General features: G+C 43.2%; 2 protein-coding genes across 3 annotated transcripts; both read right to left on the bottom strand.

Annotated features, from left to right (window-relative positions):
* Nucleotides 1-34547: 34547 nt before the first annotated feature.
* Nucleotides 34548-41416, bottom strand: LOC114590682 (urotensin-2 receptor-like). Of its 2 annotated transcripts, none has more exons than XM_028717060.2 (2): nucleotides 41001-41416; nucleotides 34548-36605 (listed from the first exon to the last, which is right to left on the bottom strand). In XM_028717060.2, exon 2 carries the CDS (start codon nucleotides 36435-36437, stop codon nucleotides 35328-35330), a length of 1110 nt encoding a protein of 369 aa, XP_028572893.2. In that variant the 5' UTR covers nucleotides 36438-36605; nucleotides 41001-41416; the 3' UTR covers nucleotides 34548-35327. The 2 variants fall into 2 exon arrangements, with proteins under 2 accessions (XP_028572893.2, XP_028572895.2); XM_028717062.2 differs by lacking the exon at nucleotides 41001-41416 and adding an exon at nucleotides 40815-40960.
* Nucleotides 41417-48998: 7582 nt separating this feature from the next.
* Nucleotides 48999-64159, bottom strand: LOC114590681 (sulfhydryl oxidase 1-like). The gene is made up of 12 exons (XM_028717059.2): nucleotides 63831-64159; nucleotides 62149-62249; nucleotides 60811-60859; nucleotides 59703-59808; nucleotides 59130-59211; nucleotides 58059-58204; nucleotides 57017-57151; nucleotides 56107-56236; nucleotides 53445-53567; nucleotides 51994-52138; nucleotides 51000-51155; nucleotides 48999-49628 (listed from the first exon to the last, which is right to left on the bottom strand). Exons 1-12 carry the CDS (start codon nucleotides 64093-64095, stop codon nucleotides 49471-49473), a joined length of 1596 nt encoding a protein of 531 aa, XP_028572892.2. The 5' UTR covers nucleotides 64096-64159; the 3' UTR covers nucleotides 48999-49470.
* Between the last annotated feature and the right edge of the window lie 7930 nt (nucleotides 64160-72089).

Below are 72089 nucleotides of genomic sequence, written 5' to 3'. Positions count from 1 at the left end.
TACTTCTCAAAATACCACCATCCAGCAATCTTCAGTGAAGATTGGTGCAAAGGATTCATTTAGCTTTCCTGTGATTCCCTTGTACTCTTTCAGTGCTTCTTTTGCAATATTATCCTCTTAAGAATCCTGATGGCTGGCTGCTTTTCTTGCTTTTCCTGGATTTAAATAAATCATTATTAGCTTTCATATCTAGGAACCTGCACCTTGTGACTTCACATCTGCTTTGGAGAGCCTGTAATTTTAATTATTTTTCCTCATTTGGGGGCATGACTTCCACTTTTATAGAACTGTTATCATTTTTTTTACTTTACTAATTAAACACATTGTTATCTTTTTAGACTCATTTCTCTTAAAGAACGGAACATCCTATTTCTACCCTTTTAAAGAAATCCACAGCAGCCTTTATAACCTGGAGCTCCAGTAAACTTTGGAGCCAAAGTAAGTGACCATCTCTGTTAGCAGCAGAACTTAAATTCCAGGCATTTTAGTGTGTAAATGGGGGACAGGAATGCAATTGCCCTGAATGTTAACATTTTATTCAGTGGGCATTTAAAGAGGAACATATCAAAACCACTAACAGAAGCTTATTTATTAGCTATTAAAATGTTAACTAGTAATGCATTACAGCCCCTAGTTACATTTTCAATTTCAAGTGCCTTCGCATTCTGTGGATTTGTCAACGCTTGGTGAATTAGGATGTGATATATCTACAGCCACCATCATGAGCTGGAAAATGGACTGAGTGCATCAGAGCTCTCAGGTGGGGTGGCAGCACTGTAAAAATTAGAAGTCATCTAACCCTTTAAATGCTATTTTTTGGGGGTGAATCTTACAGCTGTCTGTGACACATTGCCCATTCGTTTTGGTAGAGTTGGGATTCTGTCCTGACTTTGCACAGTGTGGGAACACTAATTGCAGCCATTCAAATATTTCAACCAAATGCCTTTAATTTAGGGTTAGGGTTTATTTTTAACTGGAAATGAAATTTTCAGACCACCACAAAACAACTTGATTCCCCGCCCCCCATTTCCAGCCCCAGAATTCATTTTATGTATGATAAATAAATGAATTTTGTAACAAGCAGCATCAGAAAAGACATTCAATATGAATGTAATCTCCTTTGAAGTAAATAGGTTTTTCAATAACAAACAAAATACAGAATGCTGATGACAGACCAACATCTCATTTACTAGTGTAAATTCATGCAAAAGTTTGTTCAAATCAATAGTCCAACAAATGATAGGGGAAGGAATATTTTATACAGTGGTACCTCGGGTTACAGACGCTTCAAGTTACAGACTCCGCTAACCCAGAAATAGTACCTCAGGTTAAGAACATTGCTTCAGGATGAGAACAGAAATTGCACGGTGGCAGCGCGGCGGCGGTGGGAGGCCCCATTAGCTAAAGTGGTACTTCAGGTTAAGAACAGTTTCAGGTTAAGAACGGACCTCCAGAACGAATTAAATACTTAACCCGAGGAACCACTGTATTGCTTATACAAAAAGGGCTACCTATAGCAAGCAAAGTGTCATGGAATTATGTGACTCCCACCCTCAACCAGTCTGCACTTTTCTGGTAGCAATTCAATACAATCAGGAACGGCTAAATTTATGGTAAATAAAGCACCTCCTAGTGCAGAAGAGTCTCCCATCTAATAGGAAAGTTGGATGTTCTGTGGCAGTGGGCAAGATACACCACATCTCTTTACCCAAACAGAACATGTCTCATCCATAGAGTTTCATACTGCGACAATTGAGATCAGAACTACACACCATTGTGTATATCCAGGAGGCATTTAACCCTCCTCTCCGATAGCAGTTGCAGAGTCCTAATGAACACTCCCTGCTCCCCACAGGTGGTGAATGGTGCTGTGAGGCTTAAACTCGAAAGCATTGCAGGTAAGCACTGACTCTTCTCTGGGGCTGCTGGTTGGAAGGAGAAAATGCAGGCAAATTCCAGGTGGGCACTCTCGCTGCAGCCCCAAATATTCCTATTCCATGCAGTCTGGTGAAACTAGGAGGTCAATCCAGTTCTTGCGACTTAGTAGCTCCTAGATCAGCTGGTGGGCAACTTGTCACTGAGGGAGGCTGCTAGGTTCTTCCACTGTGTTGCCAGACTACTTTGGCTTGTTCACTGCCCAAGGTACCGTATTTTTTGCTCTATAAGATGCACCAGACCACAAGACACACCTAGTTTTTGGAGGAGGAAAACAAGAAAAAAAAATATTCTGAATCTCAGAAGCCAGAACAGCAAGAGGGATCGCTGCGCGGTGAAAGCAGCAATCCCTCTTGCTGTTCTGGCTTCTGGGATAGCTGCGCAGCCTGCATTCGCTCCATAAGACGCACACACATTTCCCCTTACTTCTTAGGAGGGAAAAAGTGAGTCTTATAGAGCAAAAAATACGGTATTTACATACCCTTCAGGCAAGCACTTGACACAGCAGAAGATTAAGCTAGCTGGGTTTTTTTTCATTTCTCTGTCTCTTCCAACTTGGAGTTACCCAAGATGCATAGCGCATGCTCTGTGTTTTTGTGTGTGTGTGTGTGTTTTTTTTTACAGAGTGCAAATAAAAATGAAAAGGTATAGAAAGATTTTACAGCATTTCCTGCCCTGGTGTCATGTCCTTCCCTGGAGTTGTGTGAGTTGCTTTCATTCGTTCATTGAACCTGCACTCTGTGATGCACAAGCAAGCACCTTTCCCCCCAGACCTTGTGTGGCGATCCATTCATATAAAATATCTCAATGGTCTCCATGGGAACTGTGAGCTGTGCAATGAGAGATGCTCACTGAACAAATACAGAGCACATCTGCCTGGGATCAAGAATGAGAGCTGCCTCCACAATGAACTGTGAAGCACAGCAGGTCAGCAATGAGTATGAATCTTCTTTAGGAGTCAGAGCTGTACAACAGACTTCATACAAAAGTTTCACTCTTTTCTCTCCAGTGGTATTTGTACCAGGTTAGAATGTGACCCTCATTAGCCCTCCTTTCTGAAAAGAGACAAATTAGTAAAACTCATTTTATCAAAGTGTCCATAAATTTTCATAATTTCAGGCTGCTTCTTCTGCCACATCTGACTGCTTGGGTCTACTAGAAGAGGGCAGAATGTTCCAGATTTTTCTGGCTTTAACACAAAGAATCATATACTTCAGTCAAAGGATTCTGAGGATTCTCCACTCCCCTGCATTTTATTTTTTAGTTAGAAGTAACGAAGGGAACACAAGTGAACAACACAAGCACGCTGACACCAAACTCTACATACATTAAACATAATAGAAACACCGCCACCCAATCCCACCCTTATCCATCTTCCCTCTCTCCACCCCCCTTTCTCTTTTCTCTCCTTTTTTTTATTTTTATTTTTATTTTCTTCTCCCCCTAATGCCTCAACAAATGAAATGGATTTGTAAAAATGTTACAGGGGGAAAAATATATATGAGGCACTACACTTCTGTAAAACAAGAAAATCCTTAATAAAATATAAAAAAAAAAAAAAAAAAGAAGTAACGAAGAATAGGAAAGTGGCTAACACATACTGATTTATAACCTTTGTTGGCCAGTCTTTTCTCCAGCTGACCTCTGTTGACCTGAGCTGGACTCTTCAGAAGTTCTCACTTCACTCCACAATCCTTAATCCAAACCAGTTTTACTGTCCTCTTTTCAATACAAGGAAATCGAAGTATGAGGGCTTTCCAGAAGTGTAGATCATCTACATGCCGGGGCAGACTTTGGTCTTTCAAATTTCAGCATTGCCCTGTGCAAGGCTAAAATTTGGCTTCTCTCCCGTCTCTCGCCTTCCGTTCTGCTCAATTCACTACATAGCTGTGACACCCTGCAGCGCCCCCTAGGCTCAGCGCCAGTGTGGCAGAACACTGCCCTAAACCTGCCACTGTACATACTTATATAAAATAAATGCAATTTAAAGCTCAGTCCTTTTGAGTGCTGGGCCAGAACTCCCATAGCAAAACTCCTTTTCCCCTAGGCATCCTCTTGATAATAATAATAATAATAATAATAATAATAATAATAATAATAATAAATTTTATTTATATCCCGCCCTCCCCAGCCGAAGCCGGGCTCAGGGCGGCTAACAACAATAAAACAGTACAAAAGTACAGCATAAACAACATTCTAAAATCATTCATTATAAAAATTAATTAATTCAAGTCACTGGCAACCAGTGGGCCAGAGCTCCGCGAAGATTGCCGAGGGAGGGAGTCAGGCTGTGCCCTGGCCAAAGGCCTGGTGGAACAGCTCTGTCTTGCAGGCCCTGCGGAAAGATGTCAAGTCCCGCAGGGCCCTGGTCTCTTGTGACAGAGTGTTCCACCAGATCGGAGCCACAGCTGAAAAAGCCCTGGCTCCGATAAGGGTCATCATTTAAGAGAAAGCAATCAGATTTATATATTCCAGGGACATTTCTTTGGATCTAAAGCAGAGGTGGGTAACGCCCAGCCTGATCTAGCTGTCTTGGCAATTTTTTCCTGGTCTCCCAAGACCAGGAACTCACCAGAGCTCAGTTCCAGCACCTCTCATTATAAGAGAACAAGGGAGGTGTTCATGGTGAGTTCCAGCACCTCTTTTTCTAGAAAAATAACACGGAGTTTCTATGATTATCTCCTGAGCCTACCTCTCATGCTATCACTGGCATGAATAATTCAGGGTTCAATTAACCCTGACAAAAATCGTTCAGCAGTTGAACAAAGTTATTTTCGTGTTTGGCTGCTTACAGGCCTGATTTTAATTTGACAAATAAGCTAGGCTGATTTGCAGAAAGAAAAGCACATCGTGAACTTTACTATTTGGCAAGGGAAGGATTCACCAACTATGGAGCTTTTACCTATTGATGCAAAACTGCTACCCCCTGATGGTTCTTCAACCGAGGTGAAAGAGAGACCATCAAAGAAACATCCGCTCTAGAACTAGAATGAATATTTAGGCAAGCAATGCACTGATGATGAATATAGCTCACAGAGTTTAATCCCTCACCATCCCTGTAGCAGTTCATTGTCAAATAGATATGCACAGAGAGTGGTGTTATACTTTATATAAATGCTCTTATTTGAAAAGTGACTTGCTCAATTCAACAAAAGGCAGCTTTTCTAGCCAATAGAGCACCAACACAGAATCGGCAGAAGACATTTCTCAAATAGTAGAAGAGGTGTGCTTCTCAGGGGCTTGCAGCTATGGTTTTCTAATCCTGCTAATTTGTTTGTACTTCCAGTGAGTAGTGGGGAGAGGATGTAACTCAATATCTTAGTTACATAAAAATCTGACGGTGATAACAGATGTGACAATTCACTGAGATCATGTGTTAGCCATAACTTGGAGCACCACATTTCACTTGTCCATAAATCAGACATGATCTTCTTGAAGTTAAATAGGCATACAAGGGCAGTCATGCTGAAATACATTATTTTTTCTCCCTAGTCCAATACTTGACATTTGCCAAGTGTACAGAAAGCATGGGAATTATATGCCTCATTCCAGGCAACTTACTAATATTTTCATTTTCCCACAGTTACAGAAACAATAACTGCTTGGCTGTTTTCATACTGCATGCAAGCCATTATAACCTGGATGGATGGAGACCCAAAAAACAGCTTAGCCCAGAGACCAGTATGCTCTCCATGTGGTGGTGCTCTCAAAAACATGCTGCAGCAGAGCTTCAATTTTCTGGAATTCTGATCTGTAATGCCCTTAGGCGGTGCACACACTACAACTGCAAAGTACATTCTAAACTCATTCTGTCTTTCAAATAATTCTGGGCACTGTAGCTTACCCCTCATGGATTTACCCCTCCCGGCAACATTTAACAAACTACTGTGCCCAGAATCCTTCAAGTAAAAGAATGTGCTTCAAATGTGCGTTAATGTTATAGTACATGCATAGCCCAAATTTAAGATCTGATTGAATGAAAGTGATGATGATGGCTGTTTGCACCAGAGGGTTGGCCGTGGAATGGCACCAAGGATTTCTAATAGAATGATGAGGGGAGGAAGAAAGAAAGATGGAGTACATTCACGTAAACTGCATCTCCATTGGGGAGAAACCAGGGGTATCAAATATTTGCAGTACAGCATTACTTTTTGTTATCTGCTGCCTAAATGTAATCCCCTCCGCAACTGCTTTAAAGGGATGCAGCCACAGGTTGGAATTCAACATCTGTGCTATTATAACGGCTCGATCGGCACAAGTATTAATCCCTGCCAGGTGGAATAATCACCCCTCTTCTCTCCCTGAGTGCAGGTACATTTCACAGCCAGATGTGCCCTAAAAGCTCATCCATCAACACCTAAAGCCCTCACATGGATGAGCTTTAAGAAACTGTTCATGCCGACCTTTACGCTTGTTTGTTTTTTAAGTGAGGAGCAAACAAAATCCCACTGCACCCATCAACCTTATGCAAGAGCCTCAAACAACAGAGTGATCTAGCTCTCTTTCACCCATCTAGACTTGATGGGTGGTCACGAAGCTTCTGTGTGGCACTGTCAATCAGAGGTGGCTTCTTCATCTACAAAGCTGTCATCTTCCAGTGTCTCTGCAATACTTCCGTGCCAATTACAAACCTCCATGGTAGAAATATTCTGCCCTGTTTTATCCATTAGAACTGTTCTCCAGTGAATTACAAAGTGCAGCTCAGCTGAAAGCAATTATTATCCTATATGTAACCTGAGTGGACCATAATTACACTTGTCACTTAAGAGGCGGTATATAAATTGCTCCTTAACTGCTACTCTTCAGGTTAATAACTACCTAGTTACTCCCCCCCCCCCACTTTGCTCATGCAGGTGCACATATGCACACACCTTAAGTTAGTGGCCTTTCTCCTTCTGACAGAAAAGTTTCAATTTGCCCTCTTTTAGTCCTGAAATTGATGAAATTTAGTCCTGAAATTGATGCTTTTGAATTATGGTGCTGGAGGAGACTCTTGAGAGTCCCATGGACTGCAAGAAGATCAAACATATCCATTCTTAAGGAAATCAGCCCTGAGTGCTCACTGGAAGGACAGATCGTGAAGTTGAGGGTCCAATACTTTGGCCACCTCATAAGAAGAGAAGACTCCCTGGAAAAGACCCTGATGTTGGGAAAGATGGAGGGCACAAGGAGAAGGGGACGACAGAGGATGAGATGGTTGGACAGTGTTCTCGAAGCTACTAGCATGAGTTTGACCAAACTGTGGGAGGCAGTAGAAGACAGGAGTGCCTGCCGTGCTCTGGTCCATGGGGTCACGAAGAGTTGGACACGACTAAACGACTAAACAACAACAAAGTCCTGAAACATAACTATCCGTGATTACGCTTCCTTTAAAATGGTCCACATGGTGCTTTACCAAACTGGATCAGTAGCATCAAAGAAGTTGGCACCAAGGGTGCCACTATAAATTTCAGTGACGGTGAGCAAACAGATTTCAGGGGAGATAACAAGATCGAGGGCTGCTACCAGGCTGCAGAAGTTGCTTTAAAGCCCAGGAGCCCAGACCAGTAAAATGATGGCAATTCTAGCAAGGTGTTGTTGTTAGATGCACTCATGATGCAATGCATGTCTCTGTGGTACATGAAGGAGTCCCTAAGCCTCCAAATATCCTTACATGGACATTGGCAGATGAAGAAATTCTCTCCAGCTAACATTTCTCTTTATCCGATTCATTCTTTCCGCCTAAGAACTAACCTTTGTCAGTTTGGGGCAGTCAACATGAAAAAAGAAGAAACTGAAACTCTCCAGTACCTGTCCTGTCTAGGCAAACCATTTTAGCAGAGATTCTTATGATCAACTTGAGATGGAAGGGGTATGTGGAGAACTGGGGTGCCTGAATTGTTCTAAGACAAAATGGCAGGAAATTGGTGGTCTCTTTGTCTAGAGGTTGAGGGGGAGGCAAGTGCCGCACACTGCTAAGAAGATTAGAGTGCCTGTAAGGAATTCTATAGCAAGTGCCTGGGTCCACTTTTATTTCCTTTGTGTCCCTTTACCTTTCAATTAAACACTATATGTGATTTTGGCTTGAAGAGGTGATTGCACTACTTGGAAAGTACATTTTAAAAAGGAGCTGGTTAAAATTTATCCCTTCCAAAAATGAATTAGTTCCAGTTAAAAGTCTGTACTTTAAGAAAGTTAACTAGTTCTGCTCAAGGTCATCAAAATGACATATTTTTTTTTAGTTCATAGAAAGGTTTATTCTCAGTAATTTCTCCCCAGCATTCAGAATGTTATTAGCTGCTGTATGGGATCCAAAAGTAAATCAGGACCACACACAAGTAATTAAGAATGTCAACAAGTGAGGCTTACCCTGTTTAAATTGCCTCACAGCTGTTAGAGGCATCATTCCCTTTGTTCCAGTACTTGTATTTCTCACTGCAAGCTGCTCCTGTTGGAAAAAAAATGTATCTTTTCAGCAGGGAAGAGACAGGAAATGCCTCACATTTCTTTCTTCTGATTGCTTGGCAACAGTGATTAAGTGACTAAGCGACCTTAGCATCAGCAGCACCTGCATATCTGCCTAATAAGCCTTAGAATGTTGCCTCTACTGTTTGCTTTATAACTTTCTTTTTATATGTCCAACTGACTTACTTTTTAAAGAAAAGAAAGTTAAGCATTCAGGCTCCCTGCTGGGGTGACAGGTGTCTAAATATGAAGACGAACTACAAATTGTTCAAAGGTCTATCCCAAAATGAGCTTAATTCACACTTAGTTCACCTGGCAGTTATGGGAACTACTTTCAGGTGCTATTTGGAAATTTTGTGAACTAATTCAATGAACTTTGTTCAAGCACACTAGTTCATTTCGGCTACTGCATGATTGGTTAGGGATGAGGAACCAAGATAAGCTATTAACTTTTTAGGGTGTTGCATTCTTTACAGGGGCAATGCTCCTTTTCTGATTCTCCTCAAGCACACTGAGAGACTTGGGAGACAGGCACCACAGAGTTTGCTTGCACTTTGAGCACCTGAGGGACAAACAAAATCCATGATCAGATCTGCAGATGAGGAGTTGGAGAGCTGAGTAAATGTTGCTGTTTTCCTGATCTAAATGTCCCCCATAGCTTAGATTTGCTCCACGGTGGGGTATCCGATAGCTATATGGGATGGGATTCAACTAATGAGTCCCAATAGCAGAGATCAGTGCAAGATCTTCTGCTAGCACAGTGGGGCTTCACCCCTCTCCCTTGCCTCCCTGAATTTGGCTTGGGGTCAGGGTAGGGGTTGGAAGAACTTCTAGAACAGTGCATGGGGAGGGAGAGAGGATTGTTCTGACTGGTAAGCTTAAAAACATGCACTGACAGAACCATTTCCATGGTCTTATGTTGAATCCCTCCCATGGTGTCTTTATGCTTGCTCTTGAAATTATATGGCTTATAGTGTATTTACAGCTGTAGTTGTATTTACAGTTGTAAATGTGTTTATATACATACAGTCCATATGATGAGTTAATAAACAGCAGCTGATCAAGTTCAGTAGCTCCTGGAATGAGTGCCTCTGGCCCAGAGATTTCTTTTACGCTTTTGTATTGACAAGCCAACCAGCTGGTATGATTATCAGTCTGTGCCTCAGAATTCAGATGAGAACCAGATGTGGTAAAAGACAGCATGTTCTTATGTGAGAAATAAATGCAAGGCTTTGTGGATAGTATATAATATGGAGGGATGTGCTACTGTTCGCTTCTTACGACAGGCCAGAGGGCCACGTGTGCTCAGTAAAGTGAAAAATGGGAACAGGGGTAGTTGTTTTGTTTTGCATCTCAGTCTCGGTTTATTTTCAAAAATAGGCCCACCCCTTGGCAATGAGACTATGCAGTAATCCTGTTTTTAAATTCTAAGCAAGCCATTTTCATGCTGGCTTATGTCATCACAGGTGGACAAAGTGTTCTCAGCAACAAGGCAAGGTTTTGTGTTGTAGCCAACCTCTGACAGTTTGCCTTTACCTTTGCACAATCATGTTCAAGATACGGATGCCAGCATTCTGTGTTTTCCACAGAGTTGGGCTTTTCTTTGTCCTGAAAAGCTGGCTTAGGAAGTTGAATCCCAGGTGTATAATCACATACACATGCACGGCACTCGTGGTGGGTAGCAGCACCCTCAAGACAGGGCTGACATTTTGTACACACAATCTGGCATTAGGGAAGTCTGAAAACGAAGGCCTCCCTGCTTCAAATGAGGCCTGCCTCACAACAGCAGCCAACACTTCAGAGCAAGCCAAAAGACAGATGGCAGAACATTGCACTGCTGTGGGAATTCTGTTCCACCCTTTCCTACACTTGAATTGGCTTGAAATTGGGGACACAGGGATGTTTCAAGTGGCAGCCAGGAATGTAACCATTTGTAGGGAATGCAAACTGAGTGTGCTACTCTGCAACTGTTGGCCTGTACACATATGTTTTACATACTGTTACCTAACCATCCTAACCTAACCATCCATGCCTAACCATCAAATCCCTGTGACGGGGTGAGCTCCCGTTGCTCGGTCCCTGCTCCTGCCAACCTAGCAGTTCAAAAGCACGTCAAAGTGCAAGTAGATAAATAGGTACCGCTCTGGCGGGAAGGTAAACGGCGTTTCCGTGCGCTGCTCTGGTTCGCCAGAAGTGGCTTAGTCATGCTGGCCACATGACCCAGAAGCTGTACATGGGCTCTCTCGGCCAATAAAGCAAGATGCACGCCACAACCCCAGAGTCGGTCACGACTGGTCCTAATGGTCAGGGGTCCCTTTACCTTTACCTAACCATGCATGGGATGTGACAGTGTTTAAAGCATGTCGAATGTGGGTGATTCTTGAAATGGAAAAGTGCTAGAGTCCACGCCTGCATGAAAATCTTCTCAAATGCATAGAAGTTATCCTTTGTTTACTTCCCAGAGAGAGATTCTGAATAGGCTCATAAGCACAAACTTCGCATAGTCTTAACACTAAAATATGTCACCAAAGGCCAATATTATGACAAGAGAGAGAAATCTACATTTTTATGATTAACATGATGTTGCCAATTTCATGAACCAAAGAAGCATAATCTATAATTTTAAAAAATAGTCTTAGGAGTTTGGGGGTGCCAGACTCCTCTAAATTACCAGATCCAGTAAGTGCTAGAATTTAACCAAGCCTCTTGAACCTCTGGATCCAGCAAGAGTTCAAATATAAACCAGGACAGTTTCCTGATAAGGTAATCATCTGGGAGATAAGCCATTTAGAAAACAAAGAAAATGTAATTGGCCATTTAAGAAAGCCAAGGAGAGTGGACTCTGTGTCATAGGGCAGCTGGGTGGGGCCCCTTCTCCAGCTTAGAGATAGAAGACAAAGTTTGAATTAGAATATTTGGAGTTGGCTGTGAAATGACCTAGATTAAAAAGGTTGCAGGCTGGTGTTGGCAAACTGGATAGAGAGTCAGAGCGCGATGGTGGATTTCTGTTTGCATTCAAAGTTGCAGCTATGGGAGAAGCAAGACCCTCATGGGGTGCCAATGCTATGAAACCCTCCATCATAGGCTCAGGTTGTATATATGAGTAAATAAATCAAATATCATAAAGACACCACAGTCTCTGCTATGCCTCTTTTCCAACAGGAAACATGAACCCTGAGCGAGTACCTGGAATCTTGCACCACTTGGAGATTGAGGTGGCGCACAAGAATAGTATGCTCTAATTCAAACAAAAATGCAGTGTTCAGGAAGTTTAATGCACACTTCCACAGCTTAATGAGGAGCGACTCACACAGATGTTGTCATGGACTCAGGTGGAAGATACTACCAAAGGGACAATCAGCTAACACTGAAGCTCATCTATTGCAATGGCTCAAGTCTCTGAGGTGAGGATACACAAGCAATTTGCCCCTTTCCCCCTGGGTACCACAGACAAAAATTGAGGAACTATTTCATGTACAAAAGGGAGCATATTTGCCAGTCATCTTTCCCCCCCCCCTGTTTGTTTGTTTTAAATCCTAGAAACAGCTTTGAGAACCAGATCAGGACACTGATGGAACATCACTGTTGTCTGCAGTGTTAATTGATGGAAAACCTACATATTTGTAAAGGTTTTTGCAGCAAGAGATAACACCACAGACAACATTTCCCATATTCCCTGCCATCTTTCTACCCCATTAACATAGTAAATAAAAAAAAGCATCTACACACTGACAGAATTTCAATAGAATATGCCTCTTCTAATCAAGTCTTAATGGAAGTGCTGAAATTTCCATGTCAGTAGCACTAACTACCAAGCCAGTTCTATATTTTCCTCCCTCCCTGATTCATCCCATCTCTTATTAGCTCAGGAATGAGGGTTAAAAGGCAAGAGATGCTTGTCTCAGCAATTAAAATAATTATATCCGTTTCTGCTTTGAACTAATTTTGATGAATTTATTTAGAGAAGAACAAATTGGGAGATTAAGGACCATGAGCACCGGTGGGGGGAGGTTTGGGAAAGAGGAGAGGGAGGGTGCATGTGACAGTTTTAATGATCCTATTAAGAAGCCATTCATTCCAACATCCAAACCGATAGCCCAGCAACCTCATTAAGTTCTCTGGGAAAGGCAGATGTGAACGAAGATACACTAAGAAGAAATTATATTGCGCCAATGGAAGCTCTAATGTTTGTATAGATCTATCCGTGCAAATGAAAAAGCCTATTTCAATGAATGCTTTGAAGAGCAATGCAGAGGCTACTAGCTAGAGACATTTATACCACACAGAATGTGCTCTGTGTGGGTGTTCCATAGTAGCACTGGAAGCATGATGAGATGCTTGCAGTAAGTTCAACGCCTGTTGTTAAGTGACACTGGTTTTCAACAGTCCCATCTGCACCATGATAGGTGGTAGTTTCTTGGGGGTTTTGTTTGTTTGTTTTTTAAAGTAATTTAGTAGAAAAGATCCTTCTCCATTTATATTCAAAGAACACAAGAGTCCCAACAGTGGGATGTTTAAAATGCAGTCAAACTAATAATTCATGTTTTGCTGATAGGCACGTGATAGGAGATGAAGCTCAGAGTTTCCCTGTAAACTTGCTGGAGAGAACTCTGTGAGAGATACTCCCACTGTCCCTGACAAGAAAAGGGTGTAGCCATATATTCTCCTACCTACCTAGGAACAACTTCTTCCTCTTTCTGCTCTGCCAGCAATGTGAGAACGTCTAAGTCTGAACTCCATGCTCAGACTACATTTTAAACTAGAATTAAGTAGGTCTTCGTAACTGAATTACCATTTTAAGCCTGCCTGAACAAAGCTGCTGTATTTGTTACTCTTCAACAAGTATTCTGAGTGAGTCAATGTTATTTTTGCCTTTTGCAGGACTGTTTGTGTGTGATTGGATTTTCCTGGTATTTCCCCCTTTTCTCCACCTTAAAATAACAATCTGCCTTAAAACATCCTGGAATACTTAAACCTAAAGGCTAAAGCTAATCTAAGCTTTCTTTTAAGTGGCAAAGGGATGCACTCTGCTAAACTCACAAACGTGAGAAAGGAAGGTTAATATCTAATAAATATATCCAGTGCTTTTTTCTGGGGGTACGCATACCCCCTAAACTAAGTTTACCAGATTTTTTTCAATGAATCCGGGACACTTTAAATACATACATACATACATACATACATACATACATACATACTACATGTTCGGGACGTTGGTGCTGCAGTGATGGCGGTGGCAGAGGGGCGTCCGCCACCTTGACCTCAACCACCCCGTTTCCCTTCCTCCGAGGCTTCTATCTCCCTTCTCCATGAGCCTGGCTAGCCCCTGAGTTGTTAGTTCTTCGGTGGTGGTGGCAGGGAAGCGGTGCATGGTGGGTGAGACATGGAAGGCAGAGAAGGAGGGCCGAGAGCGGCAGCGGCGGGGCTCGGGCAGCACAATGCCTCCCTTCCCATCGGAGCAGCCCCAATCCCATTCCTACTTGTGTGCAAGCAGGAGTGGGGCGGGGATCTCTCAGCTGTGAAGGGAGGCTTCACGCTGCCTATCAGGATCTTGCGTGCAAGCAGGAGAGGACAGGGATCTCTCAGTCAGGCAATGGGAAGCCTTCCTTCCCAGCTGAGGGATCCCCACCTTGCTCCTGCTTGCACACAAGTAGGAGTTGGGAGGCTGCTCCGATAGGCAGCATGAAGCCTTCACAGCTTAGTTGCTGGGGTCAGGGAAGGTGGAGGCAGTCCAGAAGCTGCATCTTAGAGCTCCTGCACCACAATCATATGGGGACTTCTGAGCAGCTCCTGAAGCCAGCCAGAGCCAACTGCTCTGGGCTACTGAGACTGCCGCTGGTGCATTTCCCGGGGACATTAGATGAAATCTGGGGACATTCTGGGGATGGAATTTGTCCGGGGACTTATTCACAAATCTGGGAACTGTCCCCGGGAAACGGGGACTTCTGGTAACCCTACCTTAAACAATTTGTGAATCTAAGTTTGGCCTCATTGAGGGGTAGTATTTCAATATGAGTAGGAAAATGAGAGTACCCCAAAACATTTTTTTTTTAAAAAAAGCACTGAATATATCTTCTCCTAGCATCTATTCACATCCCAACACTAACAGTCCATCTACTCTAGCATCTTGTTTTCCATGGTAGCCAACCAGATTATCTCCAGGAAGCAGCACATAGAGGCACAACTTTCTGCAGCAAGTGGAGATCAGTGGCACGCTGTTTATCTGAAGGATATTCTGTTTAGCTATCATGGCTAATGGGTATTGAGCCTCTACCAATTGGTCTAACACCTTTTTAAAGCAATCTAATTCAGCAACCATCAACACATCTTGTGGTCATTTATTGTGCTGTGAAGCAGCTAGAAAATGCTGTATCTTCTGGCTGCAGAATGGGCTTTTTAATGAATGTGAAAGGTGAAAAGTAGAAAATAGAAGAAATTCTATTGTTTTTCTACACAATATTTAATCAGTAAGCAGAATCTGAAGCAGCCAAACACTCTCGGAATGGGGATGATAAACAGAGGCAATAAAATATTGAGACGTGGCTAGAAACCTTATGCTTTGTAATGAGACACATGGTGCATGAATAAGGCCATGACTATGTATCTTCGGGGATGGGTGTGATCTGTGGCTATTAGCCTCTAGTTCAATATCATATCATTTGTTTAGTCATTGTACAGAGATAGCACTGTATTATCACATCATACAAAAGCTAGGACATTTAAGCCACAAAAGAAGGGCTACGCTTTACAGAATGACTTGATAGTTCCAAAGTAGAGATGAGTGAATATGTCGATTTTGATTTACCGTATATTATTATTATTAATTAGATTTGTACAACGCCCTTCATCTGGAGATCCCAGAGCCATTCACAATATAAAAATGCAAAATGAGAATAAAAAATAATAATAAAACAAGAATAAACCAATAACCTTCCTTCCATAAGCCGTATTTAAATACATTTAAAACACATTTAAAAAGCCATAGAATGTTAATCAGCCAAACACCTGGTTGAAGAGCAATGTTTTCGCCTGGCACTTAAAGATATATAATGAAGACGCCAGGCAAGCCTCCCTGGGGAGAGCATTCCACAAACAGGGACCCACCTCATTTCTCCCTGTTTCTAATATTTCCATTAAAGTTCAGTTTTCTACCTTTCCACATCCAGTTTGCAATATTTATTAAAAAGTTCTTATGAAAATCCATCAGCTTCTAAGACCAGATGAGACATGAAGGATGAAGAATGGAGGAAACACAAAGGGCAACTAGAATATGTGAGGTAATGTATGTATAATAGTCCCTCACAGTTGAAGTGAGCCTAGTTACAGGCTCTACCTGTAACCAGTTATCTCTTTTTAGGTGATTCCTAGCTAGGTAGACCTCAGTATTTTTTTAATCTATCGTTAGGAAGTTTGGATTAATTTTGCACCCTTTATACTTGGAGCTTCATACCCAGCATTGCTCAGGTATTCTAAGAAGGCCCCACTCTCAAATCAGTGCAGTTTTGAAATATCTGGTCCACCATATTGATTCAAAAGGGCACCCAACTGTGGAGAAACATAGACAAAGCTTGCTCATTGACATCAGGAACCAACATGAAAAATTTGGTTATAATATCTTAAGAGGTGCCCAAATGCACAGTGAAAAAATAAACTATGTAGTAGATAATATTGAAATTAATTTTCCTTCTAGTCAAGTCAGGAGACTTGTACAATCTTTCTAACTTTTTACGTTCTGCTCTAAATAAGTAGGTTTGTGACACGTGCATGGATACAAAACACACACACACACACAAAAAAAAACTATTTAGAGGCCAGAGATGTCTGGAAAACAAACTTTATTGAATCCCTGATGGGAAAACTGTAGAATAAATGAGTCACTAACATTGACTCACCATCTGTAAAGATAATTTAGTTGGTGTATGTCATTTGATGGCAAAGCTATTATTCAGTTGCATTCTCCAGGATACAGTTTCAGCACATATTATTGGCGTATTCGATTTCTCCTGGCTTTCCATGGTGGCTTGAATATGATTCATTGGGTGGCTGTTAGCAAATTGGTAATGTCTCCTTAGAAAATGTAAAAAAATAAATAAAATAAAATCCTGTTCTGTCCTTTCATCAACGGTGCTTTCTTAAATGTATACGGTAATTAAGATACTTAGGGATGGATTCAAATTACCCATTGTTACATCAATAAATAAGCAAACCTTCCTCCTTAGGGCCTGACATGTTGAAATGTTCTTCTTAACATGAACACGCTCAGTGACCATGGAATGCTGACTTGGTGTGAGAGATTGTAAAACTGTGTTTGTATGGAATATCCTAGAAGAAGACATGGCTGGCTGGAACCCTGAGCGGAAGCACAAATTACTGCAACGTTGAGGGACAGATTCAACCACCTAGTTCTGTTAGCACAGTAGTGGACCTTGACATCTTAACTTTCAGTGGTGCCCTGTACAACACCAAAATCCAGCACTTCCCTGCCTCTCTTCTTCCATTGGAGTAATAGTGGCATTGTCTGTCCCAGAAGCTCTGTGCCTGGTGCAACCATACTGATCGTGTTCCCTTTAGAGCCACCTCTGGTTAGCAGAAGCCAATGCAAAGCCCCCTTCTGGCGCAATAGGGCCTTCCACTCTCTCCTCCCCCAGCATGCCTGCCCCAAAACTACTTTGGATAGTCAGGAGAACCCCCAGAACAGTGTGCGGGGGGAGGAGAATGGAGATCATTTTGTCAGTCAAGCCAAACTGCTTGCTCTGATGGAACGAGCTCCTTAGCACTACACTGAATTTCACCCTCGGTTGCATGCCTCGGTTGCAATTGTCATAATATTGTCGTTATGAAGCTCACTTGTTTTTCAACAAAGTTAAGGATAATTTATTTAATGAGGTTCCACATTAAAGGCTAAATCACCTGGTAAAGTGAGTAAGAATGCCTTCAGGGCAGAGGGGGTTGTGAAACAAGGAGATTTACAAAAATCAGTTGTTGTTGTTTTAGGCCAGTAATTTCATGCAATGCAACTGTTTTCAGGTAGAGAAGACACCTTGTATCCCACCTTTCTTTCAGTGTGAATCCCTAGATGGCTTACAATATATAAATATGCAAACAGAGTATCCGATTGGTAAAATTTGGTGGTGGGGCTCGTCAAACAAATACCTGGTGAAATACAAAGAAGTCTGTACTTGTATCTTAAAACTACTTACTGTGGGGACCAATTGTAGTTAATCAGAGAGGGAGTTTCAGAGGTGTGGGGGCAGGGTTTGAGGCTATGGAAATTCCCCGTCCCATGGTGGTGTGATCCATCAAGACATTCACAAGAGCATCTGTTAAATGGCATGCAAAATTGGTTTTGTAAATCAGCTCTCTTTCCTGGACTATGCTGATATTTTACAGCTCTAATCTATGATTTCCAGACCTTGAAGCAAACAAAATTGCCAGCAACAGAAACAAAGCCAATAGCTGCTTGAAGAGAAATGCTACAGACTATCACAGACAACCTGGCCAATGCTTAAAGTTGTAAGCTTCAGGAACTGCAGGCTGGTTTTTCCCTCTGGGGGTCTCTGCTGCAAATTGGAAGACTTTCAACCATGGATGTTGGTGGTAACAACTTAGCTACTTGTTCTGCTGGAGTTAATTATTATTTAGCTCGTATTTCAGCACGGTGTATTTAAGCTGATTTTTACTGTTTAAATGCTGCTAAATTTCTCTTTAACTTTTTCAACAAAAGGGGGCTGTAGGCTGAGTGGTATGGTATCTTGCACGTTAACTTGGAGTATTCCCATGGGCATTTGAAGGGCAGAAATGGGAAAACAAGGAAGAGGAACCTGGTGGTTTAGCAAGATGAAAGCTGATGGCTTTGGATGTTGCCATCCTAAATGAATACTCTCTTCATTTTTGCAAACAGTTCCTGATACTCTTGGGAAAAGGGGATAGGAGTTGTGGATCTCAATCATTTGTAAAACTTAAGGTGCACAAATTGCTAGAATATTGTAATATGTATGCTGCCTTCCATTCTGAAACATAACAAGCCCGTGGCCAGTGACTAACTTTCCTTGGTAAGCATTGGTAGACAAAGAGGCCTGAGGACCAGAGCTTGTCAGTATAAGAACTCCATTCTACCTCCCAGGATGGCTTAGCTGTGGTACGGGATCTGATATGTGCATGACTGCACACATGCGCATTGCGTTGAACCTGGAAGCGACCCGGAAACATCACAAAAATGTTACAAAAAGGGGTGGAATGTGGCGGGGGCCGGGTGGAACAGGGTGTTCGCATGCTTTTTCAATGGTGTTTCAAATATACATGATTTCAGTTAAATGCACAGTGTCTTGGAACATAACCCCTGCACAAATTGTGAGTTGCCGGTGATGGAATTTTAAAATGTCACAACCATAATTAGACTTGACTTTGTATCTCATGTTGAGTTGGGATGAACTAACCAGTCACAAGTTCCAGCATTTAAAAAATGTAGAATGCAGAGATAAAAAGGAGATGGATTGCGACAGATGCCTGGAACAATCCAGAATTCCTGAGAACAAAGAGAACAGGGGAGTAGAAGGTTTGGCCGGCTGCCTGCTTCTCAGGGTAAATTATACACAGACACCAAGTTCTTTCCAGTGCTTACAGACCATGACATAAACCTTTTGGAGCTTGGATGTATGCTCTTTCTTGCTTTCTTTTTGCCATCTGCTTTCTCACTTCAGTCTTCAGAATTCAAAGGCTGCTCCTCTTTCTGTGGTTGATTTGGAGAAATAAGCTGTACCAAACAACCCACTGGAGACTCTTGAGTCAGGAAAAATACTGGAGTGAGTGTTATGATTTTTTTTAAAAGACATCAATGTGCTGCTAATTGCACTGCTTGGCTAATGTACATTCCTGTTGTATCACTCCTGAGATTACAGTATTATTATTATTTTGACATAGTGGTGACTCTACATATAATGGAGGGTTTTATCCAATGAAGCTGTTCCATTTGCACAAGGATTTCTGTTTGCTCAAAGGAAATTCCCATCTGTCTCTGCTCCCCACAAAATCTGCTCTATGTTAGGAGAACCCCTAGAACAAATTTTAGGAGTTGGGAGGGGAGGAGTGAGAGGGGAAGTTCCATTGCACAAGCAGTAGGCCTTGCATGGACAGAAAGACATGGTTGGATACAACCCAGAATATGTGAAGATTTTCATGAGATGAAGAAGTTATCCCTCACTTCCCAGAATGCATATGCAAGAAGACCAGCAGACAGGGGCAACTGTTATGGCGAATGTGCTCGTTTTTTTCCTTGGTTTCCTTAAATGAACTTTAAGCTCTTATTCTGAAAAATTCAGGTTCATCACACTATTGAAGGCTGGGTATTGGTCTGGGTAGTTGGCTTCGCTCCCCACCTAGTGGAAGAAGCTCCTTTGGTTAAAAGGGTGCCTTGCCTGTTTCACCACTTGTTGACTTCTAGGGAACAGAAGTTGTGGAGGGTTGTTGTTGCTGTTGTGCATTTCTTTGACAAGTCTAGGTTCTTTTACTGCAGAGTCAAAGGAGTCAGTTTTCACCGTCTTTGTGTTTCTGTTGACCTTTTCTTTTAGCTTTCATGATCATATCAAACAACATTCTGCAATTCAGGTGTTGAGGTTTGGGCTGGGATGTTTTGTGATACAATAGTCGGATACTGGGAGATGGCTTCTTGAGGTTTAAAAGAGAGTCCTGCAGATTTAAAAGAGACTCTGTCAGCAAGCAATCCTTAATTTCTCCTGCAAAAGCACCATCCCTTCTAAGACACCTAAAGCCAGCAATCGCTAAACCTGTCACATGAGAAAAATTCTGGAATAACTTTTGCCAGCTGGTGATCACTGAACTCATGCAGAAGTAGAAAAGCAGAAGCACATCAAAGTTAATAAATGTATCTTCCACCTGGCAAGAGAATACAAGTATAATCCAGAGACAGGAATGTAAATAAAATGCCCACAGCACTCCTATGAGCATTAGCCATTGTTTATTTGAAATAATTCTATTCCCTCTCCCTTTTCTTGTGCAGTTCAATGTGGGTACAAACAGGAATGAAAACAACAAAGGGTGACAAAATATAAGGACAATAAAATATAAGGACAATGAAGCATAAGAATATAAAGGGCAATTTACTGGTTTTAAGTTTCAATTAAAGACTATGCTCCTATTATGATCCAGCCAGACCCTTCTCCTTCCATATGCAAAAGTCTTGCCATTTTGTTAGCATTTCCGCCAATACTGTCATTAATTTCCCTACTGACAATGGAGCCAACACATCAGGTCTCCAAAAGCTCAATTACACAACACAAACCATTCCAGATGATTATGGTATGCCAGTTTGAATTCTTGACAGAATATAAATATTTATTAATATCAGCAAGAATACCATTTTTAAAATCACCATAAGTGGTTTCTAGCCCAATCTCTTAATAAGAAGTACTAACCTTTCTGTTGGCCAAAAGGGTGAGCTCACCTGCAGATCTCCACTTAAAAACTGGCCAACTTATCTACCTTACTTTAGATATTTTTTGTCATCTTCACAATTTGTAGTCCAGATTTCTGGGAGGCAGGTATCGTATTTCTTATGGAATGCTGAAAAATTCTCCTCAGGGTAGCAAGTATTTCAGCCAGTAATGTTCCAAGAAGGAATTTCCAAGTGGCTTCTAACCCATTATTTACTGTTCTGAGGTGGAGCTAAAAATGATACACTTGGTTGTCCAAGAAGAATGGTACTCATTTCTCCCCTTATTAAATTTAAATGTGTATCCTCTTTAAACGACTCTTTGCCAGACCCAAAATCATTTGACACAAAACCTTATGGAGAACCTTACTCATCAATGATAATTGATTTGGTGATGGTAATGTCTCCAGACTTCTTCTTTATAATCTACAGTTTAGTATTTGAACACCAAGGAGTCAGAGCTGGATCAAGATGGTCAATGTGATTCTCTGCTGCACTGGCAGGTGGTTAATTATCTGTAGGACAGTCTAGGAGAAGATCCAACTGGTGTAAAATAAGAGCAAATCCACAAGTAGATTTTGAAGGTGGGCAGTGAAGAGTTAACTGAATCTTCAGATCCTGGAGGCTAGGGATCTGGTCAAGAAAACATTGTTTCAAATGAGAGCTGGTTTAAGTAACTCTTTTAATGAGCAACCAATTATTTAACTTCACCTTTACCTGAACAGCCTGAATATCAAGGTACTGATAAGATCACATTGTGAAAGAAGAGTTTCTAAAGAACGGCAAATAATGGCTTTATTTGATAGAAGTGTAGCTGCTTCTCTACAGAGGATTCAATTCCTCCTCCTTCCTCCACTGAATTTCTATCTTTAGCCAGGAACAGCTCATTCCACGCATCTAGCAGTTCTACTAGTTATAGACCTTCATTAGATGGTAAAATATAAAAACGGGTCACAAGATCAATTTCCTCTAAATGCCAAGCTCTCTTCCAGAAAATGGCACACTTGTTTCATTTGTATTTTCAAGAATGCTAAATCAGTACCACAATAATTTAGCACGGATATATTCCTATGAAAGCATCCATGGGCCTTGGCAGTTATCTCAGAGAGGCTCAGGAGTTTCTTCCTGGTTCCAGGGCATTTTTTTCCTAGGTCAGGATGACACGAAAATCTGTTCTAAAAGTTCTCTTTTCTCCTAGGTCATTCTGACAAATCCCAAGAATTGTTGCATAATGGATGAAATTGAAGATAATTTTGAGATAATCGTTTTCAGTTTTTTTTCCCCTTCGTGAAGCTACTGTAGAAATGTATCCAGAGGCAATGTGTTGACAATATTTACCTTTCCCCATTTCTTGAGACTGATTCTTTGTTTTTAGTCTGGGCATATGCTCCTGCAAGTTGCTGGCAGGTCCGGAGGGGTGGTGGCGATCGCTCTGCTTGCCTGTGATGACCTTTCTTCTCCTCTTCCAGCTGATTCCTCCTGTTTAACTTTTCTGACCTTTTTACCTGCCGAGCCTCAAGCTATTCGTCATCCAGCCACACAAGTAAAAGGTTGCACTACACAGCCTTTGACTGCCTTGCAAACGCAGCAGTTACCTACAATATCTCTGCTTCCTGCAGAGGGTTTCCAAATGTTTTCCTGGGGCAGTGCATAATCTGAGAAGGAGTGCCAAGAATTTGAGATGCCAATGAGGGAACACATAGATGTAGGGGAGCACATTTGCGCACAGTGAAATTTCTTTGGGCTGGAGGCCATTGTATTTGTCAGCTGTTCACTTTTCTGGTTGTCCAAGTACAGTGGTACCTCAGGTTAAGTACTTAATTTGTTCTGGAGGTCCGTTCTTAACCTGAAACTGTTCTTAACCTGAGGTACCACTTTAGCTAATGGGGCCTCCTGCTGCCGCCACGCCGCTGGAGCACAATTTCTGTTCTCATCCTGAAGCAAAGTTCTTAACCTGAAGCTATTTCTGGGTTAGCGGAGTCTGTAGCCTGAAGTGTCTGTAACCTGAGGTACCACTGCATCTGCAAAGATTGAATTGTGGGAGTGAGCAAAAGACATCAATTTCAGCACTCTTTTTGGAGGTGTGTGTGTGTGGGGGGGGGATTCACAATACCTACCATTATATAAACCAGTTGTATCTGCATCTTAAACTGCATGTATCTCTCCTTCCCAGTCCTGCAAAAAAGAAAAAGAAAGAAAGAAAGAAAGAAAAGAAAAGAAAAAAAGGGGGGGCAGGAATTAGCTGAAGCCCACACCAGGCCATATCCAAGGGTAGGTGTGCTGCATTGAAGCAGCAAGTAGGACTATGTATCTCCTAACTCTATCTTCCCAACAAAACCATTGAACAGCTAGAGTGCCTGGCAAATGGCAAATGCCAGAGCCTGTGGCGAAGAGGATCCTTTCCCCAAGCTGCTTTCTCATATGCACTAAACTTGTTAAGGGGGTTGGGGGCTGTGCTTGCTAACCCCACCCCCACTATCCATGAGATTAGCATTTGGAAAGGGGAGCACATTCAGCTGTATATGTTGGCTCCCCATTGGGAGCAGGCCATGTGACATGATGTCACAAGCAAAGCCATAATGTATGGTCCCTCACTCCCCATATTTATGTGTAGAGGCAGGTTATGGAAAGGACTGTAGAAGCGATTAATACGTCAATCATTTGGGGGGAAAGTTAGTAGGGTACAGATGCTTAACGGTATTAAGGCACTTAGTAAGCTGAGCAGAAGGATTCACTGTTTGTTCAGCTGAGGGTGCTTCAGGAAGATTCACTTCTCACCAGATTCATTGCTGGCCTCACAAGATTCATTGCTGGAATAACAGGAATGCATTCAGAAAGTCCAAGAATGAACGACATGAATATGCATAACTATTTGTTAAAACAGGCCCCATATCAAATGGTTTCTAAAGGCCACAGCTTTCCACCTTCTTGACTGGGCATTGTAGGACATTACTGGGGATTAGGGAAGTGTATCAACTGTGCAGCCTAGACCACCTGTCCTAGTCCCTGTCAACCTGGAAAGCTCAGTTGGTTAGAGCATGGTGCTGATGATAATGCCAAGGTTGCAGGTTTGATCCCTGAATGGGACAGCTGCATATTCCTGCACTGCAGGGGGTTGGACTAGATGATCCTCAGGGTCCCTTCCAACTCTACAGTTCTATGATTCTCTGCCTCATCACTTCATGTAGGAGAAGAAGCCATAACACTTTCTTCTTTACTAAAAAGGGAGAAAAACACACAAATACGTTATCAAACCATTCAGAGACATAAATTAATCAGTCTTCCAGATATAGTTGCAGAAAGAACTTTATTCTTACAAATACGTTTCTAAGAAAAAGTTTGGCTAAGTGCCTCTAGCTGTGAAAGAGATGGGATTAATGAGCACGACTTGGCTTCCCCATGCATCTCTAACGTTCCAGCTCCACATACAACCCTGTTATCTGGTAATTAGTTAATGGGAGCTTATGCTAAATGTCTTTGCCCATGCAGACAGACTTCCCCTCCCACCATCAGTGGTATTTTATGCACTTTCTCCCCCAATAAGAAATGCACAGAAGACAATAAGAGCAATAAACTCTTTCTTTGCCATCTCCAATTCACTTTGGTCACATCCACACCATACATTTCAAGGACATGGCTACCCACAAGGAATCCTGGGAACTGTAGTATACTTCGCACAGAGCTACAGTTCCCAAGATTCTTTGAGAGAAGTTATGTGCTTTAAGTGGATTGTTTGGTTGTGGCCTTTGTTTCTACATTGTCTGGTGTGGGCAGCTCTTAGTTTTTCAGCTGAGGCTGCCTATACACCATACCTTTGAGGCTGCCTATACACCATACCTTTGAGGCTGCCTATACACCATACCACCCCCTGGGCACTGTAGTTTACCGTGTGACATCATGTACATGGTGCAGTGAGATGCCACACCACAGGAGGCCTGACAGGGCTTCCTGCAGCTGTGGGAAGGCCCAGCACAGCCCACCACTGCAGCAGGTAGATCCATTGGTGCCCATCGTAGCCATGGGAAGGCCCGATGGGGCCTGTCACAGCCATGGGAAGACCCAGCAGGTGCCACTTCAGGCTTGCAATATTGGGGGCCCAGTCCCCTCCTTGAAAATTTGGGGGTCTCAGCCTCCCACTCCGCAGATGGGTGCCTCTGGTGTGAGCCTGAGTTGGCAGGTGTCATTTTTGTTTCACTTATGTCATACAGAACATAGGGAAGGACTTAGGCTGCAGTTTACACACCACTTCACACCTGAGTACCTGGGTCAAAACTGATGTAATCCCTTGATGTCAAGGGACTACTGCACTGAATTTTGCATTACAAATTTGCTTGGAAGTAAATCCATTTTAAATCACTGGGGCTTAATGCCAGGTAAATGTGTTTAGGATTGGTGCATAAATCTCAAATCCAAGCATTCTAGACTGTGGGTAGTGTACGTACTATGTAAAAAAACCATATTGGAGCAATGCTTGCTGGATGCACAGAGGGAAGCGGCAAGAAGAATGGGCAACTGTATTCAGCTGGGCTTTCTGCTTGAGTGCCAGTCTCCTCTCACTCTCACAGACAGGTATATCAGCCTTGCTCTTGCTGGAGGTGTAAGCCAAAGGGCACAAGGCTCTCAGTTGAGGGCAACCCAGGGAAAGATGATCTTCCTTTGCATTCCGGATGAGAGGTGGATGATGAGGATCATCTGAAGTGCTAAGGAGGAGTGTAGAACCATTGGCGTGCTGCAAGGACTGAACTCATGGTCATGGTGATATTGATGCTTGTTTTGTGTCTTCTGCCCTATCTGTGTGTTTTGTGGTCCCCCTACTGGTGTTGTTTATTTGACATGAGGTAGGGCTGCTCCATACTACGTGTGGTATGATCCTGTGTACACAACAGTTGAGCTCTACCCATCAGCAAGTGCATACTCTTTCACACGAAAACTTGTACCTATGTGGAGACAGCTTGTGCCTGCGTTCAGTGTAGTATGTGAATAAGCCTACCGGCATTCCTATATTGGTAATGTGACTCCATAATAATGGGATTTACATCTAGGGTTCAACTACTTTCTTCTGCTTTCCATCTTTTAAAAGTTCAGCTATCTTCATCAGCTAATGGCAATGATGGCAACGTCCCAGAACAATCTAATGAGCACCTCACTGCATCTACTCCCAAAGCGGCAGAAAGTGGAAGAACCTGCATTTACAAAAAAGGTTTGGAGTCCATCAAAAAGCAAAAAGCATTTGGCCATCGTAATTCGGCTTCCCAAAATCTTCACTCTCCCTATAATGGATTTCTATGGTCACTGCTTCCTTGTAAATTAAAAACAGAGAACGATGTTTCAAATGCAGTCTTGCAGAAACGTTTCAGTGCCCAGCTCAGCAAGTGCAGTGAATAAAGACCTTTTAAATGCCTTCCAAGTTCAGAGATAAATGGGTTGAGCAAGTAGAATGGAGAAGCTTTCAGATCAGCTCCAGATCAGAAATTCAGGCTATTATATATAGTAAACATAAATGTGAGAGACAAGACTTACTTAATTCAGAGTCAATCTGCCAGCTTCAGCCTGGGCTTTGCTAAGGCTAGGGCTATAGCCAGCCTCACTGTGTGGTAATTTGGCTAGCAGAGCTAGAGGAAGTAAGTACGGTAGTTGTTTTAATAATATGGTTTCACTCTTGATTTCGTTGGTTTATAAAATAAATAGTGACTGAGATGCAGCACACATGGACTTTGGGCCTAGAAAAGCACATTTCACACAGTTTGTTTCTGAGAATGACTATTGCTTTTAAGTTGTTCAATGTAGGCTCTGCTTTCTCTGACCCTTAGTGAGACGGACACACATTAAATGGGGCTTCTCTCAAAAGCTGCAGAGGAGACACAGAATGCACAATGATCTACCTCTAATCAGCTTAAGGTTTCAGGACTGGAAACTGTCTTGGTCTGGTGCAGTCGGAAACATTGTTTTGCATTATCCTATGTACATAAGCATGGAATGTTGCAACATCTATTCTAGAGTTGTCAGCTGAAACCACAAAAACCATACATGCAGGAAGAAAGAACTTGCCAAGAATTAATCACATCTTGCGAAGTCCTGTTCTGTGTTCTACACTTCACTTCAGAAAAAGGAAGTAGCTGTCAAGTAACTTAGCCTGTGTGTATTTTTCTTTCACTGAAAAGAGCACGCTTATAAATATCCCTTCGGCACCTGAGAGTGATGCCAAAGATAACTGCATGCTCCTTTGCGCCTGACGCATGCAAGTGGAGTGTGCACCTCATCCATCTCTTACCATCACAGCAACACAAGAGGCTGTTCCATATTCACAGAGTAATGAACATAATAAAACTTTTCAGGCCTTTGAGGCATTTTCTAGCATGCCATGGAGATGATGGAAAGGGACCAGGGATTTCCTTAATATAATAACATTCTTCAGCAAATGCCATCACTATAATGACCTTTGTGGTATCTCCTGGTCTGTGCTAGCCAGCTAAGTGTTACTTTCCTGAGTGAGGTCCATATACAATCCACATAAGCTGAAAAAAAATCTTAGTCTTTAGCCCCAAACCCTTGCTGACTCTTGGACATCATTTCCTAGTCATTTGCTGTGTACAAATGCAAACTCTTAAAAATGCCCCCCAAAATCTTGTGTCTGCATGTGCATGTGCACACATTCACACACATGCACACATGCAGCTCCTATTCATTTCAGTGGAGTTCCCTGGTGGAGTCTGACTCGCATTCATGGCAGAGATCAAGGTGGTTGGGATTCCATTTGGATGTTCTACTGTGGGTACCAAAATTACCCGAGCGAACCTTGTTTATGAATTGACCCCCTGTCGCTTGCAGATGGATGCTGGTAGAACCAGTTTCCAGGATGTTGGAGTGGTTATTGTAGCTGAAGGTAGGGATGGTGTCATAGAATCATAGAATCATAGAGTTGGAATAGACCACAAGGGCCATCGAGTCCAACCCCCTGCCAAGCAGGAAACACCATCAGAGCTCTCCTGACATATGGTTGTCAAGCCTCTGCTTAAAGACCTCCAAAGAAGGAGACTCCACCACACTCCTTGGCAGCAAATTCCACTGTCGAACAGCTCTTACTGTCAGGAAGTTCTTCCTAATGTTTAGGTGGAATCTTCTTTCTTGTAGTTTGGATCCATTGCTCCGTGTCCGCTTCTCTGGAGCAGCAGAAAACAACCTTTCTCCCTCCTCTATATGACATCCTTTTATATATTTGAACATGGCTATCATATCACCCCTTAACCTCCTCTTCTCCAGGCTAAACATGCCCAGCTCCCTTAGCCGTTCCTCATAAGGCATCGTTTCCAGGCCTTTGACCATTTTGGTTGCCCTCCTCTGTACACGTTCCAGTTTGTCAGTGTCCTTCTTGAACTGTGGTGCCCAGAACTGGACACAGTACTCTAGGTGAGGTCTGACCAGAGCAGAATACAGTGTCAGTGGGGCCCACAATGATGCATGCAAAGTCGGACTGGGTGAATGGCTTTTTCAGCATTCTGTCATTACAAAGCATGTAAATTCTGTTCCTGATCATATGGTGTCAGTCTGTCCCATCAGTAGAAAATTTGGCATGGGAAATCTACTTTTCCGCTGGAGAGGCAACGGTTTCTCTGGGGACTTCTCATTTTGCTGTTGTGTTATTTTAAGATGCCAAAGAGCTCAAATGGGAAATGCCAGCAAATTGATCTCTGCTCCGTTTTGTTATTTGTTAATTTTAGTTCCAGGCAGGCTGTGTCCCTGCTCCAAGCACTGGAGCATTAATCTAGCCTTATTAAGGTTTATTGTTGAACAAAGTGGGCTGAACACAGCTACCCTGCTTCAAGGGCCAAAATAGATGTGTGCTTAAAAGATAGGCAGTTATAGAGCCTATTTCTCTTTAATTCAGGGGTGGGGAACCTCAGGCCAAGGGCCAAATGCAGGCCTCTTTATCTGGCCCTTGGGACCCTCCCCATACCACACTAATTTTTCCAGGCCACACCTCTCGCTGGCTTTGCATTGCAGCCTCTGTTAAGTGCTTTTTCCTGGCTGGAACTCTAGCTTCTCTGGACAGACAATAGAGAGGGGTGTGTAGAATGGGAGTCCCTTCCAAATCTATACAGTAGCTCTGTGATTCAATGAAATTGTTGTGGAGCTCAGTGGTGACAAGTTCCTCCCCCCCTCCCTATTATAGAGAAAAGAAAACTATCTACATTTGTTTTTGCAGATGACATTTTTTTGTATTCCCTTATTCTCAGGTGGGTTTATGTAGCAGGCTGCTAGCAACTCTGTTTTGTAAAAAGAATTCTCTCTCTACTAATTATTCTAAATTAGGATGCAACGAAGGAGGATTTTATTCATTCAGTGTTTTGGGAATAAATAAAAAACCACTGATATGATTTTACTCATCTAGTGTTTTGGGAATAAATATTCCCAAAACACTAGATGCGTAAAATCATGTCAGCATCTTATTTGCTCAGGGAATTGTAAAAATTATCGCAGTGCTGCTAAAGAGAAGGTTCAGTTGTCTGTATAACATCCAGTCTGAGGTTCTGGAGCATCAGTGGATTGAAATAGAAACATAAAATAAGATCAAAACTTTATAACAATTTTTCACAAAATCTGAAAACAACATTAGGCACATCAGAACTCTGTTTCTAGAAATGATAATCCAATTAAACTTTTTAAGGACTTGACTAACAGCACAATACAAAGCATATTTACTCAGAAGTAAGCCCCATTTCTCTCAAGAGAACATTACTCACTGATAAGGGTGCTTAGAACTGCAGCCTGCATTAACATCCCAGGTACCAGAAATATTGACTAACAGAGCAATTTATTTTTCCAATAATGTTATTGTTAAATAATATTGTGGGGATATTGTTTTTGTTTGTTACTATGCTATGTATTTTTGTGTTTTTATATTGTAAACCTTCCTGTGATCCTTGGATGAAGGGCGGCATAGAAATTTAATAAATAATAATAAGTTACAACATTTCCCCCAAGCAAAAACTGGAACATGGTGTCCCACGCAGTACAGAAATAGCATTAAATGGAAACTTACAAACTCAACTAAATTCAACCCTGACATACAGTGTGAAAACCCATGCAACATAACAGAGCAATGCTTGCAAGGGGTCAGGCCAATCCAAGCAGCAAAGCCATTGCTGCATCCAGAGCCCTGCCTGCTTCTGTTTGTCAGGGTGCAAGGTTGGGGTGTGGCTTTTTTGCTGTGCAAGCTCCTGGCTGGTGCAGCAGAAGGGCCTCAGATGGGTCCATCCTGGAACAGCTTTGGATCCAGCATGCCTAATTCCAACCACTATGCAGTAGTTGGTCAAAGGTATGCCTTCGTTTGCTAATATGAAGGAGTACAATACAAAAGGGAGCCAATTCTTTGCATTTTTGCAAGACATGTGAATTTCCTCCCACACTCTACAGCACTTACTGCTGTGAAAACTGTACACAGTACACAGAACAAATACAGTTGTGCCTCTCAGTTTGCCCTTTAGTTTTGTCACCGGCACTTATTTATTAGTGTTACTGTTTGGTAACCAGGTCATCATTCAATTTTAAAAAGATAGCTTTTAAATGAGCTCATGTTGAGGCATGGTAGATGGATGAGTATTTTACAAATAAGCATTTTAACTATTAACTAAAGTGCTAAAGGTGGGGTGGTCGAGGGTTGCTGGCATAGAGAAGTGCGGCTGCTGCGACCTCTGCTGTAGCAGAAGCCCCAGCTCTGTCCACAGCAGCTATTAGAAAGCCCACCCCCACATAAGGCATTTAAAGGTTTTTTTTACACTGTTTTTAATATTGTGCAGTATTGCATTTTTATATTACTGTTGTGTTTTAATTGTTGTAACCTGCCGTGGGACATTAGGGTGAAGGGTGGCTATTATTACAGTTGTACCTTGGTTATCAAACACCTTGGTATTCAAACGCCGCAAACCCCAAAGTAAGTGCTCTGGTTTGTGAACGTTTTTTGGAAGCCGAACGTCCAACGTGGCTTCCGCTTGACTGCAAGAAGCTCCTGCAGCCAATCAGAAGCTGCACTTTGGAACGGACTTCTGAAACGGATTAAGTTCAAGAACCAAGGTATCACTGTATTATTATTATTATTATTATTATTATTATTATTATTATTAGGCAGAATGGGACACCTAGAGATTTACAGTCCTAAGTCCCATGGTTCCCTGGAGGGGGCCAATCATCAGGAGTCTGGGGTAATGAAAAGATCCCCAGAAGCCAGCAGAACTTCAGAGATGGGCGAGGAGAAAGTGGGTAGTGCGTGCTCAGCTGCTCTCGTAACGTTTACAGTATTTCTTCTAGTCTATGGACCTACTTATACTTGGATGGTTCTTCTCTCCTTGTTGGCAGTGGGATAATTCGGAAATGCATTTTCCAAATTCGACTAAGCGAAACACTTGGTGAAAATACCTATCGACCAGTTTTAAGACTGAATGATTCTTCATCTGTTATCGTCTCTTGCCTGCAATCGCTGTAAGGGCTTAGACATCCTTTGCATTGCTATCTGCAGTTCTAATCATGGAGCAAAACAAATCCCTTACTCAAGAACAGAGTACCAGTGACTCAAAAGAAATCCTAGATGCAGCAATTAGGTTTGGAAAATACTGCCTGTTCTTGATTTATTGGTCTCAACAACTCTTTGGCACAGGAAGCTGTACAAAAAAAAATTGAGGGCACAACAGTGTATTTTGGCATAAACAAAGCTCAGAAAATATGGGCTGAGATCACTTGAAGCTAAACTGTGGAAGTAATGTGATCAAGCCAGATGGCTGTCCACCCTTTTGGTCATTTTGAAGCCTGCACACTCAGTGTATAAATGAGATAGGTGAGCTCCCCAGCCTGATTGAGACTACGCATTCTGTGCCTAGAAGTTGCTCCTTCTGTTAATTCCAAGTGTGTGGGTTCTGGTAGGGTTTATTATTATTATTATTATTATTATTATTATTATTATTATTATTTATTATTCTACCCTTTTCATCTGGCTGGGTTTCCCCAGCTAATCTGGGCGGCTTCCAGCAAAACATTAAAAATACATTACATCAGTCATTAAAAACTTCCCTAAACAGGGCTGCCTTCAGATGTCTTCTAAATGTCATATAGTTGTTTATATCCTTGACATCTGATGGGAGGGCATTCCACAGGGGGGGGGGAGCCACTACTGAGAAGGCCCCCTTCCTGGTTCTCTGTAACTTCGCTTCTCACAGTGAGGGAACCGCCAGAAGGCCCTCGGTCCTGGACCTCAGTGTCCAGGTTGAACGATGGTGGAGACGCTCCTTCAGGTATACTGGGCTGAGGTCGTTTAGGGCTTCAAGGTCAGCACCAACACTTTGAATTGTGCTCGGAAACATACTGGGAACCAATGTAGGTCTTTCAAGACCGGTGTTATGTGGTCTTGGCGGGAAACGTAACCTGTGGGAAACATATTCTTTGAATACTTAAGGAGAGTTTCTTATTATTTCAATATTCAAGGCGTAAAACATAGAGCTTCAGCTTAGTAAACCCAGTACTATGGGGTTTGCAATGTTAAGCAATATGCGTCGAGGAACTCATGCTATGCTGTTAAACAGCATGTAGCATCTAGACATATTGTTTGAAAATTCTTTTGGATCTCTTTTCTCATTTACTTAAAAAAAGACCCTACACTGTAAGAAGTGCAGTCCTTCATTCTTGGTATTCTTAACTTGACCTTCAATTCTGTTCCTTGGCATTCCTCCACAGGACTATGGACAAGGATGTGAGAATCAAATGCCTGATCACAGAGGAAAGAGGTGTGTATTGAAACCAGTGTGACAGTGGCTCCCAAACCTTTTACCCCATGAGCCACTTGAAAATTGCTGAGGGTCTTGGCAGACAACTTAATGACCTTTCTGCCCATTTCAGGATTTGTAACGCAGTGTGTTAGATGCTACATGAATAGTATCTCCACTGCTTCTTCCCCCTGCCCCCTCCTTGGATTGCATTTTATGGTATTGCAATCTGAATTCCTCAGAATTGGCCCTTCTGAATGAAGCTCATGGACCCCATTTTTTAATCCCCTGTTATAAGGAGTTATTGTAATAGGGAGGTTGTGATGCTTCTCCAAGTTAGTGTTTTTACTACAACCTTGCTGCATTTGTTGACATTGAAACATGCTGGGAATGTGCCCCCTGCTGCTCATCATCCAAAGCAGTCTTATACATGGAGGGGGTGGGTATCTTCTGCAAGAAATAATTTGTGTGGAGAGGAAGTAAAGAAGGAAATGGTGAACGGCACTGCAATTCTGCACCTAAGGGTCCACTCAGAAGAAGTAAGCCCTATTGAGTTTGGTGGGACTTACTCCCAAGGAAGTGTATATAGGGTTACTGTCTAACACTCTTATTCCTGGTTAGACACGCATAGACACACATACCTTCACCTGCACACACTGTGTGAATACAACGGAGCACCCTTCTTCTTTCTGTCCTGCAAAGAACTGAAAAGCAGAGGTGGCATGCTCACATTCCTGCCTTTTATATTCTGAGGAAAGCATGAGAAGGTAAAGGCACAGTCTTAGATGTTTGAATGTAGATTCATTTTACCAGAAATAACCAACTGATAAGGTGCAATAATTATTTTGCAATGCCTTTATCCAAGCTATTCATCTCTGCAGACAAGGAGGCAGGCATCTCCTTTGTCAGGCTCCAGTGACTGTGCAGTGAACATTTCACCGACTGGGGCTGCAGTTCATATTTTCAGTTCTTTAAAGTGAGTTATGGCGAAGAAACCATTTTCAGCTCATACATTCTCCACCCCCCTGAGCTAGCCCATAAAAGAGAAATTCCAGGAGTGGGGGGGGCAGGGAGGCGGTGACAGCAGTGTAGTTTGTGACTGACAGCTGTAGCTTCAAGCCAGAAAATTATTTTACCAGGTTTCTGCCATTCTTTAACTTCAAATATGGCTTTGTGTGACTGATTAACCATGTTTACATGGATACTTAGTGCTGACAGCTTCTACCCAGCCGATCTTGAGATACAGAGAGGAATGATCTGGTATAACTCTTAAATAATCTCTTCTGACCAATAAACACTATTTATCATTTGTATCAAGCATATCATGGAATCACAGAATTGTAGAGTTGGAATGTACCCTGAGGGTCATCTAGTCCAACCCACCACAATGCACATGGTTCCCCATCCAGTTTGAAACCATACCCAACTCTGCTTAGCTTTGCAAATTTGCTAGCAAAGCTGCACCTGAATTGTTTCCCCTGCCTCAACAAAACTGCATTTCTTTGGCATGTTTTGGCTTGACCCTGGGTAGCTCTAAGTCATGCCTCTGATAATACCGTCATGTCATGTTAGATCTGATATGATAGGAGAGATGTGGTTGGTTGAAAAAGGCTTTAATGAGGAAGAATTGTGCCAGCCAGCTATTTATTTACTTGCATTTCTTTCCTGCCTTTCTCCCATCAGGGATTCAAGGCAGTGCATGTGTGGTTTTTTGGCAATTTCCCATCCAGGTATTCACCAGACTTAAACGTGCCTAGCTTCAGCCAGCTGCTTTCCTTGTGTGCCTAGCTATGGAAGCTGAGGAACCTCCTTGGGCTTCTGGGTGAGGTAGTAGCAGGGCAGCTAAACAGAGTAAGAAAAGTATCATGCACCCAAACCTGAAACTAGCCTCAATGTACTCAATACCATTTCCCCCAAACTCAACTGCTATGTTGGTTCTCAACCGCAACAAGACACACATGATCACAAACTGAAGTCTTAGTTCTTTATTGATTTCACTTATTTCCCCAAACAACTGCTTGGGTGATATACTTCAAAACAACAGTAATAAAAAAACAACAACTTTTGACAAACATTGGTTCAATAATTTAAGTTGAAACGTCATGGGATAGTTGGGGTGTATTACATGTTTTTTGTGATTGAGTGAGTTCACCCAAAGTTACATCTAAGGCAAAAAGCAGTGGATTGGGAACTCTAGGAGACATAAGAGGCAACTCCTAGGGGCTAAGGTCCCATTGGCTCCTCCAATAAAATATTTGAGCCCCTCCCACAAGTTGATGGGCATTGCCATTCAAATGGTGCAGACACACTGTGTCTTGTGATTGATTGTGAGGGGCAGGGCTTACCTGGGCACCTCCAATATTTTGTTGAAGTTGGCACCCCTGCTAGAAGATCATACTCTTAAGTCAGGACGTGTCTATTTTATGCTACCCATTTGATACTTTGCATTGCATCCAACGGAGCACAAAGTGAATCTTCTGTCAGCACAAGGATTTTTGCAAGTGTTTTCCCACCTCCTCCCCATGCACACCCCCTAAATCTGTTCTAGGGGTTCCACCAAGCCTCTAGGGGAGGAGAGGGGGGAAAGACCTACTGTGCAAGCAGTGATCCTTGTGCTGATGGAACATTTTAGTTGAATGCCACCTTTGGTGGTTCCCTGCTTCTCTGCTTTTGCCATTTGACAACACAGCAGCCTCTCAGTCCAGGCTCCCATGAGGATAGCCAGTGCTTGGAGGTGTCCGTCCCCCCCTTCAGGGACTGCTGTTTCCCCCAGGAATGGGTGGGAGCACAAAGGTCTCCGTGTAGTGCTGGCTGCTTGTGGACCATGATCTCCCAGAGATCCTCTGGAACCTGCTTCTCCTCTGGAAGTAGCCGCCGCTGCTGTTAAAGGATCGTTGCCTGTTCCTCAAGTACTCTTTGTAGTTTTTGGTCAGCAAGGTGTAGAGGAAAGGGTTGATGCAGCTGTTGCTGTAAGTCAGGCACGTGGTCAGGTAGTTGATGTTCCTGGTGGCATTGTGAGACACTGGGAGGGGGTCGATGTATTGGGAGAGGAGGTGCCATATCCAGAAAGGCAGGAAGCAGGCCCAGAAGACCAGCACGATAGTGAAGATCAGGTACAGCACTTTTTGGTTGGGCAGCCTCTTGGTCTCTTTCAGAGAAGTCGTTTGGGACACCCAGTAAGTCCTTGCCAGCCGGATGTAAAGGTACCCGATGACAACCCCAGGACCCACAATGCTGGTACAGAAGAGGATGGTGATGTAGATCTTGTAGGACAATTTGCTCCAGGTAGGGAGGCAGATGTTCTTGTCCTCTCTCACAAGCTGGATCATGATGAGCATCGGGAGGGTGAGGAGCAGAGACACAACCCAGATGATGACGGCAATGGCTTTCCGGTAGCTCTTGGACCTTTTCACAGTGTCCAGGGGCTTCAGCACTGCCAGGTATCTCTCTGTGCTCATCACCATCAAGGTGAAAATACTGGTGTGCATGGTGAGGAAATCCAAGCTGAACAGGATCCGGCACCCAGCTTCTCCAAAGTACCACCCCCTGGTGAAATATGTCCCGACAATGAAAGGGATGGTGAGAAGGTAGAGTAGGTCCGCTAGGGCAAGGTTGATGATGTAGATGTACATAGAGGCAGAGTATCTCAGATAGTGGCACATCACCACCAAGGTGTAGATGTTGCCTGTCACTCCAATAACGCACATGATGGAGAGGATAGTCCCGATGGTGCAGGTGGCTATGAAGTCCTCTGTGGAGGCCCCATCCCAGGTTGTATTGTAGGAAATGTTGGGGTTGCTTCTGAGTAGGTTGCCCTTATCCGTGCCCACCCTCACTGTTGAGGAGACTGTGTCCTCCATCCTCTTAAATTATTTAACTCAGCAGCCCATGAGCAGTGCAAAGTGAGTTTATTTCAGCTGGGCATTCCGGACACCATAAGGAGGGCAGAGCAGGCTTCATTTTTCAGCTGTTATTGCTTGTGCCGAAGCAGAGGCAGCTTCCCCAAAGTTTACACCAAGTGGTTTATTCTAGAGAAAGGACATGAAGAAACAGTGTTAGGGTAGGGAGAATCACAGAACGGGAGGGCTGCAAAGGTGGATGTATCAACTGCAGTCTAGACTGTGAGTCTGGATAAGTGACAGTGTTACAAACTGGCAGGCAGCCTGAGTTTTGTTAACTAGTTAGGAATTTGGCCCCTTCTCATTCTGATTTTCTGAACAGCTAGTCCAACTCTCTGCATTCGTAGAATGAGAGATTTGCTACCTTAGATATCTTAGACGCCTTAGGTGCCACCAGCAGATTACAGACATGTGCACTGTCCAAGGTGCCAAAGGTGCCCTATAGCAGGGGTGGCTCCCCCTGGGCAAATGTTTCTGGTCCTCCAAGACCCAAGCAACTTTTATGGGGATGGCAAGAGGGAAAACATTATAATAAACATGGCTCACTGTGCTCTCCTGGAGATGTAAACCACGCACCCTCTGCTCATCAGACCCTCATCAATTGTATTTATATGTTGTGATCTTTGGATGAAGAGTGGTATACAAATTTTAATAATAATAGTAATGCTACTACTAATAATGGGACGTGAGTGGTGCTGTGGTCTAAACCACAGAGCCTGGGGCTTGCCGATCAAAAGGTTGGCAGTTCGAATCCCCACGACAGGGTGAGCTCCCGTTGTTCGGTCCCTGCTCCTGCCCACCTAGCAGTTCAAAAGCATGTCAAAGTGCAAGTAGATAAATAGGTACTGCTCTGGCAGGAAGGTAAATGGCGTTTCCGTGCGCTGCTCTGGTTCACCAGAAGTGGCTTAGTCATGCTGGCCACATGACCTGGAAGCTGTACGCAGGCTCCCTCAGTCAGTAAAGCGAGATGTGCGCCACAACCCCAGAGTTGCCCATGACTGGACCTAATGGTCAGGGGTCCCTTTACCTTTACCTTACTACTAATAATAATGTAACCAGCAGGGAGGGGGGATTTGTGTCCCCATCAGCTGAGAGGAGGGAGCTTATTGTCTCCTCTCCAGACGACAAATGATTGATCTGATGAGCTGGTAGGGGATGATTTGCATCCCCATTAGAGTGCTGTGCTAGGCAGAGAGATTTAAACCTCTCCACTCACCCTAGGATTATTATTATTATTTTCCTGCTTAGCCCAGCACTGCGATGGAGATGGAAACCAACTCACTGGTCATCAGGCCAGTCATTTGATGAGGTGGTTGAGAACCCTTTCTTCTGTTAATCTGCACAGATCAACTGAGGAGGGGGAACTTGTGCGTGTGTGTGCGTGTCTTTTGTCAAACGGGTATACATGTACACATGCAAGAATGTGGGATAGTCACACCTACTGCTGGCATTCAGACTCCAGAGTGTTGGCCAAGGATGAAAGCAACACTTGCAAAAAACCAGCAACAACATAAGGCAACCACCCTGGCGCTATAGACGAAGAATACATTTTACTAAATTGAACCCCAACAGTCTTTGGTAAACTGTTCACACTCTTCAATTATGAATCACCAATAATGAATTGTATTTCTATGTGGCTAAAGAAATGGCCACATGACTACGCCTCCATTTTCAATGAGCCCAGGCTGACTTCCAGGCTTGTCATCAGTTTGGGATGAGGTGGCAGTCGCGGGCATGCTGCTACTCAGTGGTTCGTCTCAGCACAACATTTTCATGTTGAACCATCATTTTAAAGACAGGCATATTTTCGAAACCTATGTGTACTGATTTGTTTTCTATCTTTTTTAAAAAATTGGAGACATTGGTTGGGACCCAGTCAAGAGTTTCTGATGCTTTGGCTGGTAATGGCGCACTGGCAGAAGTGTGCAACTGGGGTTCTCACTGCCAGTTTCCTACAACTCAACCTCCACAGTCTTCTCTTAAAGCCCTCTCAGCAAGAGTCCCTCCTCTCACCTTGTGGCAAAGAATTTCACCAATTTGTTGCACACTGTATGAAGTTGATTTGTGGGATTGGCTACTGCCACAAAGTTGGGTGATGGTTTCAGAAGGGTGTCAAAGTGACAAACGCTAGAAAAAGAGGTCTTGTCAGCCTCAAGAATCAGACGGGCTGCTCAGAAGAACAACAGGGGAGAGCCATTGCCATGTGGCCATCAGGTTTGGCATGGTGGGGAGCAGGATGTTAGATGAGAATATACCAGTGATCTTGTACAGTGAAAGTGATTTCCATGTTCACCCCGAACAGCAGGGGTCTTCTGTGGGCACATTTGGAATTTTGAGATGGTGTAAGGTAGACTCACAAAATGAATGCTGCGGGACATGGTATAACACAAAAATGGATGCCATGTGGGGCAGGATGCAACATCAGATGGCTGCCGTGGGACGGCATTAATGGCTGTCACACCTGAAAGAGCCGGAAAATAAAAAATGACCTGCCTCATCACCTGCCCCCTATCTGTAGGCAGCAGGGAAAGGCACCTATACCAGCCACCACCACTCACAGAGAGAAGCTCTTTGCACCTTGCTTCTTTTGAGAAGAGATGAGCTGTTTGGTGCCCAATCCTGGCAACCTATGAAATGTGAGCGTGTTTAAGGGTGGAGGGATGTTTGATGTAGGAGATGCTCAGCCAGTGCAAACAGGCAATGAGCAGGAAGAGGAAAGAGGCTGCTGTGCATTGTGGATTTCTGAAGGCATGTTTATTGAGCCCTTTCATATAGGAATTACCAGTAGAAACATACCGTGCACAATTGACACCAAGTCATTTCTGCAACCGCATAGTTGGATTTTTGTGGGGAGCCACTGCGACCACAGCAATTTAGCACAGAGAGAACACGTCACCAGTGCAAACCATGTTTCCCCCCATGATCTTGTACATCAGGGGTGGAGAACCTGTGGCCCTTCAGATGTTGTTCGATTCCAGCTCCCATGATCCCTGACCATTGGCCATCATCAATGGAGTCCAGCCACATCTGGAGAGACACAGGTTCCCCATCCTGGTTGTACATAAATGGGACAAGCTTGCTTGGAGAAAGAAAGGATTTTAAAAATTTTGAACTCACTCCAAGTTCACATTTAGGTCCAGTTCACATAAATGTAGGCAATAATAAGTGATTTTTTGAAATGGTCTGTACTGCCCAATGTTTGTTTTTGCGTTTCTTAACAATGTTTCCTGAGAAAGCTGAAAGCAGGTCACAAAAATATAGAATCATGCATGAAGTTTTGACAGACCTCCAAGACAAATTTGCTCCTCCCCACACTCTCTACTGATTTGGAGAGGGGCATCATTAATATATTTTGTTAATATTTCTGAGGAACTTTCAGGCTTTTGCCAGGAAGGAAAATATCTGTGCTGGAGACAGCAGGTGTTGAAAGTGTCACCAGCCTGGCTTGAGCACAGATCTGCCGCCCAGCACCCAGCACAATTCCTTACGTTACAAAGCAATGCGACACAGCAGGGGGCATTTTTGTCCAGACTTGGTAAAGGGTAACATTTTAAACTGAGGCTTGCTTCTTAACAGATGTGGAAGGAGGGATTCAAATTATCTTGTTTGCCTCTCTTGGGGACCGCACACTTCTAAAGTTCCTCTATCTTTAACACAAGCAGTTCAGTCTTCGTCAAAGAACAGGTCTGTGAGGCACTTCAGGCAAATTAGATCAATGCCTTCATAGACAAAAAGACTGAGACGGTCCGTTTGCTTTGATGCATATAGTACTACTCCAAGGTTTCATGCAGCCTAGTCCTATGCCTTTTACCTGTAATGTAGCCCCACTTTGCATTCAACTTGCAGCTTTGACAAAATGCAAATAGCATTGGCTGGGGAGCTATTATCAGTATCATAGCAGGTATGGAAGGGGGATGTAACTGTTTCCTCCCCTGCTGCAGTGCTGAGGAAAATCCTTCTTCTGAAACTGGTATTTGTTTTGATGGTGAAATATCCCATTGGAGTCAAATTCCTCTTCTACACACACACACACACACACACACACACACGAAAAAGCTGCACATTCAATCCAGTGACACATATAATAATAACACTTCTAATTTGACCCAAGATATCAGCCCTAGTTTAGAAGTGGCACAAAGATGCTACTTCTAAAGTACATCTTGATGTGTGCTCAGTTTGGAAACAGGCTAAAAACACCCAGACGATAACATACCTTCCTAACACTGAGAAAACACAAAAGATCCTCCTGAGCTGAGGGTAAGAAGAAGAGAAAAAGACACAATTTTCATCAGCATGTCAAAAATGAAGCACAGGCACACACAAGCACATACATACCATGTTTGCATTTTGATATCAACTGCCAATGCATAATGCAGCCCTCGGAGGCATTAGGAAATAAGAACTATCCTTCCTGACCTTCAGTTACATCTTACATCTCAGGTGACCAGCACACACATTTCAAGGAGTTGCCCCAGAAAGATAAATAAATCCCACCCAGAAATGGAAATTCCAGATCCAAACCTGACTTCTGTGAAATTCCAGCTGATGAAGTTTCTTCTTGTGTGAGTGGAGTAAATAAATAATGGGTGGCTTGGTGAAAATCTCTCCAGAGGATCTTCCTAAACACGAGGAAACGGTGCAAAACCCAGTGCTCAGAGCATCTGGGATGACTGTGTGAAAGAGAGCGAGAGAGCGAGAAACCTCACCAAGTATGTTTGAAATGTGTGCCCTCCCAATCCTTGCATTCACTTATGCCTGCTATTTATGCTGCTCCCCATGACGCTCAACATTGTTGGACTGCAACTGCAGCAGGCGAGCTAGCTGGGATCCTCTCTCATTATTTTTTTTTTAAAGAAGCAGCATTTCAAAAACCAAAGCTGGTTGCTAGCCCAAGAGACAGCAAGCCATGCATCGCACATCAGGACTGTTTCTTCCTGACGGAAAGGGCTACTTATATACTCCTTGAAACATTCTTAGCCTTTCCCCAAACAGATCTCTGTGTAGGGAGGGGAGGGGAGGGGATCCAATATTCTTTGCAGAAGCTTGGGAATTAAAAAAACAGGTCTGGGGTTTGTGTAAGAAAGGGTTAAATCCTTCTGGGGAAGGTGCCAGCGGGAGACTTGGCATTGAGATTTAATTCCAAAAGGGAGCTGTGAATTTGTTTGGGTTGGAGGATTTATTGACAGCTGATCTACTACTCGGGTATCATAAGTGACACCTTTAAGACATGCTGTCCTGATGATAATAAACAGCTGTCCAACTTGTTTAGGGCTCTCTGCTAATTTCCCTTTCGACTTGGGATGACTTTGGCAAACTAAAGGGGAAAAGATGAGCGGACTGATTTGAAAACGAAAACTTTTTAGGACTGGGAGAAGCTGCTTAATGAAGATGAAAGAAAAAGGAGCTGAATGCAGGTAGGGGCTGCAGATGCCGGGCCAAATCACTTGCTCCCCTTCCTCTCCTTCAAGAAGCATTCATTGTTGACAGAATCATTCTATCCTGGACCCTTTCCTGGAAGGTGGAACCTCTCCTTATACTGCCTTATTTTAATTATTAAGCTTAAGCTTTGGAGCCTCTCAGAATACAGAGCTCAAATTTTCACAGTTGTGCACTTTTCTGTAAAACTTACTTGTGGACTGATTAATAATGATCATGTTCAGATGTGGAGGCGTGTTATACTGGTGTGAGGATACATATGGCACGACATAACAGTGACCGATATAAAAAATGGTGCTCTTTTTTCACAAAGCATCAAATTTATACTATATTATTGACTAATGCAAAATGATAATTTTCAAATATTGCGGAATGTGTGGTATTGCAAATCTGTACACACAGATATGCAGCCAATTTAAATAATTCTTTTCTTTGAGAATGGTATAGCAAGCAGTGGGTAATATACGACACAAGATATGAAGGCAATTCATAAAACCCTTTGGAACACCAGGGTAGTTTTGAAAAACCCTACAGTTGTACTTTATAGAAATGTTCAACAATATACACATCTGCACAAATATTTGAAACAGTATGTCTCTTAGCTACATTTAATATTTCACACATTTGTAGAAATGAAGTGGCACTTTGGGCACATGTTAAAAAGCTACAAGGGAGCAGTTCATGGCAAGTGTGGGGAGCATCTGCGAGGGTTGTTGACAGGGGCTTGTATAGTCCATCATCTTTCTGAATCCAGCCCCAGCTTGCTCTGAAAGGAAGGGCAGGCTTGGACTCTAGAGCTCTTGGGCAAAGTCAGTTGGTTCGGCTAAGAAATTGGTTGATTTGTGGGTTAGCACAACAAACTGTTGAGCCAGTCTCTTGGTTGCATCCACGTTGCCTCACTTCAGTCATATTGTTAACACATCTTCATAATCCAGGGCTGCCATATCTCAAACAGTGAAAATCTGGACAGAAAAGTTGTTGAGCTTTTTGGGCAAAATCGCTAAAAAAAAATGCTGTTTTTGAGCTATTTTTATGGGGGAATGGCAAAAACGACATTGCCGACACTGCCAAGTCATAATCTAAATTATCAACCTATGTGCTTCAGTATTAATACAGTGTGGTGTGAAGCAGAGTGGTAACTTATCCTTTGTGCTTTGTATTGTATATAATAAATAACCCCTGTTAAAGTGCAACTTGGTATTTCCTTTATTGCCCACCTGAGTCCCAAAAAGAGCCCCATGGCAAGACCATCCCTGAAATTGGAGTTGCCTCAATGAGCCCTGACTCTTTCTTCCATGTTCTCTTTTTCCTTTTCAACTCACTGCCTCCAATTGGGAGGGAACAACTGCATAGGTCTTCTATTCACTCATTTTGATCTGGTCTGTTGGTCTTCAGTGCTTAAGGCCTTTTCATTTTAACTTACCCTTGAATCTGTTGGGGTACATTAATTAGAGAACTAGAGTAAAGTAGTAGTATATGTGAGCGGGGGGATTTAAACTTCAGCACAGCCATTAATTTATAGAGCAGCCTGAAGACATCTGTAAGAGGGAGTGTTAGCACTGGCTTATGACTACTGATGTATCACAAGAATTTAGTTCTTAGGAAAAGTACTGAATATTATTATACAAGTGTTATAATTTGTGGCAGGGGGAGGAAAGCTGACAGAAAGTACGGTAAATTTAAAAGCAATGGGCATCACCAGCAGAAGCTAGAGTAGCCAGGAAATATGGCTGATCTTTTCAAATATATACATACCTTTTAAAGCCAAATATAGTTAACTGCATTCTGAGTGGGTAACTGAGATGTAATAAGAATACGGGCTTAAACTGGTGGGAGGAAGAGCTAGTTTAAATATGGGAAATAGTTTGCTAACAAATCTGGACTAGAAGAAGTATTTTATGGTTTATTTTGTGGCTTTCTAACATTTGTTACACAGGATGCGGGTGGCGCTGTGGGTTAAACCACAGAGCCTAAGACTTGCCGATCAGAAGGTCGGTGGTTCAAATCCCCGCGACGGGGTGAGCTCCTGTTGCTCGGTCCCTGCTCCTGCCAACGTAGTAGTTCGAAAGCACGTCAAAGTGCAAGTAGATAAATAGGTACTGCTCCGGCGGGAAGGTAAACGGCGTCTTCGTGCGCTGCTCTGGTTCGCCAGAAGCCGCTTAGTCATGCTAGCCACGTGACCCGGAAGCTGTACGCCAGCTCCCTCGGCCAATAAAGCGAGATGAGTGCCACAACCTCAGAGTCAGTCACGACTGGACCTAATGGTCAGGGGTCCCTTTACATTTACCTAACATTTGTTACAGTTAGAACTGGATATGGAACAACTGATTAGTTCAAAATTGGGAAAGGAGTACGGCAAGGCTGTATATTGTCTCCCTGGTTATTTAACTTATATGCAGAATTCATCATGTGAAAGGCTGGACTGGATGAATCCCAAGCCGGAATTAAGATCGCCAGAAGAAATATCAACAACCTCAGATATGCAGATGACACAACCTTGATGGCAGAAAGTGAGGAGGAATTAAAGAACCTTTTAATGAGGGTGAAAGAGGAGAGCGCAAAATATGGTCTGAAACTCAACATCAAAAAAACGAAGATCATGGCCACTGGTCCCATCACCTCCTGGCAAATAGAAGGGGAAGAAATGGAGGCAGTGAGAGATTTTACTTTCTTGGGCTCCATGATCACTGCAGATGGTGACAGCAGTCACGAAATTAAAAGACGCCTGCTCCTTGGGAGAAAGGTGATGGCAAACCTAGACAGCATCTTAAAAAGCAGAGACATCACCTTGCCAACAAAGGTCTGTATAGTTAAAGCCATGGTTTTCCCAGTAGTGATGTATGGAAGTGAGAGTTGGACCATAAAGAAGGCTGATTGCCGAAGAATTGATGCTTTTGAATTATGGTGCTGGAGGAGACTCTTGAGAGTCCCATGGACTGCAAGAAGATCAAACGTATCCATTCTTAAGGAAATCAGCCCTGAGTGCTCACTGGAAGGACAGATCGTGAAGTTGAGGCTCCAATACTTTGGCCACCTCATGAGAAGAGAACACTCCCTGGAAAAGACCCTGATGTTGGGAAAGATGGAGGGCACAAGGAGAAGGGGGCAACAGAGGACGAGATGGTTGGACAGTGTTCTCGAAGCTACAAACATGAGCCTGACCAAACTGCGGGAGGCGGTGGAAGACAGGAGTGCCTGGCGTGCTCTGGTCCATGGGGTCACAAAGAGTCGGACACGACTAAATGACTAAACAGCAGCAGCAACAACAACAACAACAACATTTGTTACAGGCAGCAAAGCCAAAAAATAAAGCATCAGTTAGCAATAAAATATCAGCAGTTGACGCACTTTCACTAGTATAGCCATCCAACAGGGATAGCTTTAGGATAGATAGGCTCAGTGGCGTAGCGTGGGTTGTCAGCACCTGGGGCAAGGCAAGTAATTTGCGCCCCCTAACCCGTGGATTTGCGCCCCCTAACCCATGGATTTGCGCCCCCTAACCTGTGGATTTGCCCTAACCCCAGATGTTGCGCCCGGTGCGGCCGCCCCCCCCCCTGCACCCCCCACGCTACGCCACTGGATAGCCTTCAATTTGTGCAATGGTCATAGACTGGCCTTTTAATCTCCCTCATCCCTCTTGCTGCAGCATCATCATTTTGCCTTGGCTGTGTAATTCTGCTTCCTCAACACCCCTTTCCTTCCTGTACATGCTTGGATCTTGATTAACATTGGGCACGATTGTCATGTTGGTGTAAGAGCTGCTCGCTCATTAATGTGTGAGATTTACCTGGGAAGAGCTATAATCCATTGCCTGCTTAGCTCTGATCCGAGGCTTAAGCCAGCATTTGCAAACCACTCATAGATTGCTTCACTATGCTTCAGGAGAACCAAATTATCCCATGCTAATAAGTCTTTTCATCAAAGCTCTCCTGTAGTCTTTGCAGCAGAAGCGAACTTGTCGTTGCTGCTGTTGGCATTTGGAAGATGGTTGTAGACAGATTTTCTCGGGGACCAGGTGGCTTCTGGTGTCAGTCAAACTAAATTAGGACTCTGCATTGTTTTCCTCATTCACATGCCATTGTAATGACTATCAAGGGGAAGGGGAAAGGAATGCGGCATCATGATTGCTACACTGCCCTCTTTTGAGCTGAATGCATCTTACCTGCTCTTATGTTCTGTATGTAATAAACTGTGGAGTGTTGCTAAAAAGAGGAAAAGGGGGTCTACAAGCACCTTCCTTGCCTAACCACTACAAACCATTCTCAGACCTGTTAGGATTTCTGAGTCCTTAGCACACAGCAGACATTTTTTTTTTAGTATTAGGAAGACTAAAACATGTTTCTGTGTCCACATGTGTGTTTCAAACTATATGAAATTGATATTGTGATATTATATGTTAGCAGAAATTGCAGTGGTTGGTTCTAGTTACTTGGTTTCCTTGCTTGCTTGCTTGCAAATCACCCTACAGCTCTATTCCCATTGTTTCAAAGTAATATAGTGACAAGGGAAGACGCCTTATTCAAAGTCAGGCAATTGGTCAATCTCGCTCAATATAATCTACACAGGCTGCTCCAGGATTTCACACAGCGTTACCTCTCAGTCCTACCTGGAGATGCCAGGGATTGAACTAGGCAGATGTTCTACCACTAAGCTATGGCAGGAACCCCTTTGCAGAAGATATGATGGCAAGACAACCAGAAGATGGCAGCTTCAATCATACAGAAAGGCATCAGCTTCACTGCCAATGTCAGATGTATCAGCAGCACTTGGCCAGCCTACATTGGACAGGCTGATGCTTCAATTGCATAGCAACCATGAATCAGTTCTAAAACAACAACAACAATATGGGGAGGACAGCACCAAAGGTGTTTGAGGAACTGGGTTCTCCGTTAAGAGTGAGTGAAGGATGACTGTGCTGCAGAGACGGGACAGCATGGAAGCAGACTTTGGAAAAGCCCCCTTTCTCAGGATATAGTGATCTATACGTTGTCTCAACCTTCTCTTCATGGCTAACAAAACGCTGGAGGGGCACCTAAGGTTGTATCCAACTTTGGTCCTATTCAGATTAGACTCAATAGAAATTAATGGCTAACTTAATGGGTTCACTGCAGATAGGATTTCATTGGACACAAAACCTATTAGCCCAAAATGGCCAGTTGTCCATTACAGTTGTTTTGTAGGGGAACAGTTAGGATCACCCCAAAAACCCTAAAACTGTTTGTGAATTCCCCCCCCCCAACCAGGCCTCGAAACTGTTCAAAATTCCTTTTGTCTTCTAAAAATCCAAAACAGCTTTTCTCTGCTCTCCTCTGCTCTATCACAAGATGCTGTGGCAAAATGCAAAATCTTACTTTTAAAGGCTAATGAATAGACTCTGTCATTGCCAAGAATACTCAGGCCTGAGAAACGAATCTTATCTCATTCAGTTCCAACACCTTTGGACATGTTGAACCGTTCTCATTCCCCTTTCCTGGGAAGGGTGCCAAGAGTCCACAATAGTCCCAAGACAGCTTTCTGTTCATGCTCAGAGGAACCTCAACATGGGGCAGGACTCCTGAGGGAGGAGGAGGGAACTGGAAAGGGGTATATATGCTTGTGCACATGACTGTGAACTTTGTGCATGCGTTTCAATGGCTGAAAGCCCAATTTATGAAAATTTGCCATCATGGATTACAAGGCCACCATGGATTTAAAACGCTCTCCCCAATCAATATACTTTAAATTTTTGTTTATTGTCCTATTGATTATACAATACAGTGCTACTGTGGAAACAAGAATTTGGAGAGGGAATTCTTTCTTGAAGTAGTGAGTATTTTTGCACAGAATATTTTTACACTATCCTGACCAGAGCTTGTAGTAGAAATATCATCATTAAAGAGGCTTTTTTTTTTTTGTCTCCAAGCAGAGTGTCTTTCTGATTTGTCCCGTGCCAATAGATATGAACTTTCCTGCTTATTAACAATGCTCCCCTAATGCTGAGATTTACTTGTAAAGGGGAACACAGAGTCTGTCTACTTTTCAAATGTTTGACATTATGCCTTCTTTTCAGATCTCAAGAGTCTATGCAGAAGCTTCCCAATATCCCACTCACACAAACACTCCCCCCCCCCATTTACAGCAACTATCAGGATCCTTCTTGAGCTCTTTGAGTCTTTAACCCCCCCCCCCCCGCCCCCAAAAGCCTTTTGAATCCTTGGATAATGGGAACTGAACAATTCATTGGAGAGTGTGTGCTGACTGCCCTTGGCAGACAAGGGTCATTGGTTGGCTGTGAATACAAAATCCTTGTTTCAGATTTAAAAGCACAAAGGATACTCCAGATGTGTTGATGCTTTCTTTAATGAATTCTATTGTCGAGTGCCTTTTCAGTAAGTTATAGAAAAATAGACATGGAAGAAAAAATGTTGGGTGTGTGGGTCTGTAAAATAATATTTAATGTTTATAGGGCTGGTTGTGATCTTTTCAGAGGCAAAAAACAAACTAACAGAGCCAAGAAAGTGACAGGATGCAACACTGTTCTCTGTCCAATGAATATTTCAAAAATACCATTTTGCTCCTGCTCCCAAATTGGCCACAATAACATACATAGAAAAACTACATATACAAAAACCAGGCAGAGGGCCTTCTTGGTAGTGGCACCTACCCTGTAAAATAGCCCCCCATCAGATGCCAAGGAAATAAACAACTATCTGACTTTTAGAAGACACCTGAAAGCAACCTTGTTTAAGAAAGGTTTTAATGTTTGATATTTAATATTCTGTTGGGAGCTGTCCAGAGTGGCTGGGGCAACCCAGTCAGATGGGCAGCATACAAATTAAAATATGCTATTACTGTTGTTGTTGTTGTTGTTGTTGTTGTTGTTGTTGTTGTTGTTGTTGTTGTTGTTATATTTTGCCCTCTGATTCTTGGAGTAGGACTATAAAATGTCTCCATATGTGATCAGAATGCTTCCAGCTAACTTCTCCCAAGGAGAGACTATAAAATTTAAGAACTCTCTCTAGCCTGTGGTGTCAGCATAATTAAAAGGCTGTTTCCTTGATCACCAGAACCTAATGGATCTCAGATGACAGAGATGCCCATCAATTAACATCAGAATATTTTATTCACCACTGGGCAGGTTCATGTGGAAGCAAGTGGACAACTTCTCACTTGACAATTTATACTTTTGTGTAGATATGTAAAGGCTAAACACACACACACGCTTACATGTTGTGAAGGTCTGTCCTAGATCGACACAGGGAGGTCACAGCCTGAGGCTACTGAACTGCTTATGCAAATATTGCAGCATGCAGTTTAGTTGCTCACCAGCCACACAAGGTAGCTGCACACAAACTCAAAAGCCTCAGCAGCTCTTGATCTTCTGTGAAGGTTTGCTTATTTTTGCTGCCTTGCTCAGGTAAAAGCAGCAGTCTAAAACTGCAGTAGTCGGTGCCTTCTATCATTTAGGGAATCAAGCAATATGTATCCTGTTTCTTTGGGTGGTTTATGTGTGAGTAAATTTGATTATGTGTGGTTTTGGTTTGAAGGTAGCATTGAGGTGTTGGTTTGGGAAGCCCTAGGAAATGTTGTCCATTGAGAAATATTTCTTGAGGAAGTTCAAAACAGCTGCCTTTTTCCACATAATTTTCTCATTCATGCTTTCACTGCATGATGGACACAAGTCTTGGGGAGGCCACAGGGTCCTGGGAATTTCGTCGTCCTTGCTTTCAGCACCTATGCAATGTAAAGCAAAAGTGAAGTTCAATATATTACCACCACAAAGCACAAAAGGACATTCTTCTGTAGTCGAAACTGGTTGAAACTGAATTGTCTTCCACACCAGCTGCTGTTTGTAAAACTATGTTTGGCATGTCTAAAGTCTGGCCTGGGGGCGTAATCTGCTCCGTCATCAAATCTTGCCCTCTTTGAAAAAAGTTTGGACACCCCTGTACTATGTGGATGAGTGGCATTCTTCAAATGAAAGAGATTGCTTTCCTTAAAAAAAAGGGGGGATGGGGAACCTGTGACCCTCCACATGTTGTTGGATTCCACTTCCCATCAGCCCTGGCGTGCACAGACAATAGCCAGGGATGATGCAAGTTCTAGTCCACATCTGATGGGCCACAGGTCAGAGACATAGTTTACAAAGCTTGAAGAAATCTGATTTTGAAGAGAGAGAGAATGATGTAAATAGAATGATAGCTGCCAACACTCAGATTTTAACTGGTTTGCAGTGCAGTTCTGTACAGTTTGTACAAAACTCTAGTCTAGCCTAGTACAAAACTCTAGACTGTAAAAACAAGGCAAAAATTAAACCTATTAAATTCTGAGAGAAATTTAAATAGGGTATTCTTGGATAACCCTTCTATCTAAAGAACATATACATAACAAGTTGTTGCAAACATAAAGGACATCAATGATATGCAAAAGTACCTGAATAAATTACAGGAGAGATAAAGTCTTAAAGGAAAATCTGAAAGAGTTGCTATAAGAGAAGACAGGAAACCAGGAAGAATAGACATGGGCAAAGACTTTTGCTGCAAACATACACATTTTTCAGTCAGATTTTGTAACTGTTTCAAACAGAGAGAGTCAATAATGATTAATTATAAAGATGAATCTGTTATTAAGAACATTTAATATCTTAGAACACATCTTAACTATGGAAAGTTTATGTTTCTATGAAGAGCTGCATTGGTGTAGGTTCATATTTTCAGCAATTCTTTATACGTCTCCTTTCTAGTTTATCTTTCCAAGATCTCAGTTTCTCCAGAGGCTACAGATGCTGACAGCAGCAATAAGACCTGTGACTCGAAGATCTTGCCCTTCTTTTACTTTCTCCCTCCTTTATTCAAGGACATGATTAACTTAGGTCCATTTTAATTTCATTGGCTACAACCTCTAGAGACTAATTTTTGTTATTAAATAAGTCCAATATGTAATTATATTAAAAACAAAGCAACAGAGGCAGATGGAGGCAACTAAAACAGATAAAGAAAGGAGAATGTTCTAAACAGTCACTAAAAAGAAAACCCCAAAGCCTGAGTTCAACAGGTATATCTTCAACTGCTGCTGAAATGAAAACAACAGAGGTGCCTGACATACCTGTAAAGATTGACCACAGATGAAAAATAGCCTCATCTTGGTCCTTCACTTCGGTGATGAATTCTGCTGGCAAACTTGCAAAGCGCTTTGCAGCCGGTGAGTAAAAATAGAAGTTCGTCATGAATTCTCTTGCTGCAGGAAAGACTTCTGATGATGCTAAGGGAAGGCAGAACAGAGAGAAAGGGCAAGGATGTCACCATGAGAAGTACAGATCAGTAAGGTGGTGGTGGAGGAAATTGGCTTGACCACACATACAAAACATCTTAGGCCTCGCAAGGTGAATTCAGAAACAGGCTCTTTTCTTTCCTCAAGGACAAATACTTTGCAGCCACCGCAGACAAGAAGAGCAACAAGATGTGTGGCAAGTGCTTTTCCACCTCTACTCTTGAAGAGCAATGGTTGATTTCAGCAGTTAAGTACTTCATTTCTGTATCACTTCACTTCTGCATTGTCCACACCACACTGCCAAACACTATTTTTTGTAGCTGAGGGAAGCACAAGGGAAATGACTGCAGAACCTTTTCCCTGCCTGCCATTCTGGACAATATTTCTGTTAGGCTGAAGGGAAAAGAGGCAGAGCCATGCACCTGGCCTCCCTTCAGCCATGAGCTTACCTGGAGGGACAACAGGAGCCTGGTGCAGTAGGAGTGCAGCAGCAGAAGCCCATTGGACGCTCCCTCTGCTGTGCCCACACCACACTGACCTCTCTGCCACCTCCTTCCTCCTCCTCTGGGTAAGCAATAATACGGCTGAGGGGAGGCTATGTGTCTGGCAGATCCCCTTCCCCCCTTGTTGTAATGGCACCAGAGGCCCCTTTTCAAGATAAGAAGAGGGCTTTCCTCTTCCCCAATTTTGGTAGAGGGTTGGTGGGCCACTAGGCGTGGCTCTGTGAGTCTGATCTGGTTTGCCACTCTCTGCTGCCATAGCTCAAACAGTACCTGGAGGTTAGCTAGAGCTTCAATATGAATAACCAAACAGAAGGAACTTTGCTTACGGTTTGCCCCATCACTTTTCAGTGCTTCCTGCACTGCCAGCAGGTGGAAGATAATCCGGAGAGAGCATAAATAACTTTCGAACCCGGGTATGTTTCCTTGACATCCCACACAGTCTGGAATCTCTGGAAAGCTGGCATTCAGACCCTGAAAAGCATGAGGAAGCTCTTTTAATGTAATAGTATAGTGGAGGGTGAGCTTTGTCATCACTCCTCATCTTCCCTCTGTTTTTGTGTGTGTGTGTGTGTGTGTGTGTGTGTGTGTGTGTGTGTGTCACTTGGCACATTGTTTTTTTCTTGTTTTTATTGAGTCAAGAAATCTGATACAAAAAAGGAAAATATCCTGAAGAGAACAGAAAGAAGAGGGAAAGAATATGCATATCATTAGCCCTTTTTTCTGCCTTCCAATATATTGTGTCGACTGAGCAGTTCTTGTTGAAGCATCAAAACAAAAAGGAAAGAAATTATAAATGCCACTGTTGATCACTTACGGTAACTTGTGGTTCATGGGCATAATGCTGTGTGTGTGTGTGTGTGTGTGTGTGTGTGTGTGTGTGTGTGCTTTAAAGTGAAAAATCTCATTTATAATATTTGTAGCTAAATTGTATCTATATTCCTTATTTTTAATTTACAAGGTGACCTGTGGGAGGGGAAAGGACTATGTACACAACCAAAAGCAACAACTCAAATTACAGGAGTAGGTATGAGAAAGTAGCTATTTTCACTGCCTTATTTTGTATTATTGTTCTTTTTCTTGTCATTTCCACATTTTTGCAGCTGTCGAAGACGTGATGGGGCGGGGCACAGAATGCATATCATTCTAATTCAGATAAAATCTCCTAGTTTCTCTATTTCTCTCATTCATCAAATTTTGTGTGTAATTATTTTAGCCTCTGCAATTTCCCACACATCCCACAGGATATAATTTCCATCCTTTAAATTTTGACACCACAACAATTTTCTCTGGTTTTTATTTTTGTTTGTGTCTATAAGTAAGATGAATAAAAAAAAATAAGAAGATTGAACAGCTCTCTACATTCTCAACTAGAATAACCTAAGTCTATGAAGATATTCTTTGGGTACAATCTATGTTTCTCTCAGTCCAGGCAGTGATGGTCTCAGTGATGGTCAGGACCTGACACACATGAACGTGAAGCCTTCAACTACAACTCCCATCATCCCTAACGATTGACTATGCTGGCTGAGATGGGAGATGTGTCCAAAACAGGCTTCTGCTGCCATTGAACATTCCCCATAGAACCCCTGTACCTTGCAGAGGACATTCCACAGCAAAGATATAGAAGTTTCTTGGCACATGGTGGTGTGGGGAAAGTTCTCTGAAGATAAACGTTTAAAAGCTACTCTGTTAGAAATTCTGGGAAATGGGGGGTTGGGGGAAGAGATGCCATAGACACAACTTGGCTGGAAAGAATCTCCTTGTTTAGTTCATGTACCTCTTTTGCAGCCTTTAGAGCTTCTATCCATTCATCCCGCGAAATATTTATCGACAAGTTGGACTCCTGCCACACTTCCAGTTTGTGAAGGTAGTTGTGGACCACAGAGCGCTCAGGAAAATACTGAAACAAAGCAATAGGAAACAAAATTAACAAGAGGAGCCCAGTAAACTTCTACCTGTGATGGAACTGAATGAAAAGTGGTGTTGTAGCTCTGTAGACTATTCGCTGGGCTATGTACATACTGCAGGGTTATGTAAAAACAAAATACTGGGTTGTACACCACCAAGTCATCCCCAAAGAGCAAGGATGTCAACCTGCATAATTTGACTTCCTCTCTTTGCCCCCTGCCCCTACAATGTGCTCTCGGGGTTCTACCAACCCACTTGGGCAGACTGGGGAGGGGCATGAGAGAGCAAATTGGAAGTTCCAGTGCATTTGCACTCAAGGGAGAATTTGGCTGGACACAGAGTTCAGGTACTTGAGAATCTTAGTTTTTCTTTCTTTCCAAACCCCAAACTTCCTTTGTACCCAGGTAGGTGTATGTATTAGGAGCTCAAAGGCACAATTTAACTTTAAATGAATGTCAGCTTGACACACTGTATAAACCAGGAATCCTGTTCCCGCTACAAAGGAGCCAAGGTTAAGCAATCAGCCGTCTTGAGCTGCTATTATCAGAAAGCTGATTAAGTCCTTGGATTTAACTATTCCACCAATACCACCTTTTGGAATCTATGTTCCAGGTAGAAAGACAAGGCACTGGTACCTGAGGTAACCCAGGATGATACAGTGGTCTGTGGTGCTGAAAGTGTCATGCCCCCACCATTATTTATTAAATAAATAAATGTTGCTGGGGATTGAACCTGGTGCCTTTTGCATGCAAAGCGGATGCTCTAGCACTAAGCTATGGCCCTTCCTCACTCCTGTTAAGACTCTCCTGGCACCAAAAGTTGGATATCTCCAACACGAGGTCCAAGAGCACCTCTGTCTGCTCAGGCAAAGCAAGGTAGACAATACAACCAGAGATTCAGTCCTCTCTTCCATGCTTTACCCAAAGACTGGGTTCATACATTGCAAGGAGTTATTCTCACCAACCCTGTTGGGTTTTTTTTAATCAGGCACTTTGCCATGCAACCCACACACCAGAAGCATAGCATCAACCATATGTTTAATTCATCACATTAAGCAAAGAAGAATTACGCTAGAGCAGTAGGGACCCTTTCTTTCCCTCCAGGTGTCTCTGGCTCCTGTTTCTTGCAAGTGAGCAGCTGCAGTAATTCAGGCAGTTGCTCAGTAGCTTGGATGCTCAAAGCCTCTAAGTAGATCAATCAATCTGAAACATGGCTTGCCATCACAGCATGAGAATGTTAAAACCACTCCAGTGTCACGATGCAACTTTCTCTTCAATAGTTCAGCAGACAGACACCTCCACCTGAGCTATTCTTCCTCTGTTGTCTCTCCTTCTCTCTGCAGGTTAATTTGCTCAGATTTGCAAGCTCAGCATGCTCAAGATGGATTAGGAGCTCACTGAGCCTTCTCTGAAGAGCAGCAATCCATTTCTTAGCCTAGTGATTTTTCTTTCAGGCAACTCAGTCAATAGCTCTGTGATCTCAGCCCACAACCAGGAACAGGCTCACAATCCCTTCTAAAGTTCCCAACAACTCTTCCCTTTAATCAAACCACGTTGTTTCAGAGGAGGTAGTTTAAGGCCTTCCCTCTAGAATGCTGACTCACATTTCAAACAGTCTAAGCAGCATACCAAGCAGGAAACTGTTCTCTAGTCTAGCCCAAACTCCCATAGTTCTTTTGTATTCTCTTCCTAGTATTAATTTATTTTGCGGGGGGGGGGGAGGAACCCCACTGCTAGATTGTATGCATGAACCATTCTACCATTTACACTATGTCTTCCTTCAAAGCCTTACGTTGGTGTCCAACTTCAAGTACAAACTCTCAAAAATGGAATTTTTTTCCAAGTTTTTTTCCAAGTAGGAAGCTCTGAGTCTGAGATGGAACTCTGATAGATTTATGACATTTATATTCTGCATGTGGTTGCTGACAGGCAGACAGAGAGAGAGAGAGAGAGAGAGAGAGAGAGAGAGAGAGAGAGAGAGAGAGAAGGGAAGAAAGAGGGAAAGGTAACTGGAGAAACAGCAGCTTGACCAGGGGATGGGCTGAGTGGGACAACAGATGGAGAGGAAACGGGGAAACTGGCTTGTTTTAATTGTGTGCAGAGCAACCCTAGGAAAAGTTTGCTTGCTGATAATACCGTCCACTGCAGAGTTTCAAACATAAAAGCTACTTCTCCTCTCAAACAAATCTGCCTTTAGCTAAGGGAATATCACAAGGCTAGGCCAAAATTATGCAGGAATGCAAAAGAACAATCTTACACAGTTAAGTTTTAAACTTGACCATGTCTAAAAGCCACCACCAGCCTACTTCAGAAGCCGTTTTCCTCCTCAAAACATAGCTTAAAAATAAAATAAAATGTGACAAGCATAGTTTTTATTTACTGCCCCAAAGGACCAAGTAATCGCTCACAGAGAACTTTTGAAAATGAGAGAGCCCAAAAGAAAATTAAAATATCTCGCAAAACGTTCAAAAACGGAGTCGCTACTATACCAACAACAGAGAAGCCTGGATATACCGTATGTAGAAAACTTACCTTGGCCAGTATATGCACATACTGCTTCAATGCAGAGAGCCTCTCTTCAGTGAAGTTGGCTAAAGTTACTTCAATTCTGTGCAGGCTGCAAAGCACAGCATACTCCAGGTCAGCCATGCACAGCTGTGTCCTGTGACAGATAAGAGGGTGGAAAGATAACCTCATCATTGAAGCAGCCATATCATCTATATCACAAGAGTGCAGACTTCAGGGGTCATCTGTGTTTTTACCAGAGATGAACCAATTGGAGCCTAGTGCAAAAGACACCCTAAGGAATTTTTAGGCCTGGAATTTGGTTTTTTGAGCACCAGAGCCAGAGGCGTACCTAGGGGTTGACTAGGTTGGCCCCTGCTAAGGGCACAAGCCTAGGGAGATGCAAAAATTGCACCTCTCCACTCTGTCTTGGCTCCTTTGGCAAGGTCGCAAGTGACAGGGGATGGGGCGCCAAGGGCACAAGGGAGCCTAGGTAAGCCTCTGACCAGAGAAGAATGGAGTTAACAGCCCTTCCACAGAACAATCCATGCCTAGTTTCCTTAAGCTTTTTTCTATTTCCATAGCATCATTTATGGTAAAGAGAACATTTTGGTTTTGTTGCTGGGAGTCAGAAGTCCTTGCCCATCTATTGGAAGTTACCTAGAAATCTATTCCACTCCTGATCTACCCTGCAGGAATCAGGAACTGGTTCAGAACCAAATCAGGGCCCACTTTGGCACCACCTGGACCACAACTCAGGTTGCTGCTCAGGGACTAACAGAGTCATCTTCAGTAGAAGGCCGCCTTCCCTTCTGCTCCCAAAGCTGTGCCTGATCATCTACTGAATGTTCACCAAGTGTCAAGGATGACCAGTGTTACATAAATGCAGTGAGAACAGAAGAAAGTGGAGGCTACTAAAATGGCTCTTGCTTCTTACCTGTCTGCTACCTCCCAGGAGTCAGGGGTAGCCTTTGTTTCTGCTATTGGTGGCTTAGAAGTGTCAATGATTTCTCTCTGGACCCCAGGTAGTGTCCGCAGGAAGTCTGTATAGAAGGATCTTGAATTGTTTGCCCTGTGATGGAAGTAAAATGTGAGAGGAGACTCTGCTCTAAGACGGTGGGCAATTCTGACCTTCTGATGCAGGAGGTCTCGCTTTGCTACAACGCCATGGGCCATGCTGGCTGAGGCTGATGAGGGTTGGACTCCAGTCGCAACTGCAAGTCACCATGTGGGCCATCCTTGTCCTAACCCATTTCATGCAGTCCCTTCAGTTCAGCTGTCATAAAACCTGTTCAACCCCCATTTTAGGTATGCAAGAGAGAAACAGTGCAGGGCACTCCATTGTGTAGTATCAACATGCACCTATGCACACAGTTGCACTGCCAAAAAAGATTTTGTGTTAAAGAAGTCCAAATCTGCTCCCAGAATGAGATATACCACCCATTATCTAAAAACCGAATTGCTGAATTGTGCAGAATTATAGGGCTAGAACAGATCCTGTCAGGTTGCAATTTGACATGCAATTCAGCATATGCAGTATGATATGGACCATGTATTTCCCCCGCAAAAATTCCTGATGCACATCATTGATTTTAGTGGCTGAACTTTAGTGGCCACTGAATTCCTTCAGATGATGGAATTTAGGATCTTTTAGTTTAGAACTCAAGACACACAGGCCCCTTCTGCACTATGCATTTAAAACAGTATTATACCATTTAAAACTGCCATGGCTCCCCCCCGAAAGAATCCTGGGAGCTGTAGTTTGTGAATGGTGCAGAGAGTCATTGGAGACCCCTATTCCCTTCACAAATCAACAATTCCCTGAGTTCGCAGGCTGTGTAATAGGAAGACATAAGTAATTGCTCAATGGGGGTTTGAAGGAATGTAGCTTATAAATCATATACACAAGCACCATGAACACTGTTATGCAAAAGCAGCTCATATATGTATGTTGATTATGGATACCAGCAGCAACTCACAGGGGGATGGGTGTGCAAGGGCCTTTGCTTGAATACAGGAAGCCAGAAGGGAAGGTGGTGACCTTGCATCTAGTCACTAGCTCCGCATTGCTCTTCAAGACTCTCCTCACAACAATGTTTTCATACTGGGCCATGTCCAATATGACCTAAGATCAGAAGTGCACATTGCATTATGAATGGAGTTGCTCTTTTAGATTCACAAGCAAACCATCTACCTTTCCTCCTCTTAATGCTTGTCTACATAGTGATCAGATCATCTCTGCTGCATCTCAACAGAGTTTTAATACCTACTCCCTTGAAGATGGTGCCGCTCTGGGTAACGCACATGCCTCAGATGGTTCCTTTACAAACAGCTGAGGGTGTGGAAGGGCAGAAACAGCAGAAGACAGTGTCTATGCCCTTTTCTCCCAGAGAAAGCCCAAGATGGACCAGTTAACCTTTCCTCACACAGAACTATAAAAACTATTAACTGCTTACACTGTGTAGAAGTTTAGGCAAGAACTTTACAGCTGCCCGTTTTGTGTGTGGGTGTGCTACTCAAGTGGCCTTTGTAAAGTGAATCTGCAAGTTTCTTAACTTCTCATTGAAACTGAAGGCATTTTAATCCTACAACAATCCTACAATTAATGTGAGTAAAAGTTACTTGTCTCTAGCTGGTGACTTATTTACAGAGTTATGCAACATGCAAATCTAACATATTTACAAGCCTAGTATCAGGCTTGTATCCGGGGTACACAGACTTCAGGCATAAGGGGGTTTACTTTGTTTTTCACCAAACCCTTGAGATCCACCAACTGGAGATAAATTTATGGACTCATAATTCTTTTATTTTGAGGATCAGAACTTAAAAAACCTCATGGTCATAATTCCATAATTCATTCCCAGTTACCCTAATCTTTCTTCATCCAGCAGTATAATTTGGGGTCATCTTGTTGTTGATATTGTTAAACTGCCCATAATCCAAAATCCAAAAACTGCCATAATCCAAAAACTTTGCTGATCTACTGTGAATCACACAGATCTAGATCTAATCTGTCCAACCCTGCTTTTAATCAACCAATTAAAAATCACCTCTCTGCCCAAAAAGGAGTCCTCCCCCTCGAATATCAGGGCCACATTCCTTCCCTGAATGGAGTCAACAAATTCTGTTGTACTGTAAAATAGCAAAGAGAATAGCATGTTAAACAAAATTTGGACAAAGTCCCACATCAACATTCTTTTCATGCAAATACTGGTCCTCCCAATAGCTCAACAGTTATTCCTGGGCATAAATCATGCACTGATCCCTTGATGTAACTGGATTTGGCATATTGACATGTGACACTGTGGGAGATTAGAAAATTAAAATGTCTTTTTAAAATTTATAAATATATAAAGGCATTTATATACTGCCAACCTGTGTAAAATATCAAGGCAATGTACCAAATATTCAATAAAAATAACACATCACCAATGATTGGCTAATCAAGAAATGTAAACAACTGTCTGCATAAAAGATCTGCCAAGCCTGAAAGTCAATAGTAAATATGCTTGCCCAATTTCTGCTGGAAGAGTATTCCATAGCATGGGACTGATGACACTAAATACCTGACTTCTTAACATATTTTGTGAAGAAATGGATTTAAAGATGCCTAAAATAGTTACCTGAGTGGAGCCAACAGTGGGGCGTCAGGGGACCACCAACTAGTTAGATGACTCTCTGCAAAGGTGATTATGGCTTCCCTTAGGCTCTGAGGGTCATCCTTAATTTCTATGAGGGGAGGAAAAGGCAGGTCATAACTCTGAGGACAGTCATTGTGCATTCTCCAACCCAAACACCACTCACAAACAGATGCCACGTGTCAGCAAAGGCTGCTTGCAAGCCAGATCCAATTTCTAACACATTTTGAATGTGAGGTTCCCTTTGGCCTTTAAACTTTATTTATAAATATTTATATCCTAATCTTCATCTCAAAATCTCAGGGCAAGGAACGTTTTTTAAACAAACCCATTAAACAATAAAATCACTATTCACACCAAGTAAAAAAACAAACCCTGCACAGCAGCATCTTTAAAAATCCCAAGCTGAACACTAAGAATTTCCAAAAGCTTGAGTACACAGCCATGTTTTAAGGTTGCTTTGGAACAGAAACTCTGAGAAAAATAGTGCTGGATTTTTAAAAAAAAACAAACCATCCCTAAAATATCGTCTGGAAACCACTCTGACCTTATCTTCTCTATGGGTATTGGGTTGTAAGCTGTGTGTGCCTATTTTGGTTCTAAAACACATATCAGGAAGTCAAGTTCGTCTTGCCTTCAGGACCAGAATATATATTCCTGTGACTCATCTTAACATATATAAATATTTGTGCAGTGTGCATGAATTTCCAATTTGCTAATATATTCCCATACAGGAGTGTGAACTCCAATCTGCTGATTGTCAGAAGAGTGGCAGGCTATTCTTTTAATTGCTCACTAAATGTGAAACATCACAAAAAGAGAAAAAGTGGGTAAGGCTAAAGAGATTGTGTCTGTCCTAGCTATTTGCACTGATAACCACCCTCCACCTTGGACAACCATGGCTCTGTAAGGCTTCCATGTGATCATGTGTTTCATCTGGGTGGAGAATGGGGAGGAGGGAGCAAGAAGCTCAGTTCTCCCTCCAGCTAGTCGCAGCCTAGCTAATTAACCTCTGACCCTCACCTCAGCAGTGAGAGCTCTAGATTCAAATAAATAATTATGTGAGGTTTAGAATCAATTTCAGGACACATACCTTCAAGCTTTATGCCATCGCCAGCATATGTAGAGAATGGCTTTAAAAACTGGAAGGAAACAAACCAGCGAGTTAGGTTTTGCTTTGGGCGTCATATGTTCAAGTCTGCTACAGTACGTAGGGTAGGCACCATACTACCTAAGCACAAGGTTGCAAGTTGGGGACTGCACCCATCTGTTTAGAAGTTCTGGCAAGGAGGATGAAGTCCTTTTTGAACACTTTGGTGCTCCTGGATTCTTCTGGTGGTGACTAACTGGATTGCTCTGGCGGCCTCATCTTCTTCCTCTCTTCTTTTCTTATATTGCTTTCTATTTGTTATTGCTGCATATTGCAATACGTACATAGCAGTTGTGAATGTTGCGCATCCATAAGGAATGTATAGGGCTAGGGTCAGGGAATGGTAGTGTCAAGGACCCTAGGAACCCAAGAAGAGCAGCGACACCATTTCCTCCTTGAGCGTCTGCTACCTGCTCTCTCATCCATATGGAAACCATAGGGACAGTGGGACCCAGTGCTACTGCTGCCAGTAAATAAGTTAGACCTCTGGTCTTCAGAGTGCAGCAGAAGGTTATCTACAATAAATGAATGACCCAGGAAGGTGTGGATGTATAAATGAATACATTTGCATTTTGCAAAATGTTATGGGAAAACAAGAAAATCAATCAAAAGGCATCACAGTGTTGGCATAACTTCACCATAGGCTGAAACAGAGCTAACATTATGAAAATCACAAAGTGATTAACTTTTGTTACAATTTAAGACTATTGCTCATTATGTTTATAAGGATTTCAACAGCTTTTGAAGGAAATACAGAGATATGAAAAAGGAGAAAGCCAGTATAGGAACACTGGAATTGTAATTATGGTGTTGTATACTACATTTGTGGGACGCGGGTGGCGCTGTGGGTTAAACCAAACCACAGAGCCTAGGACTTGCCAATCAGAAGGTCAGCGGTTCAAATCCCCACGACGGGGTGAGCTCCCATTGCTCGATCCCTGCTCCTGCCAACCTAGCAGTTCGAAAGCACGTCAAAGTGCAAATAAATAAATAGGTACAGCTCCGGCGGGAAGGTAAACGGCATTTCCGTGTGCTGCTCTGGTTCGCCAGAAGCGGCTTAGTCATGCTGGCCACATGACCCGGAAGCTGTACGCCGGCTCCCTTGGCCAATAAAGCGAGATGAGTCCCGCAACCCCAGAGTCGGCCACAACTGGACCTAATGGTCAGAGGTACCTTTACCTTTATACTACACTTAAAAAAGAAGAATGCCTGCCCCCCCTCAAAACAAAACAAAAATCAGGTGGATCTCATCAAACTACGCCCTCCAAATTTTCACATTACCTTCACAGTTGGGTATGCGGTGACTTCAAAGTCTGAACACATTTTCTCATTGCACATCTTGCCACAATCTATCACACCCAGCTTCAAAGTAGGTCTCCAGTCTGAAAAGGCAGATAAAGCCATATGGGATGGGGAAAAGATTTAATAGGGGATGGCTGCTTAATCTATCATAGAACGCAAAGTTAACAGCACTCAATGAACGCATCAGCTTTTAAACATAGCACACACAAACACCACAGTCAAAGAAAGGAGATTGGAAAGAGTGAGTGTTCCAAAGAACAAGGGGGTGAAAGGGCCAGAGGGTGGAATGTGAAAGAGAAAGAACATAGAAACATAAGAATCTGCCTTCTACTCAGTAAGACCATTGGGCCACCTAGCTCAGTATCGCCTACTCAGACTGGTAGCAGCTGTCCAGGATTTCAGACTGGGGTCTCTCCCTTGATACCTGGAGTTTCTGGGGATTGAACTAGACCCTTCTGCATGCCAAGGCCTCAGCTGCTGAGCTACAGTTCTTCCCCTAAAAAAGAAGGCCTTGGAGACAGGACGAGTAAAGAAGGGGTGCATGCACCTGCAGAGATGAAGGCTGACATCTACATCAAGGGTGCTGCCAATTTGAATTAAAAATGGGGGGAGGGGAGATAAGCCCCACTCAGCGTATCAAACCTAAGACATGGTGCACACATACCATTTGAATGACCATCAACCTGGGGGTGTGGCACCCTCAAATATTTTATTTGGGGTGGCAAAGACCCCTCGGCCCCTAGGAGTTGTCTCCAATGCCTTACAAGGTGATGTACAGTGCAAAATAAGAGGCATTAGCTGGGGTAAAGGGACCCCTGACCATTAGGTCCAGTCGTGGCCGACTCTGGGGTCGCGGCGCACATCTCACTTTATTGGCTGAGGGAGCCGGCGTACATCTTCCGGGTCATGTGGCCAGCATGACTAAGCCGCTTCTGGCGAACCAGAGCAGCGCACGGAAACGCCGTTTACCTTCCCGCCGGAGTGGTACCTATTTATCTACTTGCACTTTGACGTGCTTTCGAACTGCTAGGTTGGCAGGAGCAGGGACCGAGCAATGGGAGCTCACCCCGTTGCGGGGATTCGAACCGCCGACCTTCTGATCAGCAAGTCTTAGGCTTTGTGGTTTAACCCACAGCGCCACCCGTGTCCCATTAGCTGGGGTATCTAACCTTTTTTGCCTCAAGGGCCACACCAACCCATGTTCTATGGGGCAGGGGGTTGTCAAAGTGGGCATGGCCACTGTCTGCTGGCATTCAGAGACCACCTACTCAAATGGAAGAAGCAAGAGATAGGGTGGTTCAAGCGGGAAATACCATGGGAGCGCCACGGAGCTTAAACTCAAGGCAGAGAGCTGGCTGGTGTCTCGAGGGTTGAGCAGAGAAGGGGGAATGCACGAGCTCCTGTCCCTTAAGATGCAGCAGTAGCCGCTCTCTCTGAGCATGACATGGGCTTTCTCTAAATAAGTTGGAGGGGCAGCCTCGACGCCCTGATGATTCTGCCTTGAACAGCGCGCAATGCGACTGTTCAAGGGAAAGAAAATCTCTGAGCATGCACAGAGGGTCCTTCCGTCACATTCACCAGCCACCAACGCCAAATCTGACGGTGAGGGTGTGTGTGAGAGACAGGTATCCCGGCAGCACAATTAGCCCGGCTTGTCCTACCCTTGATATCCTGGGCGAGCGCTCGCCACGTGGGGGCGAAGGCGGCGGAGGCGGCAGACCAGCGCGCGTAAAACTGGACAACCCAGGCGCTGCGAGAAAAGAAGAGGTTTTGCAGCGTGTCCGGCTGCAGCTCCACCACGGGGTCGTGGGGTCCGTAGCGAGAGACGCTGCAGGCCTGCGACGGCGGGGAGAAGAGGCAGGCGGCGGCCAGGAGGACCAGGCAAGCGGGCAGCCCTGGCCCGACTCGGGGGAGACACCTCGGCATGACGAGCAGCAAGATCTGGGTCGTTGGGAGGGAGAGAGGCGCGCTCACTGCTGGGTGTGCAGCGAGGGAGAGCGAGGTGCTTTTAATGGAATCCACCAGGCCCGCCCCCAGACCCCCCCCCCTCCATCATGCCCACCCTCCAGACTTTGGAGGGCGCACGATGGGGTGGATCCTCTGCGACTCCATCCAGTCCCGGAATTGGAGGGCTTCTGTGCCAGTGTCCCCGACGTTGTTTGCCCAGGGCGTCGAAAGCAAACTCGGCGCGACGCCGCTTCCCGCTCAAAGGGAGGGAGAGGAGGAGAAACTAAGTAAAGTTGTCTATTACCTTATTGGAGACAAAGGGCAAGAAGCATGGACGTAGCTAGGGGGGGGGCAGGGAGGGACAGCTTCTCCCCCATCAATAAAAATACATAGCAAACTGAGGTTCTGCCCCTCTAATAAAAGGCTTCCCCCCTCCCCAACAAAACTCCTGGCTATGCCCATGGCAAGAAGTATGCAATTCTGTTGGCCTAAGTTGAGGACGCGGGTGGCGCTGTGGGTAAAACCTCAGCGCCTAGGACTTGCCGATCGCATGGTCGGCGGTTCGAATCCCTGCGGCGGGGTGCGCTCCTGTCGTTCGGTCCCAGCACCTGCCAACCTAGCAGTTCGAAAGCACCACCGGGTGCAAGTAAACGGAGTTCCGTGTGCTGTGCTGGCTCGCCAGATGCAGCTTGTCACGCTGGCCACGTGACCCGGAAGTGTCTGCAGACAGCGCTGCCTCCCGGCCTATAGAGTGAGATGAGCGCACAACCCTACAGTCTGTCAAGACTGGCCTGTACGGGCAGGGGTACCTTTACCTTTTTAAGCAACACAAGAGACACAGGTGCATGCTGTTCAACAGTCAGGACATTGCAATAAAGAGAATGTGCAACGTAATGAAGGAGCTCCCAGGATACAACACCTGTATTGTGGGAAACAGCATGTAAAGAGAAAAGAAAAATGCCCAGGATATGGACAGCATATGGACAATGTGTGGCAAGCTGTGCATTTGTATCAACCCTAACCTTTGAACAGAGTACTATAACACATTCATTACCCACTACCAACCATTGATGATGTGACCTATTCTGAACCAATGTTCTCTCATGGTTTCCCATAAAAAAGAATGGATTCTGGCACATGCAACTTGACACAGAGTCAAGGTATCTGACCGCTTGTGCAACTCCTGTTGGCAGATAACGTTGGCTTCAGTCCAGTCCCTGAAGTATTTCATCACTGATTGAATCAGGAGCTAGAGATCAGGACAGTCAGAGAGAGTTAGGAGTTAAAGAAAGCTTGTTGGATTACAGTGGTACCTCGGGTTAAGAACTTAATTCGTTCTGGAGGTCTGTTCTTAACCTGAAACTGTACTTAACCTGAGGTACCACTTTAGCTAATGGGGCCTCCTGCTGCCGCCGTGCCGCCAGAGCACGATTTCTGTTCTCATCCTGAAGCAAAGTTCTTAACCCGAAGTACTATTTCTGGGTTAGCGGAGTCTGTAACCTGAAGCGTCTGTAACCTGAAGCATCTGTAACCCGAGGTACCACTGTATAGTTCTTTGTTTTACTATACACCTGCCCAATCCTTAATGAACACCACCACAAGAAACATTGCCCACTTGTTGATTCCCATAAGCATTCAGATGAACACTAGGTACAACATAGCTATCATGGCAAGCAACCACTGATCGCCTTGTCCCCTATGCTGACTCTTATTCCTCCCCATAGGGATCGGCCTCATATTGTAATATTTCAAATTCATGAGAACTTTCATCTTCTGAAGGATCTGGGGGTTGGGTTAAATCAGCATCCCTCTGAATCTGAAACCTCTCTCACACACAAAGCCTTCCTTTTTCTTCCAAATCTGTGACTGGTGTGGAAACAGAGCAACTGAGCATCTGAACTGCAGCAGAGCAACTTAACATCTTGGGAGATTGTATGGGTATGGCATCACTGGGGACCTCAGTGGGGCAGCTTTGGGACTGTCCTGCTGTATGCCTGCTTGTGGTGCTGACAAGGGAGAGTTGCTCCATCAGCCTGCATGTTGCTTTTATCTTATCAGATTCCCATTACAAATGACGGCTTTCAACAATACAGTGGTACCTCGGGTTGCATATGCTTCAGGTTACAGACTCCGCTAACCCAGAAATAATACTTCGGGTTAAGAACTTTGCTTCAGGATGAGAACAGAAATCGTGCTCCAGCGGCACGGTGGCAGCAAGAGGCCCCATTAGCTAAAGTGATGCTTCAGGTTAACAACAGTTTCAGGTTAAGAACGAACCTCCGGAACGAATTAAGTACTTAACCTGAGGTACCACTGTATAGTAATTCCTATTCCTCCATCCTTGCTTAATAAAAACTTTATAAGCAGTGCATTAAATGTTATGCCTAATAATCACTTATCATAATATAAAACGGAATGGGATACTAATAAAACACATGTGCAATGTATTTTCCTGAAACTGGACAGGAAGTTGAAATTACATTTATTTCTGGGAAATCATGGGTGCTTGATCTTTGTCACCAATGGGCAAGGTACAGCAGACCAGGGTGAACCAGCTTATGTGGGTGGCACAAGGCAGAAGTTAGGACAGAAGAGGAAGGATCAACCCAGAACTGAAGTCCAACCAACAGATACAGGAATGGAAAGCTCTTGTTGTTCAAACAAGACTTCACTGGAAGAGGAAGCCCTCTGAAAGTCCTTTCTGTCCCAGAGAATCCAATAGCCAGCCTAGATGGACAGAGCCAAGTCACATCCTAAGGCTACTGAACTGCTTGTGCAAATATTGCAGCATGCAATTTAGTTGCTCACCAGGTACACAGGGTAACTGCACACAAACTCAAAAGCCTTCCAGTTCAAGCCCCAGCAGCTCTTGACAATCTTTCGTAAAGATTTGCTCATTTGTGCTGCCTTGCTCAGGTAAATGCAGCAGTCAGAAAATCTTTGCCCCCCCCCCCAAAAAATGTTGTTTGTTGTTTACTGTTTCGCTGGATAACATGGATGAGGAGGTCACAGGTATACACCTGATTGACAGCAGCAAAAGAGCACACCGTGGCTTAGCTGAAATGTCAGCAGCAATTCCAGTCCTTTAAAAAATGGTTTGTTCATTCTTATCTTTCATACCAATGAATTTTAATTTTGCTGTAAATGAAGATCCTGCACTATTGTCCCAAAGTTCACTAGGGTTACAAGTAAGCAGGAGATTAATCATCATCAAACCTTTTATTGGCATCACATACAAACACTTCCCCAGTGGCACAAAACATTTGCTAAAAGAAAGGAGGCAGAGCAGTCTATCGTCACATCTCTTGGTCTCCAGGGAGATCAGACGTCTGCAGTGTATTTCGACGACAAAAAACCAAATAGGGATATTTAGCCACTAACTTGGTGAGCTCCTGATCATTCCCCAGTAATAGAAAATGTATGACCTCCAACTCTGGTTTCCATTTGGGGATGCAGAGTTGATCTAGAAATTGCTGGTGGAGATCAGCATATGGTTTACAATTAAGAACCATATGTGTAAGGGTTTCCACCAGGTGGTCTTCACATGGGCAAGTTCTTTCTCCTTCCACCCTGCCTGAGAACCTTCCCCAAAGGAGGTTTGATGGATTTGAATGAAACCTGGCCAGTGAAAATGCCCTTCTTTCTTGAGGGTTAAGCGGAAATTCAAGGTAATTGTGGTTAGTTTCATGTGCCCAAGAAAGTTGAAAATAAAGAGGGGAACATGTTTTCTCTGCTGCTACTGTTAGTTCTTGGCGTTCAATATCCCACAACCTAGTTTTTATTATAGCCTTGGCAGATGGTAGGGACATTGATCACAAAAGTTCCACTGACAGTCTGAGTTGCTGTACCTTCTTGTTAAACTGTTGTAGCCCTGGGGGAAAGAAAGGGGTCTAACTAAACTTTGCTGAGGAGAGGATCTTTATCTGATGTAAGGCAGATGTTTAGCCAGCATAGACAAAATCTCGCCCGGGTGACAGTCTCTACCTTGTGTTGATCTCCCTCTAGACACAAGGCTGCATAGGGTACACAGTGTGGGACAGTAAAAATCTTGAAGAGGAAAGCTGTCTGCACTCATTCTACCAACTGGGTAAACCCTGGCAGCCAGACTGGAATACCATAGAGCAACTGAGCTATAATTTTGGCATTGAAGACCTTAAGGGCAGAAGGGATATGCGAATTATCTCTTATTATGAAAAAACGCATTATGGCCTGCATAGACATCTTACTGGCATTCACCGCAGTTGCACAGTACGTGGACCAGAGAAGCCTATGATGGAATGTAATTCCCAGATAGTTGAATTCGAATACCAAGCAGCAGATTGTGTTGGATGTTGATTTATAACAGTAGTGCTTTACTTCCCTATGTAGAAAGAGCCCTTGAAATTTAATGGGGTTCCGTATGAAAGGCTAAACCAGGGATGGGGAATGTTATGTACTGAAGTTCTCATCCTGGGCCAGCAGGGGGATACTGTAGATAGTTTTTACTCAGGTCCACATATGCAAATAAGGGATCGAAAGTGACGTTCAGTGATTGGATAGTTACAGAAAGTTGTTACAGTTACGTTGTACTGGAGCTCTATATAAGCAGGCTGGCTGAACCCTTCAGTTCAGTTCTTTTCTGACCTGTGAATAAACAAGAGCTGTTTGGAGAATCGCTGTGTCGTCTGATATGTTCACCCACAACTTAACAGGGAACCTATAGAACACTCTCAGTTTCTGTACTTAAAACAAATTACACAAACCATCTGAGGACACCTATTTTTTTGGGGGGGGGGAGGGCAAAACCTCTTCTTCACCTTCATCTTTGGATAGATAACATTTTGTTGCTCCCATAAAGTACTCCTGTTTTTGCACCTTAGAGCTATATTGTATCCTACATGCTCCTTTCCTACAGCCAATGCAAAACAGCTGGTTTGAGGTATTGCTTAACATATAAGAAGTGGATATCAAGGTAGACATTTTCTGTTCCCACAGGTAGCTGAGCCCTGCTTTTACTTTGCTTGTACCTATTTAGTTACCAAAGTATTTATATGCCACTATATCATAAAAAATCAAAGCACTTTACATCAACCATATTAGAATAGAATAGAATAGAATAGAATAGAATAGAATAGAATAGAATAGAATAGAATAGAATAGAATAGAATAGAATAGAAACATACAATAGAATCCAGGTGAAAATTTAAGAGATCATCAATGAACTGCTACAGAAATAAGTTTTCTTAATTGCCTGCATAAGCTTGGCAGCACAGAAATGTTTTCAGATGGCCCTGAAGGATTAAAATAGAAAGCACTGGCTGGATTCCACTGGAAAAGCATTCCACAGAACAAGATGTATATAAAACATTAACACATCTTTGCAGTGCATTGTCCCTTCCTCTGCTTTAGTATGTGACAAACCCAATTGCCAGTGGAAGAAAAGTGGAGACCCACGAGGAGAGTAACTGCAATGCAGCTTCATAAGCCCAGAGAGGGGGGAATTGTTTAATGAGCCATGAGTGCAGATGCTCCGCTGCATCAAAGAAGCATTGATTTGATGTGTACTTCCAGCATAAATATAGCAGCAAAGAAATGGAAAATGCACTATCATATCAGAAGCATAGAGAAGCCTTCTGAGGAAAGGGCCAGAGAGAGAGAGCTGTGGCTCAGAGGTGGAGGACTTGCTTTGACTGATCAAGTCTCCTTTATGCTTTGCGTGTTACTGCTCCCAGGTTCAATGCTTGGCATCTTCAGGTAGGGCTGGGAAAGATTTCTGTAGTTCATTACAGGATAAACAATACAGTGGTACCTCGGGTTAAGAACTTAATTCGTTCTGGAGGTCTGTTCTTAACCTGAAACTGTTCTTAACCTGAAGCACCACTTTAGCTAATGGGGCCTCCTGCTGCTGCCGCGCCGCCGGAGCACGATTTCTGTTCTCATCCTGAAGCAAAGTTCTTAACCTGAAGCACGATTTCTGGGTTAGCAGAGTCTGTAGCCTGAAGCGTATGTAACCTGAAGTGTATGTAACCTGAGGTACCACTGTATAGGAAAACATGCAGGTTTGTGTATTCATATAACTGATCTTACATGCTTGTTGTTAAATACATTTCATTATCTGTTTTTTCTACATTACATTGGACAGGCATCCTCCTTGAATCGGTGACATGTCTTTTGATAGCTATAATGTGAGGAAGAAACTGAAGTGAAGGAAAAGGTGTAAACAAACTATCTGGCTGCAAACAGAATAAATGAGATGAATTGTGCCAGCACATGACCTATGAGCAAAATGGTTCTGCTGTCCATGTGGTATTCTCCCTCCATGTCAAAGTACATCTTGGAGTCCTCCAAAACTTCCAAAAGTGGACTGATCTTTCAGCACACCAGATTGGGCTACAGATGTGCAAGAGTTTTGCCAGACATTGTCATCTGGGCAATTAATATCCATAGAAGGCTCGGTCTCATTATCTGTTGATGTTCCATCACAGTACTGTAGTCGGGTTGCCAACCTGAGCTTTAGGACTGCAACTCTCATCAGCCCTGGACAGCATATTTATAACTAGCAAAAACACTATAAACCATAAGTACCCGGTGACCTCTTTCCAAAGGAAACTAAATCTGGGTAAGCAGCCCTGGAACTTCTCACCACTCAGAGAACTGGGGTGAATATAATTATAATACTTCTTGGCTTGGAGTTGACATTGTCCCATTGATGGAAGGCATCCTTCATCCCAGGGTCACTCCAGTAAACAGTGCTGTTAACAACAATGGCATAACATTGCTATACTTAGCTAATTTTGTGCTCTACCATAAGGGTTTGGTTTGCATTCTTCCTGCTATTCATCTAAATTACTTGGGAACAGGAGTACACTGTTAGTCCTTCAGTTCCTTTCCTTTGCATTTCTTCCTTGTCTATGCCCAGTATTTATATTTATCAGGTTTTCCTTCTGTAGAGAATTAATGAAGGGAAAGGCTTCTCCAAGAAGCATGCAGCAAAATTTAGCCAAAGGAAAGCACTTTTCATTAGGTGAGTTGAGCAAATGCTTACATCTCTGCCAATGAGATCAATGGGACAAGCAGCACAATCCTGTATATGTCTACTAAAAAGTAAGCTCCATTGAGCTCAAGACCAATCATATTTGCATTTCCTTGGGAGTAAGTTCCATTTAACTCAATGGGATTTACTTCTGTGTAGACATTCATGCCTAAGATTGCTTTGAACAGCATCATGGGCCTTGTTTTCTAAGGCTTGGAAGAGGCTCGGTTTCTTAATTGCACTTAATTGAAGGATATTGATAATGGTTATGCCAATTATTCAACATTAAGATCTGAAAAAGATCAAAGACTGAAATAGAGAGGTACAAAATTGGCAAGCTGTTCTGTGAAAATAACGTATTGTCTCTGCTTTTGTTTTTGTTTTTTTTTAAAAAAACAGGTAACAGAAAATAGCTTCCCCACACTGTAAAAATGATCAAAGCCAAAATAGAATTTCTTGTAATTTGATGAGATTTTGCTTTCCATCACAGCACCAGATTATTCCCATATGTACCCAATTGGACAGGCTCCTTTCAATTTCTTCTCAACACTGCGTACAGATGCAGTAAGCTGAAATTCTGCTCTGAAGGAGTTCACTGTGTTTTTATTTATTTCTGAAGGTTTCAGCTGCCAAATTAATGAAGAACAAATGATTCAGGGGCTGGTTTTGGATCATGGCTCCATTTAAAATTTCTAAAAGTTATTTTGCATCCCAAGTCTTGCCCCCCAAATTGTAGCATTAATGCTCAGACAAAACACATATAACCAGGGATATGAGTCCTGGATAACAGAGAATTGCTATTTTAATTGACAAAAAAGTCTAAAGAAAGATAGAAAGAAAAAGGCAAGTTTTTGCAAGCATTCTCAAAACAAACAAACAAACACCTTTTCTGTCTGGCAAACCTGTAAGCTCCCAGATATAAAATGACAGGAATACATCCAATGGGATGAAATGCAATCTC

Source organism: Podarcis muralis, chromosome 2, assembly GCF_964188315.1.
Source record: "Podarcis muralis chromosome 2, rPodMur119.hap1.1, whole genome shotgun sequence".
NCBI classification, from domain to species: domain Eukaryota; kingdom Metazoa; phylum Chordata; class Lepidosauria; order Squamata; family Lacertidae; genus Podarcis; species Podarcis muralis.
This window is presented reverse-complemented; position numbering and strand designations above follow the sequence as displayed.

What these genes read in the sequence shown, in the direction of transcription:
- LOC114590682 (XM_028717060.2), bottom strand. Translation starts at nt 36,437, where the DNA reads ATGGAGGACACAGTCTCCTCAACAGTGAGGGTGGGCACGGATAAGGGC.
- LOC114590681 (XM_028717059.2), bottom strand. Translation starts at nt 64,095, where the DNA reads ATGCCGAGGTGTCTCCCCCGAGTCGGGCCAGGGCTGCCCGCTTGCCTG. An exon ending in CCTTGCACACCCATCCCCCT is followed by an intron (nt 57,152 to 58,058) that starts GTGAGTTGCTGC and finishes CTTCCATCACAG; the next exon opens with GGCAAACAATTCAAGATCCT. An exon ending in TCCTGGGAGGTAGCAGACAG is followed by an intron (nt 56,237 to 57,016) that starts GTAAGAAGCAAG and finishes TATCTGTCACAG; the next exon opens with GACACAGCTGTGCATGGCTG.